We start from the raw sequence: 71,287 nt of genomic DNA on the forward strand, positions 1-71,287 counted from the left end.
CGAATTCATAGAGTGCAGAACCACATTACAATATATGTTAAAAGAAATTCAACAGAAAAATGATACCAGATGGAAATGTAAAACTACACAAAGTAATAAAAATCACTGAAATTGTAGTTATGTAAATTTTATAATCCATATAGCTACACACACCCAGTAAAAGTGAAATGTATAACATAAAACTGTGAGGAGGTACATGGAAATATACTTTGTAAGGTTCTTATACTATATATGAAATAGTATAAATTACTTGAAGATAGATTGTGATAATTTAATGGTGTATACTACAAATCCTAAAGCAACCACCAAAATATCAAAACAAAGACCTATATATTATAACCCAACAAAGGAGGGAAAACGAAGTTAATTAAAAAGAAAGCAAAAAAGAGAAGAATAAAAATTAAGGACATGTGGATCAAATAGAAAACAGCCTGCAAGATGATACACTTAAATGTAACCATATCGGTAATTGCATTACAAGTAAAGGATCGTTTAATCTCTGTAAAAAGGCAGGGATTGTTAACATGGATAAAAAAGCAATCCTCACTATTGCCACCTACACAAAACTCACTTTAAATGCAAAGACATGCATAAGTCAAGGTAAAGGAATAGGAAAGATATACTCTACTAAAACTAATTTTAAAAAAGCTGGAATGGCCATATTAATATGAAACAAAGTAGATTTCAGGGATAAATAATATAATTTCATAATGGTAAATTTCTTAATAATAAAAAATGATCAACTGAGAGAACATAACAATCTCAAATGGACCTAATAAGAGAGTTTCAAAATACATAAAGTAAAAACTGATAGACAAATCCACAATTGTAGTTGAAAAAATTATTTATTTATTGAGTTTTAGAGAGAGAAAGAGGAAGTGAGAGACAGACAGACAGAGAAAGAGAGAGAGAAAAACCTATTTTTTGTTCCACTTATTTATGCATTTATTGCTTGATTCTTGTATGTGCCCTGACCTGACACTGAATCCACAACTTTGGCGTATTGGAACAATTCTCTAACCAACTGAGCTATATGGCCAGGACCTGTAGTTAAAATTGCTTTTAAAAGACTATTTAAATTGATTTATAGAGAGAGAGGAAGGGAGAGAGAGAGAGAGAGAAACATCTATCAGCTGCCTCCTGCATGCCCTCTACCGGGGATCAAGCCTGAAAGCTGAGCATGTGCTCTGACTAGGAATCAAACCAGCAACCTTTTGGTGCATCAGACAATGGCCAACCAACTGAGCCATACTGGCTAGGGCTGTAGTTGAAAATTTTAATACCCTTTCTCAATAACTGATACAACAAATAGAAAATCAGTAAAGATATGAGATTTGAACACAATCAACCAATTCGAACTAATGGATATTTATAAAACACTCAGTTCAACAACAGCAGAATATGTGTTATTCTCATGTGCACATGAAACATTTACTACGATATTCTGGGCCACAAATAAAGTCACAATACATTTAAAAGGATTCACATTATACACAATATGTTTTTTGAACACAATAGAATTAAAGTAAAACCAGAAACAGAAAAATCACTGAAAATCTTCATATATCTGGAAGCTAAATAACATATTTCTAAATAGGCTATGAATCAAAGAAAAAAATCAAAAAAGGAAATAAAAAGTATTTTGAACTGAACGAGAATTAGAATAAAAAATTATCAGAATTTGTGTGATGATGCTAAAGCATTATCCAAAAGCAGTAGACACCCAAAGTAGAAAAGAACAGTCTGAAATCAATAAACTTCTAAACTAATGAGGAAAAAACAGAGAAAACATAAATTATCAATATCAAAACTAATAGGTGACATTATTACTGATTCCATGAGTATTAAAAGATAATAGTGAAATAAGTTGAACAATTTTATGCTAAATAAATGTGACAACTTAGATAAGATGGGCAAATTCATTAAAAGACATAAACTCTATGCAAGAAGAAATAAATCACCTGAATAGTCCTAGGTCTATTTTTAAATTTTAACTCATAATTAGAAACCTTCAAACAGAAAAAAACTTTAGACCCAGGTGGCTTCACTGGTAAACTCTATCAAACATTCAGGGAGGAGATAATAACAATTCAACATCAACTTTTCCAGAAAATGAAAAGGAAAGAATACCTCCCAACATATTTTATGATGCCAGCAAAACTTTCCTAACAAACTCAGGCAAGGACATTATAAGAAAAGAAAATTAAAGGCCAGTATCTGCCACGAACACAGATGCAAAAATTCTTAATAAAATTTTAACAAGTCAAATCCAACAAAACATTAAAAAAATAATACATCATGGCCAGGTGGGATTTATTTCAAGAATTACAGGTTGGTTTAACAATTAAAATAATTAATATAATTTAATACAATAAGAAACCAAAAATAAAAGCTATGTGATCTTCTCTATAGATTCAGAAAAATAATCTAAAAAAAATCACCCCTCAATATCCATTCCTGAATAAACCTACCAACAAAATAGGAATGGAGAGGAACTTCTTCAACCTGATAAAGAGTATTTTTAGAAAACCTAAAATATCATTACATTTAATAGTGAAAGACTAAAAATTTTCCCCAAAAGAGAAAGAGCAAGATAAGGAAGTTTGCACTTACTATTCCTATTCAACATTTATTGAAGATGCTAGTCAGAGCAATAAGGCAAGGGAAAAAAATAAAAAGCATCCAGATTGTAAAAAAAGAAGTAAAACTGTTTTAATTTTCAGAAGACATGATATTGTCTATGCCGAGATTTCTAGGAACCCACAAAAATGGCATTAGAACTAGTAAGTGAATTTAGCAAGTTTGCATGATACAAGACAAAAGATAAAAATCAATTTTATTTCTATATATTAGCAATGAACATTAGGAAATTAAAATTAAATAAATACCACTTATAATGGCATCAAAAATGTAAAATAGATAGGAATAAAGCTGACAAAGGATGTGCAAGGCCTCTACACTAAAGCCTATAAATCATTGCTGAGAGAAATTTAAATATATATAAAGAGATATACCATGTTCCTAATTTAGAAAGCTCAATATTGTTAAGATGTGGATTCTCACATTTACTATTAGATTCAATATACTCTGAACCAAAATGTCGGCAAGGTTTTTTGTAAAATTAACAAGCTGACCTTAAAATTCATATGGGAATCAAAAGACCAAAAACAGTCAAAACAATTTTGAAAAAGAAGAATAGAGTGTGCAGATTATTGCAACCTGATTTCAAGCCTTATTGTAAAGTTACAGTAATCAAGACAGTGCAGGACTGATATAAAACATAGGCAAATAAATCAATGGGACAGAATAGTCTAGAAATAGGCCTACATATATATGGACAATTTACAAATGTGCAATGACAATTTCATGGAGAAAGGATAGCCTTTTCAACAAATAGTCCTGACACAACTAGATACCCATATGCAAAACAATAATAATTTTCCATCCATACCTTGCACCATATATAAAAATTAACTTAAAATAGATTGCACAACTAAATGTAAAATCTTAGAGCATACAATTTCTAAAGAAAACAAACAAAGAAAAAAGCATTTGCAACTTTGAGTTAGGCAAAAGTTTTCAGATATGATACCAAAATCATCACCCATAAAAGAACAAACTGATAAATTAGACTTCATTAAAATTAAAAACTTCAGTTCTTCTTCATACTCTTAATAAAATAAAAAGATAAACTAAAGATTGGGATAAAATATTTCTGAATTATATTTCTGACAAAGGGCTTATATTCAGATATATAAAAACTCTCAAAACTTGATAAAATAAACCATACAAATTTACAGAAAATAGGCAACACATTTCAAAAGACACTTCATCAAAGAAGACATTTGGGTGGCAAAGAAGCACATAAAAAGACACTAAATCACAGCAGTCATTAGGCAAAACAAGTTAAAACCACACTAAGATTTGAATTGTGGTTTACTACTACACATCTTTTATAATGACTAAAATTTAAAATACTGTTTATGTCAAGTGTTGGTGCGAATGTGCAGGACCTGAAACTTATATACTGCTTTTGGGAATGTAAAAGCCCAGTCATTTTGGGAAATAGTTTGGCAGTTTCTTAAGACAGTCACATGCCATATGATCAAGTCATTCTACTCTGAGGTATTTATCCAAGGGAACGAAAGCCTTTGTTCATGCAAGTGTACACTAATGTTCTTAGCAGCTTTATTTGTATTAGTTAAAAACTGGAAACAACACAAATGCTCATCAGCTGATAAATACTGATAGATAAACAAATTATTGTACATATATACAGTGAAATTCTATTTCACAATACAAAGAAATTAACACTAAAACATTGATGAATCTCAAAAAAGTTATGCTAAGTGAAAGAAGCCAGACAATAAGAGTACATACTGTATGATTTCATTTATATAAAATTCTATGAAATGCAAATTAACCTACAGTGACAGCAAGTCAATGGTTGCTTGAGGGGAATACAGAGTGAGAGAGAAAAATTATGAAGGGACACAAACTTGGGTTTAATTGATATTCACTAACTTGATTGTGGCAATGATTACGATTTCACTGGTGTTTATAAATGTCATAATTTATTAAACTGTACATTTTAGTATATGCAGTTTCTTGTGTGTCAATTATATCTCACTAAAGCTAATAAAAAATATTTTCATATGAAAATAATATTTTTAAAGATGTCCTTAAAATGTCCAAGTAGAATTTTAAAACAATCTTTTATTAAGAAGTCCTTGGTAATAATAAAATATAAACAAAAATTAAAGAATACTGAAGAAAAGAATAATTAAAACACTCAGTATCCCACCTATAATATTTAAAGCAGTGATCAGAGGGGAAGTAATGGCAGTAAACTGCTAAATCTCTAAAGACAGAAAGATGAAAATAATTTAATTACATTTTTACCTCAAAAGCCAAAAAAGGGAATTTCCTCCAAAAACAAAAACATAAGGAAGAAAATAATGAATCTAAGTATACAAATAGGAAAGTAGTAAATCTAAACAATAAATTAAAATGCCAGGTTTTTGGAAATTAACAATATAAACAAATCATTAGCTAATCTAATTTGAATTAAAAACAAGAAAACATAAATACATGTAATAATTAATGAGGAAGAAATAACCGTTAACATACAGGAAAAGTTTTTAAAAAACGTACCTACTGCCTGGCCAGCATGACTCAGTGGTTGAGAGTTCAACGAATCAGGAGGTCACAGTTCAATTCCTGGTCAGGGCACATGCCTGGGTTGCAGGCTTGATCCTGGGTGGGGAGCGTGCAGGAGGCAGCAGATCAATGACTCTCTCTTATCATTGATGTTTCTATCTCTCTCCTTCTTCCTACCTCTCCCTGAAATCAATTTTTAAAAAAAAAATTCGGGGGAAAACCCAAAAACGTACCTACTTTCCACACATATATGCAAATAAACTGGGTGGAAGGAGTAGGAAATTGAATATAATGTCAGCGATTATGCGTTTTATATGGTTTTAAATTTAGAACCATGTCAATCTTTTATATATTCAAAGAATAAAAACAAATCAACATGAGGGAAATATACTTATATCATCTCTAAGTATCTCCAAACATTACTTATTAATTATAAAACAAAAAAGTAATAACTTTATAATGGAGAAATCTGGCTTAAAACATCTTAATGAAATAATGAATGTTAGCATGATCAATGAGACAAAGCAACATCATGGTCCCCTTATGTATTTTGCTGATAAGGACAAAAATCACTGAAGTAAGTGTTTCTGCCAAAACTGCATTAACTGGATCTAATCCACAGGAGACCTGTTTGGACCTGTCTGGTGGCCAACCCAAATTGTGGACATTCTAAAACAGCTACCCTGTAGTCTTTGAAGACATCAATGTTATACAATACAAAGCAGGGGTGAGGAAACTGTTCCAGATTAAAAAGACATGACAAACGCAAACAATGATGCTGGATTGAATCCTGGGCTGGAAAACATAGTTGGTTTAAAGGACATTATCTGAATAATAGTGGAAATTAGAATATAAGCTGTTGATTAGATAATAGTATTGTATAGACATTAACTTTCCTGATTGGTAATTCTCATGCTCCTATAAAAGAATTTCCTTATTATGAAGGAGTAAACAGGCCCAATGTAATGCAACTTCCTATAGAGAGAGAGAATGATAAGGCCATTGTAGCAAAATGTCAACCATGACTAGATCTGAGTAAACATATCTAGGAATTCATGTACTGTTCTTGAACCTTTTCTATAAATTGGCAACTAAGACAAAATAAAAAATTGTATTTATACCACCCCCATAAAAGTCCTTATACCCAATAAATATTTCAATTTCTGTATTCCATAGCACTTTTAAGTTCTAATATCAAAATCAAAATTTTATAGTAAGCAGGGAAATGATTAATTTAAAAAAACCACATGAGCCTCAGTAAGTGAGCTTTGTGACATTTTAACGTACCTGGCACCTCTCTCACTCCCCAGGTTGGCGTGGTCAAGGCAGCAAATAGGTGGTATGCCCAGTACGTACCTGGTATCAATGGGAGCAAAACAGACCTTGTTCTCCAACAACTGTGCTTTGTGTTTTGACCAGTCTGGTGGCTCTTTGAAGAGCTATCTCAAAGGGCTTGCCTTATTTCACCTACAAAATTCCCAGGGTTGAGGCAGCTACCTAGGGAGAATTTGTCAAAAACATTTAAAAGCCAATGAATTCTACGCTACTTCCTGGGGCAAGGAAGAACAGTTGGGGAAAACAATAGACCAATCTAAAAGCCTGGGAGGAAAGGCTGGAGTATGAGATGCTTTGGGGAATAAGGGTTTTGGGAAGCTTCCACATATTTCTGTGAATTTAGAAGGCCATGCACATACCCAGGACTGGACACATGCTCAGAAAAGCCCTGAGAAGGCCCTGTGCTCTTACCTCTGGCTGATCATCAGGCTCTGCACAAGCAGGAATTGAAGGCTAAGGCAGAGTTGTCGACTGTCTGGCTGAGTGTTGAATGTATGTCCCAACACACACACACAGTCCATCTGCAAAGACTGGGAGATTTTTTTTTTTTCTTTTAGATTCAAGTATTTAAGGAAATTTCTGTGGAATCACTAGCTGACCATTAATCTAACAGAAGAGACTGTGATGACTACATATGAGAAAGGATACAAACTTTACAAAACTAGTTCAGAGAAGTCACAAAACAAACAACAAGAGAAAAGCAAATGAAAGCCATAATGAGATGTCACTCCACACCCACTAGAACAGCTTAATATTTAAAAAAAAATGAATGTAACAAGTGTTGATGATAACGTGGAGAAACTGGAACCCTCATACATTTCTGGTAGGAATGTAAAATGGTACACCAACTGTGAGGAAAGTATTTTAGCAGTTTCTCAAAAAGCTAAACATAGAATTACCGTATCACCCAGCAATTCCACTCCTAAGTATTGAGAATTAAAAATATATGTTCAAACAAAAAAATGTGTATACACATTTTTATAATTATTCATAATAACCAAAAAGTGGAAACACCCTAAATGTTTATCAACACGAATGAATAAACAAAAATGGTATATCTATGCAGTGGTCTATTATTTAGCCTTAAAAAGAATGAAGTACCAGATCCAGAGACACAGAAGCATAAAACAGACTGACGAATCTCAGAGGAACGGGTGGGGAATGGGGGGACGAGAGTGACCAAATAACTTATATGCATATATGCATAACCTATGGGCACAGACAATAGTGTGGTTAAGTCCTGGGGGGGGGGCATGGGTTGGAGGAGGGGAAAAGGGTTCATCTGTAATACTTTCAACACGAAGATAAATAAAAATAATAATAATAAATTAGGAGGAAATCCTATTCCATGATAAAGAACCAGATGACTTCCAAGTTTTCTGTTGTTAATGATTCCACAATACTGTGAAATAAGTGTCATATGCTAAACCCTCAATACTACTTTTAATTCAATAACTGTTTATTTCTTAAATTAAGAATTTAAGTTCTTGTTTATTTTAATGGCCACTACATGTTTTTGAATTACCTTTGATAACAAAACAATTTTGTTAATAGTTTAAAGAAAAAAAAAAAAAAAAAAAAAGAATGAAATACTCGTACATGTTACAACATGGATAAACCTTGAAAATACTATGCTAAGTGAAAGAAGCTCGACACGAAAGGTCATATAATTGTTTGATTCCATTTTCATGAAATGTCCAGAATTGGCAAATCCATCAAAGCAGAAAGCTGATGAGTGGTTGCCAGAGGCTGGGAGGAAAGAACGGGAGTGACTGCTTAATGTGTATTCCACTTCTTTTAGGGGTGATAAAATGCTCTTGAATTAGTGACAATGGCTGTACAATGCTGTGCATGTTCTAAAAGCCACTGAATTGCACACTTTAAAATGGTTAAAATGAGAACCATTATGTTATGTGAATTCTATGTCAGTTTTTAAAAAGATAATATAGAATGCTCAAATATGAAGATGTATTTTTAACTTTTTCAGGACAAAGTCTTTCAAAATAAGTGCCCAATAAATATTAGCACAAGGGCCTCCTTCAGCGGCTCTAAGACACTCTCCTCTTCTCATTGGTCAGGAGCATTCTCATCTGCTTAGCAACCCTCTCCCATTGGCTGGATCCTGGTGACTGAGAACCAGGGTGGCCGAGGCCCTGCGGCAGGCACATAATGGCAAACCCTCCTTAAGGGACCCGGGTCCCCAAAAGCTGCTCAAACATTTCTCTCTACTGAGAAGGTTTTGGCTGGTAGGAAAATGTCAGAAGTTGGCATTAGGAGACCCTGAATTGCTCCCCTGCCCCAGATTCTTCTGAGGCCTCCGGCAGAGTGCCTTCTGGATGGTGCTTTCCCTTGAGTTAAAATGGAAGTGAGTCTCCAGTGATTCAAAAGCCTGGTAAACATACAGCCAGGAGCGCTACCGGCACCTGCACCCGGGCTCTGCCCTCAAAGGCCGGGCCGCGGCGGACCTACAGGCTGGAAGGCCTGGGACTCACCTCCCTTCCCCGCTCACCACCTTCCCGAACACGCGGCGCCCCGCCCTTCACGGGTCCAGCGGTTTCCCAGAAGCCTTTGCCCTCTAAGAACTGAAGGAAGCTCCTCCCCCCCGGGAAAGGCCGGACCATTCCGAGGCTCTGGAACTTTCTGGAAGGGCCAGGGCCCCGCCCCTCCCCGCAAAGGCAGGGTGGGCGGAGGGAGGAGCTGGGCCTGTGATTGGAGGAGGCCTGCTGGGGGCGTGGCCAAGGGCCGAGGAGGAGCCGTTTGGCAGTTGATCTCTGGCAGCAGCTCCGACGGTTGCTCCGCGATGGCTCTCAGCTGATTGAATTGCTAAACCATCTTATGGGGACCCTCCCCTCCCCAGGAAGATAAGAATTGCTGTAAGGACTCAGGAAAACCCCAAAGGCCCAGGATGCGGAGACTGGGGCGCCCTCTCCTTCATCCCAGGTTGGTTGCAGAAGTTGTGGCCCGAGTGGGCCCCGGGACCCCTGTCCTCCGTCCTCGCAGTGTGGCGTCCTGTCCTCCCAGGGACAGGTGGTGACAGGGCTGCCTGAGCCCTCAGCTGCCCTCTCCACTCGTCCTCTGGTGGAGCCCCCACCACGCCCCTGGGCCACCCTCACGCACGGGCACCCCCCTCACAGGCCAGGGCTCAGATGATCAACAGTCATTGGAACTGGGGTGCCCTCCCCCTTCTCCCCACTGGTTCACCCAGGGCCGGGGGAGCTGGCAGGGGGCCTCATCTCCGGACCACCTTCCTCTGCCTTCCGCTACCGGGGGTCCAGACATTGGTTCTCCCCGCCCAGGTAAGAGAGGGGCCATTGACAGAAGAGGCCCCAAAGCCGCTCTTGCGCCCCCTCCCCACTTGCCTCGGTCCTCACCCTTGCCTTTCTCCCTTCTTTTCTCCCTCCGCCCCTGTACTTTGTCTCTCGTGGAAGGAGTCGTCCATGCTCCCATTCCAAGCGGGACAGTCAACTGTGCGCCCTGAAAGAGCCCGCGGTGCAGCCGGGACGACACCCCGGGGCGTGCGCCCCCTGCCGGCCGCTCGCAGGACCGACTTGCTCTGGGGATATGGAGGTATTGCCCTCCAGGCCCCTCCCTGTACCCTGCTGCTCTCCTCCCTCCCCCCAGCGACTGGTGGGGGGGGGGGAACCCAGACCTAGCCCCAGGAGATCTTTCTTAGGCCAAGGTCTTCTCTCTAAGCTCCGGGTAATCATGGGAGACACATTAACCCTTTGCGAGCATATCCTCTCGCCTGGAGAGGGACAAAATAGCCGTGCCTACCGCGCGGTGTTTGTGAGGATGGGCGCGACTATGTAAATGCCTTGCTACAGGTTCCTCATTGCGATTTTAACTTTGTTGGCTGCTGCCTTTCTATGTATCCATTTTCTTTTACTTTCACAGGATCGGACACTGCCCGTGATCATCAGCCCAGCCCTAACAAAGAACATGGAGACAGTGTGCTTGTCCCCACCGCCATGGTTTGGGAACTAGGAATCCAACCCTTTTTAGCGGTACCCGACCCAGAGAGACGGTCCTGTGTCTCCTTGCTTCCGAGGCTTTGCTGAGGCTTCAGCTGTCTGGAACAACCAGCTCTCTGCTGGTGGGATCTGGGACTTGATTGGCATTTTTGTCACTCTTTTGTAAGACAGCCAGTACTCTGCCCTCAGGGAGGAGATTTGAGCTCTAGGCAGCAGGATTTTGAAAAGCCCAGCCCCCACAGGCCACGGTTCCCTCCTAGGTCAAGGTTCCCATGATTCCTCAGTAGAGGACAAGGCTTTAGGCTGTGAGCTGTAGGCTTTCAGATCAGTCTAGAGGATGGGTCCCTTCCCCTCACTCTTAGTTTTGCTGTTTTTTCCAGAGCTCATCTCTGACCCAAAGGCTTTCCCAATTACCATCAACATGGAAACTTGGCTTTTCACATGGATATATTCTCCCCCTTTTATGCACTATCTTGCTCCGCAGAGATGGCCTTCCATGAAGGAAGCCTGGAGGGCTCAAAGGGCCTGGCCAGTCACCCAGGCCCCAGTACAGCCCTTCAGCCCTCAGGTCAAGTGGAAAATTTAATAAAGGCTCCATGTCCTTGGCTACTGAAACTTGTGAGCTGAGTCAGAAGTAAAGATTTGCCCCCCCCCCTTTCTTTTTCTTCCCACCCAAACGAGGTAGAGTTTGTGCCGCATGGGGATGGAGGGAGGGTGGCAGGGGGGCTGTATAGGGGCGCCCCCTGGTCCTCCCACACCTTTGAATAATGCTCATCCCAGTTTGAGACCTAAAACCAGTTGGTTTACAAGACACCTGGCAGAGTTTTCCTTGAGCATTTACATTGCAATAAGGCACGAACTAAAGGAACTAAATGACCACCAGAATGGAAGGTCATTAGGATGTGGGAGGAACTAAATAGTGATTTGTACTGAGGTCCTGGAATTTTATGAGATACTATTTTCATTACCTTGTTTTCTAACCCTTGAATGCCAGTAAAGGGAGAATTATTAAGGAATAAATTATTGGTGGGTGGAGGTGGTTGTCCTTATTAGACTGAATCAAAGAACTGGTATCCCATCATTGGCCTGCTTCATGCGCCTGGGAGGTGGTGGGCAACTTTTCTGGATCTCATAATTGGTAGTAAAAGTTCTAGCAGAACACATCCACTTCCTAGGACCTCAGAGGTTGCCCAATACCCCTGCCCCCTCTTTCCCCAGTGTGCCATGGAGACCAGAGCTGATTTGTCAAGAGAACAGACAGCCCTAAGACGCCCCAGCTGGGGCCCCGGCTCTGTGTGTTTCTACCCCAATGGTGACTACAGAATATTCCTGGAATTGCCTTCTGTAAAGGCTCTGGGTCTTTTAGGAACAGGAATGGTAGAGTCTGTACAATCCTAGAGCCAAAATCGTCCAGCACTGAGCTCATTGGAGCACAGGACTTGAGTTATTTTTGTGTTTTTTTCCTTGGAAAACTTAACAGATTAAAAGTATGGAATCATACATAATAGTACAACCTGGCAGGGATATTTATGAGCAGAGAACGGCTTATTTGGAGGCCTTTGATCTTCCCAGTCCTGAGACTCTGGGCCTAATATATAATTATCATTAATGTCCTGTAATTTTATAACACTGTTGTCACTGATCCACATCATTAACCATCATGAATTGGTGACTTCTCAAATCCTGAGGGCTACTTTGTGTAGCAATGCAGAGCTCCAAGATTTGCACACAGTCTCTGGAGGTGGATAGCTTTTGGTCATTGTGTAGATGACACTGAAACCAGGAGAAAGGCTGGGCTCCCTTTAATGAGAGGGCATGCAGTTTACGTGCCTTGTTAGACCTACCAGCACTCCTCTACTCCAACCCCACACAAAAACCAAAAAAAGAAAAGGACCTTGGAATTATTTAATACCCAGTTTGTCAGGACAAAGTTAAGGACCTTAGGAACAGCCTTTTCTTACCACGAGGCACTGAGACAGGCATTGAGAAGTCGCTATTTACTCAACACATTTCCCCATGTGTTCCATTTTTAAATGTTATATTTACTTTCTTAACCCTCATTGCTCACATGATTCCTTCCAGAAAATTAGCTGAAATTCTAATGTCCTTTGCTGTTCCTTAGATAACTTGGGGGCAACTCCAGTTATGGATTACCCAGCCCTTCTCCTGATGAGTTATATGAACTTTTGCAAATTCTTTAACCTCTCTATGTGAGGAACCCCAAACTAAAGACAGAGAGGCTCAGGTGAGCGTGTCTTGTTTTCGTATGCCTGGCACAGACCCCACTTTCCGTAAACCTCAGGGAGGATGGGAAGCCCTGCGGCTTAAGGAAAAAGTCCCATGAAAAGTTCCAGCCTCTGCTTCCCTAGCAGGCCAAGGCCGAGCCAACCTAAAACTGAAGGATTCCTCAGAAGGTGGAATCTCATAAAAACTCTTAAGAGTGTAAAGACTGCCTAGCTGCTGTGGCTCAGTGGTTGAGTGCTGACCCATGAATCAAGAGGTCACTGGTTTGATTCCTGGGCAGGCCACATGCCCAGGTTGCAGGCTCCATCCCCAGTAGGGGGCATGCAGGAGGCAGCTGATCAATGACTCATCGTTGATGTTTCTATCTCTCTATTCCTCTCCCTTCCTCTCTCTGAAAGGAAGAATTGGGCCCCTTGATTGCTGGTGAGGTTCTCCCCACCTCCTGTCAGGCCCTGGACTGGTCCACAGTTGGCTCCATTTACTTTCAACATGGAAGCGAAGGTCTTCATGTGTGTTGGTGCACTGTCCTTGACATGTCCTACCCACCCCCAGCTCTCCCTGAAGCAACTGGCAAGTGTCAGCTCTACCCAAGGGGCCTGCCAGCCATGTACCCTCCGGCCAACCTTCTCTGACCTCCAGCAGGGAGGTGAAACACTTCTCTAACATTTCTCCTTCAAGTGGGGATTAACCTGATGATTCAGAAGTAAAGACCAAACCAGGAGCCAATTTTAATCTTCTCACCTCAAGCAGGTAGATGGTGTTTGTGCCAGAGGGGACCTGGAAATTCAGGAGAGGTAGAGCTGGTCAGTGGGCTGCCCTGGGTCATCCTACCACCCCTTGGGACGTGCTCACCTGCTAAGTCAAGTGGAGTCCCCCTGGCCCACTGTCAGCCTCCTGACTAGAGCCAGCCTCTCCCTGGGTGATCTACTCGCACCTGAGCACTTACATCCTGGGAGGGAGAATGTCTGTTAACCTGGAGGAATGAAGGAAAACCAGTGGGAGGCAGATTTGAGTCATGCCAGAGCCCTGGTTGTTAGGTTTCGGCTGTTAGGCCAGAACCTGGAATAAGAGGGAGGGGTGAGCAGGGACTGGGGAACCGATGAGGAAGAGAGCCCAAGGGTGGGGTCTGGACTATCCAGGTCCCTTTAGCTGCAGCTGGGACTGTGGATCTGAGCATAAAGGAGCCTCGGTGTCAGAGGTTGCCAGGTGCTTTCTGCTCCTTCCCCGCCCTCTTCTTTCTCTGTGTTATGGACACCAGGGCTGATTTGGCAAGGGAATAGCACCCCCCCTCACCCCCCACCCCTCCCTGCCCTGAGATTCACCCAGCCAAGGCCCTGGCTCTGTACCTAGTGCCCTCCCACTGTTTGGGCCACAGCAGTCTGGGAGCTGCTTTCTGTCTGGGCTCTGGATTACTGCTGAAGGCAGGAATGATGGCTCTGCAAGAGCCCGCCAGGAGGATGGCGCGGTAACCAGCAGGCCCTGTTTGATTGGAGTACAGGGAGCCACTCCCTGCTGGGGGTGGATTCAGAAATCCATCACGCACACTTGCTTGTAATAAGATTAATAACAGTTTCATGGATATTGAAGAGGGGATTCTAATACCCATCAGGGGAGGCTGCATTGGACAACTTCCGATAGCTCTGCCAGCCCTGAGATTCTCTGAGCCTGATTTACCGAATATTATCACTTATACACTATAATTTATAATAATGTTTTCAGTGATGCATATCATTAATAATAATGGCTGTTATCACTCTGCATTTTTCAACTCGAAGTATGAGCTACATGGTACTCCTCAGGCGTACTTACCGATCAATACTTACCATCGATACTTTACTGCAAAGGAAACTGAGACCAAGAAACTGGCTCTGACTCTGGCTCTTCGCACTGGACGGCCCCCGAGGAACGGCTGCACTCGGGACCCCAAGTTCTCTGCAGCTGCTGCCTGCCAGGCCTGCTCTGTGCTCTGCGTCCCACCTTCCACCCCTCCTCAAAGCTCCCAGGACAGCTAGACTGGCCTCCTCCCACCTGTCCAAGTGCAGACTCCAACTGGGGATTTTGGTCCCTGGCTGGGCCACAGTTGGACTCAAAGCCAGTCACTTCCTAATGACAGGTCCCTTTGGAATTAAAATCTAGTGAATTCTTCCAGCCAGGGGCGCTACCTTGGGCTTGTGGCCCTGGCCAATCTACCATCCATCTCCTCCTGTATAGTAGGTTCCCCAAAGCTATACATTCTCTTGAAATGAGTGAAAACAGAACCACCTTTGTAAAACCAGACACCAGTTTATGTTCCTGCCCATCAAGTGCAGCAGTCAAGGGCGTGCACAGTGTCCTTCATTCGTATTTTGATTTCTCTTGAAATTGGGCACTGTGTGGGGACGTAGCTGGTCAGCAAATGCATGTTGACCAAATGCAGCTCTGACTTCTCCACCTCTGGCACTTTTTCTGCCAGGCTCAGTCCTCTCAAATTCATGGCTCACAAGCCAAGATTCGGGCTGTCTACATGAAACCCAGAAAACTGCATTTCTAATCACCTCTGGAAACTTCAGTACAGATGCAGTTATTAAATGTTTACCTAACTCTGCCACTCACTAGCTGTGTCCCATGGGGCAACTTAGATGACCCCTCTCTACCTTTGCTTCGCCAAGGGCAATGGTACTAACACCTGCTTCATTGTGTTGTGTTGATGATGGACTGAGCTGATCTGTATAAAGTTCTTAGAACAGTGCATGGAACATAGTAGGAACCTCTCAATGAAAGTCAGCTATTATTGATTCCATTCTGCAGTTCAATATCCACTTGGAAAATGCCAATCCTGTGTCAGCTTAAGGAAGGGAGAAGAACTTTCCTCTAATTAGTCTGGGTAGGGAAGTCAACCAACCCGTCCTTCATAGACAGAACTGTACCCTTGAGAGATCCCCAAAGGAATGGGTGGAGAGAGCATGACAGGGAACCCAGGGGGGAACACTCAGGATTATTTGAAATAACTGAGAACTTAAATATTTTCCTCTTTTTCAAATTCCTTCTCAAATGGTAAGCGAGATACCTGCAGTTACCAGGACATACCACGTCAGTGATGAAGGGGACAGACATGGGGCTCTGAGATTTTCTTCATGAGAGAGTGGGAACAGTATCAGGAAGGCCAGCCAACAGAGGTGGCCACAGCTTGGGGAACAGGGGACATCTTGGATATGACATAAGGGAGTCAAGGGAAAGAAAACTCACCCGTGCAAAGTATATAGATGGCATATTGCTGGGTGAGCCAGGAAGCACCAATGAACACATGTTATAGGGGAGGTGGCAAAAGAAGAGGGGGCGTGTCATCACCTAACCAGACGGGCAGCTGGACGGAGGGGCCGGGCCGTAGGAGGCTGGTTAGTGGGCTGGCTGGCTATGGACCAGATGGGTTTGGGGATCCCATGGGGATGGGTAAAATTCCAGCTTCACCCCCTCATCAGTAGGGAACCAAGCCAGTAACTGCCGGGTGCATGGACAGCTCAGGAAGGGACTAGATCATGAAATCTTTCTTACTCCAGCCCCAGAGAAGCTCCAGCACAGGATGGCGGAGGAGAATACTGGTTTCACTCGCCAGGAGCCATTTGGCTGTTGGCTAAAGGGGCCAGAAGTTCAATTAGCTCAAGAAGGAAAATCACCAACCTAGAGCCTGCCATCTGGGCCCGTTTCCCCAGAGTTGGGGAGCAGAGAAAGTTGCCAAACATTGTCCGAAATGAAGACATGGGGCAAGACCACCCCACCCTTGGAAGATGCTAAACAGCTACGACAACAGGACATAGGACAGTTTGGGAGGTCAAGGCCAGCCTCCCTCTTGGGTCTGCTGGGAAGCTTATCGATTTCCCTCTGATAGAGGCTGCAGTAAAGGGAAGCCAGTGAGCCTTGTTGTAAACATGGACTGACTGGTTGCTGGGGAACCTTAAATGAGATCGTGGAAGCTGAGAAAATAAGATGTTTGGTTTAAAGACTGAAAACATAAACAGATATTTTAAACAGTGAAGGGGGCAGTGTTCCTTTTAGATGTCGGGAGAGCGATCTGGATGGATTGGATTCTATTATAACACAAAGGTGGAAACCTCAGGTATTTACCTGGGAGCCTTCTTGTCACAACAAATATTCCTTACTGCCAACGGTATCTCATGGAATGGCTGGGTTTGGGAATCTAGGTGTGAAATTTAAGACTGTGCGTGCAGGTTCTGCCTGCTGCCTGCCAACAGTCTGTTCTTTGAAGAGTGCGTCTATTCTACCGGCAGCAGTTTGCAGAGACCCCAGGGGCTGCAAGACCAGAGGAAGCCCCGCCAGCTCGCCGAAGCCCTGAGCCCTGCACGCGGACACACTGGGAACAGAGCATGGAAGACCCAGAAGTGCCAGGGCTGCACCTAGGAAACATCAATATCCACAGACTCGGGGAGAAGTTACCACTCACTCTGAAAGGAGGAAACCTGAGACAGTGACCCTCCTCTTACCTGGCTGGAAATGATATCCCTTAAAAAAAAGCACATGTGTTTAAGCTCTTTTGGAGTATCGACACTATTATGATGGCAAAGTGAAAACCATCCCTGAGGAGAGCCTGAGGGACATGGCATAATTAAGAACTTGCACTGGGGGCTGGATTATTTTTCAGAAAGCTTAATAATTCAAGGGGCTCGGGGGTCTCAGCTCTCTTTTCTGCAAAGTCAGAGAGCTGAGGGCTCCTCTTCATCAGCAGAGGGGTTGGGTGGGTGAACACCCTTCCTGATGGGGACACGGGTTTTGGAGTCAAGAGGTGGGCTTGCTAGTCAAGGCAGCAAGCTGGCATGAGGCTTTCTATCTTAGGGGGATGAAGTTACAGACTTTTGGGACAGAGGGAGACAGACAAGGCCAGCTATTAAACAAGTCACCAGTTAGGAGAAGGGATGATCAGAAGGGTGGTCTGGGCAGGACTGTCTGATGCCTGCGGGGATCTCACTGGCCAAAGGAGGGAATGTGTTTCAAGCCAGGAAGGCCAGCGTGAAGTCAGAAGAAACCACTGAAGCCCTTGCCTGGAGTAAACACTCTGAGAATTTTACTAGACCTTGAGGCCAAACCAAAGGCTTCTAGATTGGGCTATAAATTGAGTACTTCAGTCCATGTAAATTGCCATCTGCAGTGGGTTGAAGGGAGGAAGGAAGGATGGGGGAGGCAGCATTGACATTATGGAAAGATCTAAGGCTTTGCAGCCAGACTTACTGTGTGACCCTGGGCAAGTTACTTAACCCCTCTGAGCCTGGTCCTTTCATTTGTAAAATAGGCATAATATCTACCTTGAGAGGCTGCAGTCAGGATTCCGTGAGAAATGCATGTGAAACCCCAACACAGTACCTGAAAACTGCAGATAATAACTGCAGTTTCCTTCCCCTTCCAAAAGCTGGGCTTCCCCATCAATCATTGTGTGTCTAGAGCTGTGCTGTCCAGTAGCAGCCCCATATGCCTCTAAAGCACTTAAAAGTGGCTGGTCTGACCCGACTTATGGCACAAATGTAAAACACACAGAACTTTGTACCAAAAAAGTTAAATATCTTATTAATAAATTTTATAGTGACTATGTGTTGAAATGATAGTATTTTGGATATATTCAGTTAGATAAAATATATTATTAAAATTCATTTCTCCTGTTTCTTAAACTTGATTTGATGTGGCTCCTGGAAAATGTGAAATGGCACCGTGACTCACACGTTGTTGGACGGTGCTGACCTGGATACTAGACGGAAAGAGTGTTGGGAACTGTGCTCAGGAGGCTCATTTGTGTCTGCACTTCGGGTTTGTGCTTTGCGTTGCTGTACTGCTTCCCCAGTAAAAGGCCCTTTTGGAGAAAGTGCCATCAGGACTCCACCAAAATGGGTGGGCGGTCTGAGTGCGCCCCTAGTGGCGAAGCTGGTGGTGCCCACAGGCGGGACCGGAGGCAGGCGGCATGAGAGAATCCAGGTGCCAGGTGGGACAGGCAGGGTGGCGGGGGGTGGACGAGTGTTTTCACCTGGGGCTCCACTCCCGACCCCTCTTTTGCTCTTTGCTCCAGAGGGCGGCCTCATTCTCTGATTTCAGAAAGTTTCCATCTCCTACGTGACCTTGGCAGGAAGCCGGCTCCTGCTGGTCAGGAGCAAACGCAGGCCTGAGGGCCGTGGGCCTCGCGGCCACCTTGAGGACCGCAGGGTTCCAGAGAAACGAACAGCAGGCATTTACAGACACGAGAATGTTCTTTTTTTCTCTCTCCCAGGAAGGGCGGTTGGTCATTGTTTTGAAAACTGTACATTTTACTGTACATATTTTAGCAAAGGAGACGATTGGCATTTATATTCTGACCACAGGAATGATGTTTTCCAAAACCCCAAGTCAGAAACATGACAAACACAGGGCGAGTACATATCACGGCACGGCGGAGCTCGGAGCCGCAGACGGGCACAGACGTTGGCTCCCACCTCCCGATGCCCTCCGCTTCCCCCGGGGTGTCTGCACCCAAAGGCCAAAGCAAGGTGGCCGCTTCCTCAATGGCTGCATCTCGAAAGGCTGAGTGAGAAAGGGGCAGGGGGCAAGGAGAGGAGGGAATCGGGCGGGGGAGAGGGAGGCAGGAGAGCCTTCAAGCCACCCAGTTCTGCCGGTGCCACCGTGGCTGGGGAAGGCGTGGGCTCTGGCACTGGGACGGCCCGGGAAATTACCTGGTGGCCTCAGGAAGAGACTCGTCTCTTAATGACCTTGTCAGGACCAGGAAGGGACTGAGGAAGGCGGAGTCCCAGGAAGAAAAAGAATGAAAGCAGGAGGGGGAGGGAAGGTAAGGGGAGAGGAGAGGGAGGGAGGGAGGAGGGATGGAAGGGCGGAGGCATGGGATTCGGAGGCTCCTGGCTGGAGCCAGAGGCCATCCTGCTTTCTGCTCCCGCCCTCTCCTGTGCCATGTGGGTCGGGGTGGGGGCCACCAGCTCAGCTCCAGGTCTGAGTCGTCAGAGCTCTCCAGCCCTAGATGGACTCACCCTCACCCGTATGCTTTGTGTGCTGTGTGGTTGGCAGTCAGAGAACGGAGAGGGGCTAGGGATGGGTGGCGGGGGCTTGGGGGGGGAAGGAATGAGTTGGGGGACCAAGTGAGAGGTAGTGTGTTGGCAATGAGAGACCTGGGACAGACAGGCCGGGAGAGACAGAGACGTGGGGCAAGTCCTTCAGCTGCTCCTAGAGCAGTCCCTCCCTGGCCACGTCTTCGGTCCCCTCTCGGCACTCTGGGAGGGTGGGGTTAATCCCACATAGAAGTGAGCCCATTGCCCCTCGCATCGCCATCACGCCACTTCCACGGATGGGTCCTCCTCACAGATGGCGTCCATGGGAGGTGCCCCCTCCCACCCTGAGCCAGCTTCTTCAGGACAAAGGACAGACTTGGGACATAGAAACGCCCTAGCCAAGGTGTAGACCAGGGAACAGATCCACCACCACCACCACCACCCCCCCCCCCGGAGGTAGGCGGCCTTGGCCTGTGCCCTGACTAAGGTCACTAACTCACTGTGTGAACTCAGGCAAGTCCCTTATACTCTGGGGGCTGGGGGAGGGTTGAGGATGGGATAATTGCAAACACCTCTTCAAGCTTCAACACTAGATACCGAAAAGGTCCAGCTTCCCCGCCACAGCCCCTCGGGCTCTGTCCTGTGCGCAGCGGGAAGGAGAGGGGCTGCGCTGCCAGCTTGTGCTACTGGTACCGCCAAGCTGGAAACCCTAACCTTTAAGTCGTGAGAGTTCATTTGTCCTCAGGACTGGAATGGAATAGAAGATCTGGCACAATCCCAGTATTTTGTGAATTAGGAGGCTGAAGTCAAAGAGAGGAAAGACCCCCCGCCCCCAATGTTTCCCGCTGTTTTATTGGTGGTGGCTCTGGAACCTTAACTCGGAGCTCTGGACCTGAAGTCCAGTGCTCCCGTGCCAGCCCACCCTGCTTTCCTTACAGAGTTTTCTTGGCCCACTACCTGCTCATCTGGACTTTCTGTCCCAGCTTCCCCCCAAAAGAGGCAAAAATCCTAAATGAACTCCAAGAACTAACATCCCTCACACCCAGTGCCTTGGAAAGCCCACCTCCCTCTCCTGCATGAGGTCCTGGAAGTCACCCTCTGGTTTAAGCTGATGTGAAAGATGTCGACAGTCACGACTGAGAAGCAGAGGAAGCTGGGTCAGGTATGGGGATCACTCTAACCTCCTAAGTGTGGGGACCGTTGTGAAAAATGAAGAGTCTCAACAGGGGACCCCACAGTCTTCCTCCAGACAAGTGTGGAACCAGAATCTGCCCCTTCTTTCCTCCACTGGCAATGACCACCGCTGCCAGGGCCACGGGAACCTATTTCAGACGTGTAGCAAACTCTCGGTTATCTGTGTGAGTGAGGAGGAGGCATTGGGAAGTGGAAGAAATGAGTTAAGAAACAAAAACCACACGGGAACCTTAAGCGATCCAAAGCCACTTGCTCATACACTGCATTTGTGATGAGAAAGGCGAGAGTCCACTTTTCCAAACACTCCGGGCCCAGTCCACACTTGGCGATGGAGCCTGCTTTCCCTGAGCACACCCTGGCTGGGCAGGGGACAGGCCTGGGGAGGTGTTGGGAGCGGGGGGTGTGGACAGAGAGACTGAACTGTCCCTGGATGTAAACATAACCATGGAAACCCCACAAAGACTCGCCAGGAAAGCTTCCTTCCCCTCTTCCGCCTGCAAGAGCAGGAGGGAGGACACCCACCCCGAGCCTACACGGTGCTCTCCATCACCCATTCAGAGCTGCCGAAAGTCCCCCGGGCCCCCACCAGGTCACTCTCCTCAAAGGGCAAGAGCATGCCATTGACAGAGAGGCTGCGCTTCGTCCAGATGTTCGAGACCCTGCGGGGGGGGCTGTAGCCACCTGGCCCGACCCCTCCTGCTGCCACAGCTGCAGCTGCGAAGTCCCCCATGTCGAAGGAATGGAAGGAATGGCTGCGCTTGGCCTTGCCCTCCAGGGGCAAGGGGAGCAGGCTCCTGGCCCGGGCCGCAGGTGGTCCCAGCAGCGGCTCTCGGTCCGAGTGGTGGCCCCTGGCCGAAGTCCCAGACTCCCTCCCGCCCGGAGTCCTGGAGTCCAGCAGCTCCTCCTTTCTCTGACTCTTGAGGTCCAGGGAGGCAAAGGCCCCCATCAGGCGGTCAAGGTTGGGCTTGGGGCGTGGGGCTGGGGGCGGGAGCCTCCAGGGGCCCCGTCCCAGTCCCAGTGCGGCCGTCTCCCCACTGCCCAGGGAGCTGGAGGAGGAAGAGTCGCTGCCTCGGGCCAGGCCGGGGCTGAACTGGGCCAGCTCGCTGCGGACCACCACCTTGGGCGGCGCCGGCGCGGGGGCCCCGCTGGGCACGCTGCCCGCAGCGGGCGGCTGGGCCCCGTTGGTCTGCGAGTGCACGTTGCTGACCGCGGTGGCCCCCATCTTGGCGGGGGCCTCGTGGTTGCAGACCTTGTAGCGCACCATGAGGATGACGACAAAGACCAGCAGCGTGGCCACGATGATGCCACCGATGACCAGGATCATGGTGCCGCCCAGGAGCTGGCTGTGCATCGACTGGCACTGCGGGTAGTCGGCCTTGGTGAAGAACTGGGCACAGCCCACGATGTTGGTGGCCGTGAGCGTCGTGGCCGTGTCGTCCCACATGGCCAGCACGCACAGGTCATAGCCGGTCCCTGACACCAGGTTGTTGACCACAAAGGCCTTGTTGGAAGCCGGGATCATCCTAGGGTGGGTGGGGGCAGACACGGGGAGGCATGGGGAAGGACAGCGGAGCGGTGGGGACAGAGGCAGGAACAGAGAGAGAGGGAGTGACAGACACAGGACAGATGGAGAAGTGGGGGCCGTGAGAGAGAAACGGGCGCAGGGACGCAGTAGGAGGCAGGGCAGGAGGGAGAGGACAGGTGAAGGGACGGAAGGGGAGAGGTGGAGGCGGAGAGGAGGGGGGGCAGTGAGAGAAGTGGAAGGGACAGCAGGTGACGGGAACAGGGCGTAGGAAACAGTGAAGGAGTCGGAGAGATGCGAGGGGAGGGCCCAGGTAAGAAAACAGAGAAAGACAGGTGCGAGTGAAAAGGGAAGGGAGAGGGAGGGATTCCAGGGCAGGAGCGTCGGAGAGACGTACCCAGAGACAGCAGCGGCCAAGTGCGGGAAGCCACGCAGGAGAGGTGGGAATAAAGGCAGACGAGTTGGAAGTAGAGACAGGAAAGCAGTTTAGAGATGGAGGTACAGAGAAAAAAGGAGAGAGACCCAGCAGAGATGAGAGAGGAAGCACAGGGAGGGGCAGAGGGGGAGACAGAGGGGCAGAGAGGTTAAAGGCCTGGAGCAGCAGCAGAAATTAAACAAAGGGAAGCCCCAGCCCCCAGCCCGGCCCCACTCCTGCCAAGTCTGCTACAAATATTCCCAGAGTGTCTGGGGGCGGAGGTGTGAGAGTCGGGTTGGCCTTGGCCCTGGTGCAGCCCACCGGAAGGCTCGGTCCCCGGTCCCCACCTTGTCCTGTCCTTGGAGGCTCAGCAACACTGATGGAGCCTCTTCTCTGGGTCCTGTGCTGTACTGAGCCACAGACAGGGTCCTAACTCCAGAAGCCAAGGCCATTCTCATCTCCAGATGGCTCTCAGGCCTAGGGAAGGGGAAGGTTTGCAGGGGGGAACTGGGGGCAGGGGGGAATGTCGAAGACTAGAGGGCGATTCTGTTTCCCAGAGGGAAGGACAGTTCCTCTGTCACAGCCATAGCAGGCCAGGCACGTCCAATATCTGCCTGTCGGCCCCACTCCTCCACACGGCCTTCCCTGCTAGACCTTCTCAGCATCTGGAATTTCATATTTGAGATCTCAGTTAAGCTGCCTGGCTCTGGATTTGAGGGGTTGACGACTGCTGTGGTCGGGGAGGCCGAGATGGGTCCCTCCACCTTAGGTGAGGGTCTGATGAGTCCGTGGTCTCCCCATACTGGGCCCACCCACTGCAGCCTGGGCTGCTCCTGCCTGGGTCCTCGGGAAGCCTGGACGCCAACCCTGCTCTCTGAGGCCCTTGTCCAGGTATCACACCTCTCCCGTTTCCCGAGACGATGCCTGTGTCACCCCATAAATATTCCTGCAGAAGTATTCTCCTCTGCCTGAAGGTGCCATGTCCCTGTCTGCAGCCTTCCCCAGAGTCCCTGGCTCTCCAGGGACCCTCCATTCTCCTGCCTCCTACTCAAGGGCTTCATCAGCAGTCGTCAACCCCTCAAATCCAGAGCCAGGCAGCTTAATTGAGATCTCAAATATGAAATTCCAGATGCTGAGAAGGTCTAGCAGGGAAGTCCGTGTGGAGGAGCGGGGCCGACAGGCAGATATTGACATCCCGTCAGTGGGCAGCCTGGGAGCTCTGCCTCCCTCCTCGCGCTTCCAGCTGCTCTGCTGGGGAAGCCACGTGGAGGGACCTTTGTCCCCTGCTTCACCCCGACCCCACAGCTACAGTGTTTGGGGCTGAAGAGGCAGGCAGAGGAGGTAGGGATGGCCGGATCCAGCAAGTGCCTACAGGCGAGCCCCTTAGGTCTACCTTTCCACTGTGCATCTCGGCAATTCTGTGAGAGGGGACCGTGCTCTCATGTCAGGGGAGTGGAATGGCGGAGACTCAGAGAGGCTAAGTGACTTGCCCAAGGTCACACAGCTGGGCTGCTAGGATGGGGTAGTTGGGACTTTTAGCACTGGCTTCTAAGCCCATAGCCCAGGCTTGTTCCTCACCAAGTGACAAACACAGGGCATTTTTCTCAATTCTGAAAAGCTGCCCTGGCCTGGGGCCTGTCAGCCACTCCTCCCCCGGAATAGCTCTCAGAGACCCCTGTGCCTCATACTCCTCCACCAGCAGGGTGTCTGGTCTCGGGGACCATCACTGGGCAGAGCCCCAGGACCCCTCTGTGGTCAGTGCTACTGGTCCACTTCCTTCCCCTCGGTAGCACCCAGAACAGTGACAATAGTAAGAGCAAACAGCAAGGGGCAGCTGTGTGCCAGGCTGTGTTGGGGGCCCTGTGCCTGCCAGCTCACTTAGTCCTGCAGCAGCTTTCTGAGTGACCTCTGGTATGCTCCTCCTCCTCCAGATGGGGACACAGACTGGCAGAGCCCGGATTCAAGCCCAGGCAGGCGGCTCCTGTCCATGGTATCCCTGCACTCTGCACCCCCCCCCCCCGGGGCAGACCCATTTGGGGATTGGGGACAGGGGATGGGCTGGCTTGTTTACTGGACACCTGCTATGTGACAAGGGTTTCCACATTCCATACTGCATCTACTGGTCACAACAACCACAAGATACGGGAGGTGAACGAGGGGCCCAGAAATCATCCCAGTGTTTACACTGTCTCCTCCCAGGAAGCAGGACCTACTAATACTACTACTACTACTAAAGAGGAGTAGTTAACACTGAGGCCTCGCTTTATGCCAGGCACTGTTCTAAGGTCTTTCAGAGGATCAATACCCATTCAATCTTCCCAACAATTGTTGAGGAGGTTGTTACTGTTACTCTCATCTCCACTTTATGGATAAAGAACCTGAGACAGAAAGACTAAGCCGTCTGCTCCGTGGTGCCCAGAGCCTGTGCTCCTGACCCCTGTGCCACACAGTCTGCCCTGTCTTCCTGCCCTCCACAGGTGACTTTGCCTGGGACCTTGCTTGACCTCTCTCCCCTCCTGTTTCCCCAGTAAGGGAAAATCACAATGTGATGGAGCCACAACTGGGCTGCGCTGCAGATGGTGGTGTAAAAGGGTGAACCTGATCCTTGGCCCCAGGGGTGAAGAGTCAGGCTTGGAAAAGCCTTGCACAAGAATTGGCCTCAGAGGAAAGCAGCTTCTGGTGTGTGTGTGTGTGTGTGTGTGTGTGTGTGTGTGTGTACACGTGTGTGAGTGTGTCTGTGAGTGTGTGTCTGTGTGTTTGAGTGTCTGTGTGTACTTACAGGAGAGGGGCAGCCAGGTGCCTCAAAACAGCCTGTGGCAGTCAAGTTTGCCTTTACCAGTAACGTCACTAATCGGTGCTCAGCACGTGCTAGCCCTGTGCTTGGACGTTTCCCTGCTTCCTTCTCCTGACATGCCCGAGGTTACCCTCATTGCCGTTGAGGGGAGGAGTAAGCTGAGCAGTTTTCCTCTCTGTGGGGCCCTGTGGAGCCCACACCAGCTCTGGACCCTCTGAATTCAGAGCCCACACTCTTAGAAGCAAGACTGCTCCCTGTTCCAGGCAGCAGAAAGGACAAACTGTGTGAGAAAGTCAAGTGAAACAGACACTATTCAAACTCTAGGGACAGAACCTAACTCATCTCCTGCCCACATGGCCCTGCCCCTCCCTCAGGATCCCCAGCTCTACCAACCACTGATCCTCCAGGCCAGTCTGGGAGCCTGGCTCCCACCTTCATTCCCACCCACCTCCCACCTCCGCACTCACACTTCTGCTCGGGCCTCGCCGTCTCTGGTCTGGATTAAGGCAGCAGCCTCCAAATGGGCTTCCCACCTCTGTTTGTGCTCAGCACCATCACCTCCAGAGAGCTGCATCTAAAGCAGAGCTCCGGCTGTGCCCCTCACCCACTAAGACCCTCTCCAAGGGCTGCCTGTGACCTCTAAGGCACAGCCAAGCTCCTGAACGGGGCTCCCAAGCCTGGCTCCCCATCGCTCTCGGCCTTCCACCCCCACGCCTGCTAACACTGTGCACGTTCTTTAGGGAAACACTTTGGAATCTCTCAGGCTTTTCAGGGCAGAAGATACACTCACAGGGGGATAACCAGACCTTACTCACAAAATGACTCATTACAAAGGGACAGACGGGGATGGGGGACCACAGGGAATGTGCAATAACTCAGGGTTGGTAGCGGCCAAGCGGTGACCCTCTCTAGGCCTGAGCACCCCAGGGAGGTGACCAAACCCAGGCAGGAGGGAGAATTCTGCAGGCCCGCCTGACACAGAGTGCAGCCCACAGCCGGATGCTGGGCCCCGAGCTGTCAATTCCTGGTTCATGATCAGACAGCGCAGAAATGGAGAGTAAGCAGTAAGAATGTTTCATGGTGATTTGGCACAGATCGTGACGTCCAAGTGCATGTCACTTTCCTGATCATTTATTTCTATTATATTCTTACCGAAGCATCGGCCCACACAGGATGGGAGGGAAGCATCGGCCCACACAGGATGGGAGGAAAGCAGCTCCAGCCCTTCACCGTGAAAGCCTGAGAAGCACTGACCTAGGCAGGGTTTCTCAGCCTTGGCGCTGTTAATACCTTGGGCTGAATAATTCTTTGTTCGGGGCGCTGTCCTGTGCCCTGTAGAATGTTTCACATCACCCTGACTCCTACCCGCCAGAAGCCAGTGTTCATGGGCACATACTCCTCAGCTTTCCAGGGCACACGGCGGGGTGGAGGAGGGGAGCGGATGGAGAAGCAGATGGCCACATCTGGCACAAACCCCCGTCACATCCTCTTGGTGAAAGACGCGTCCTCAAATTATGAGAGGTTTTTCTCTCTGTCACACAGACTAGTGACATTTCTGTTAGCGGAAAACATGAATTGCTATTTCAAGTTAAGTTGCTCCAATGTGTTAAATTTAATTAAACTCGCACGCTCTAAACACAATTTAAAATTGCAACCCCAAGCATTTACCCAGGGAAAACAACACGAGCGTAAGAGGCTGCTTCTGAGTGGTTTTTCTTTTTTTCCCCTATCAATGTTCACTTGGAGTTTGTCCCTTCAATTTAACACCAGGAAACACATCTACAGATGACATCTGCAGCTGATACCAGGGGTTTAAGAAGAAATCACAGCTTACTGGCCATTCTACGGTTTGCTCGCAGGCACGTCTTCCCTTTCACCTGCCCCTCGGCCTGCTAAGGGCCTGCATTTCCCGGGCTCCCTTGCCTATGCCCAGGCCTTCTTGCCCTCGGGCTCCCAGGGAGAGCTGGCCGATGGAAGCACTGGGGGAAGACTGGAGGGTCCCAGGAGGAGAGAAGTCAGTATTTCTTCATCTTTTTCTGCTTTTCCCTGTTGGCTCCGGAGGCTCCTCTATGACCCGAGTTTCCAGGGTTCTAGCTCCTGCCATCTCCTCCATCCGTGGGCAGCAGTGGGTGGGTGGTAGTGGCTTTGGGCTGTCGCTAATGTCCCCCTGGTCGACCCCTCAGCAATGCCATCACCCATGTAATCCGACCCCTGCACTGAATTCCCTCTTAGATGTAGAGTGCTCTCTTTTTCCCCGACTGCATCGCATCCTGAGTGACACAGGGAGATAACCTTTACGTGACAAGACTGTTCTACCCATTAGTTTATCGCCTTCTCCTCACACTGTGGGAAAGGCTGTCATTACTTCATGTCAGCAGCGGTGCACCTTGGCCTAACCTACAGGACCCCCAGCCTTGGGGAGCACTTAGACACTCCCTCTGAGTCTCTGTGTCACTCCCCAGACAAGCCACCTTGGAGGCTTTGCATGTAGCAGCCCCTCTTCCTGGAAGCCTCTGATCTCTTCCTCCACCTGGTGACCTCACCCATCCTTTCAGGCTGACCCCACCCAGACCTGCTCCTGCTCCCTCCTCCCACAGCCCTGGGTGCACCCTCAGGGGGAGCCCTGTGCCTCCCCCGGGTCCGTGTCATTCATCTTCGTATCTCCGCTGCCAACCGTAATGCCTAACTCAGAGTCACTGCTGGGTAAATATTTGCCCTGTGGCTGAGCAGTGACTGAAATGCTTTGTTAACGTGAGGCCTATGTGAATGTAAGAGAGTCTCTTTTCAATATGATGGCTGGCTGGCGGTGACTCAGACACCGGCTGGTGTGCGGAGAATTTTCCAGAGGGGCATTTTCCTATATCCTTGAGGCTCGCCGCAGGGACTCCTGATGATGTTTATGGATGTGATGTAGGTAAGTGTTTGGGGGGTGTGAGTGCAGCCATGTAGGTGAATGTGTGTGCCTGTGTGTGACACAGTGTGTAGGGGCATGGCTGTGTGTCTATCATTTGACAGCTGAGTGTGTGTCTGAGAAAGAGAGAAAGAGAGAGAGCATAGGTGTTCACATATATATGGTCCAGAAAGTTCTGAGCCCAGGCTGCGTTAGTCACTGCTCTGCCCCTCTCCCGCCCAGCCCCCTAACCACCCCCGCCCCTGCGAGGCTCCCATATGCCTCCCAACACTTCTGATGTGACTCCCATGTGACCTCAGGTTTAGAGACCCCTGCAGGCCAACCCTGCTCCTCCCTAATTGCTACTATTATACTCATTTGCGGCATCCAGAAATGGGAACGTGAGAGTTTAAGGGGCCTCCACTCAAAGCCTGCGAGCTGACTGCTGAGTCCGCTCTCCCCTCTCCCGGGCTCCCTCTAGGCGGCGTTCCCCAGGCTCCCTTACAGATAGGGTTGTCCAAGTGGTAACTTCTGGCAAAGGGAATGTGGTGGCAACAGTGGGTGCGAACTCTGGGCCAGGCTTCGAAGAGAGGGAGCTCCTGCCCCACACTCTCCCTCCCTTCTGCGGGCTGCACCCTGGGTGTGGGGACCCTCCTTGACCACGCAGATGACTGCGAGGCTGGGGGTGCTGGAAACCAGGTGCCCGAGTCTGCAGGTGAGGAGGCTTCCTGACTAACCGCTGTACCCCCTGGACCCAGGAGGGCCAGGAATCAAATTCTGTTGTGTTTCAGCCTTTACGCGTGTGCAACAGTAATTAGCCTCTTCTGACTGATACAGGCCCTGCAGATAAGATGAGGTGAACCCGAGGAGTTTGTTACATGTAGATGTGTGACAGATAAGAGCAGGTGAGTGTGTATTTGTGTAGGAAATTGGTGTCTACACAGGAAATGCAGCTCTTGCTCCCTGGAGTTGCCAGCAAACACCACCTCTTTAATCTCCAGCCTCCACCCCCTCAGCTGCACCAGCACCACCACTTTTGGGGTGCTCTCCCCTCTCCCTCCCCCATCAGTGCTGCACCACAGCTGCCTGCTGGCCCCAGCACTAATTTAGAGAAGGCCCATCAAGCTTCCCCAGTCCACTTCCCTGGCTCTGCACCCTCATTACTGACTCTTCACAGAATCTCCGGCCTGCCAACCTCTCCGGCCCCATGCAAAACCTCAGGGAGCATGAAAGGGCCTCGTTAAACCCAGGCAGGCGGCAGGCTCCCCAGCCCCTCCCGCTTCCTGCAAGCCCCACAGGGGCCGCTTGCTTCCCTGCGCAGACTGCAGGAGTGGTGCAGATCCGGCTGTTCTATCTTGCACAGTTTATTAACCACTTACCATGTGCTGAGCACTGACAGGCAGGTCTCTTTGCTTCTGCACACTGACTCTGTGAGGTAGGAATAACTCTCCCACATTACAGATGGAGAAACTGAGGCTCAGGCAGGTGAGGCGCCTGCTCCAGTTCACACAGCTGGAAAGAGGCTGAGCCAGTGTTGAAAGCCAGGCCCTCCAGGCCCGCCAAGCCGCGGAGCCTGGGCCTCCCGAGACTGTATTGCTTGAACTGGACTGAGCAGAATCTGATTTTAGCAGGAAGCAAGTCTTAGTTAGGCTACTGTTTGATAGCAACTACAAATATTTATCTTGCTGTGATGACAGCTAACATTTATTGAGCTCTTAATATATGTCAAACAGTTTTGAGTAATCTACATCTATCAACTAACTTAATCATCACTGCAGATCTCTGAGGGAGTGGCCTCGCCCTGTCAGGAGCCACACTCAGCGTGGCAGGGATCCTGAGGCAGCGTGCCCAACGCCCTTCCCCACAGACCCCGGTGGGTGTCTGCAGGTGAGCTCCACCTGAGAGTTGGCTGTATTAAGGGGAGGGTGATGCTGAACCAAAGGAAACAGAACTCTGATGGTGGAAATCCAGGCCTCAAGGACTTGAGGCTGGCAAACCTGAACAAGCCAGACATTGGGAGACGTGGGCAGCTCCTGGATCCTGGCTGAGCCAGCAGGAAAACCTCGTGGCTTCCACACCCACAGCAGGATGTGTTTTCTGCCCCGTGTGAGTCCAGAGTCTCTCTCAGAAGACACGTAGCGGTGGTGTTAGTTAAGCCCAGGCTCAGCGGTTGTGGATATCAGGTGCTGGAAGTTAGGCCACGGTGAGCCCCGCCCCAGCAGGCTGCCTCTGGGCTCATCTCCCAGAGGGAGGACTTACCTGGTGACAGGTGAGGATGTGACCTGAGGAGGCACCGTCTTGTCTTTGTTCCCTGACTCAGGATGGGTGGCAGATCCCGCCGCCAGGCAAAGGTTTGGGAAATCTCCAGCCCCTGTGTGTGGCTGAGACAACAGTGTGGCCCCTTCATGGAGAAGATAAAGCCAGGAGGTCAGAGCGTGAGTGCTGGTGCTGGATGGACAGGGTTCAAAACCCAGTACTGTCGCTCAATGGCTGTGTGACCTTGAGGAAGCCGCTTGACCTCTCTGTAAAGGGCCAGAGATGAGGCCTCCCTCACAAGCTTGCTATGAAGACGAATTGAGTCGGTCCCTATTATTTGAACCTTACGTGGTCCACAGTGAGAGCTCAGTGTGTGCTAGTGATTGTGAGGCAGGGAGTCACCTCGTCCCAATGAGGACAGAGAGGTGAGTCCAGCAGGCGTGAGGTTAAATTAGATACTGACTAGCAAGGCGGGCACACAGGTGCCCAGCACAGCTCAGGGCCCGCTGCCTGCGATCTGCCTCTATGTCTGGGCGCAGGCCACAGCCCCAGCCTCCCCTCCAGCCCAGGTGCTGGTGCCTGACTCACCAGGATGTCCCCTGGCTTTTCCCAGTTCTCCCCCTGCCATTTCCATTCACAGACCACAGGACACCTGGTTGAGAGGGCCCCCCAGTGCCTCTGTAACAGGCTCCCCTGGATGTCAGCACTCCACTTACTTCCAGGGACATGCCAGGCAGCCCCTCCCAGCTTCACACAGCCCCTAGTGGCTCATAATCCCAGCTCACATTGGGCTGTGCTGACAGCTGCTGCTTCCTCCAACCGGCCCCAACTCAACCCCATGGGAACCCCCAGAACAAGGTGTTTCTTTCTTGAACACATGTCGGTGATTCCCAGACTCCGGCAGCTCTCGCAACCCGAGAGCCCCCCATTCTCCAGAGTTAGCACCTGCATCCCCCCTGCCACTCCTGCGGGGCAGCTCCCAGCCCGCATCCGGCTGCTCCCCTCCGGCCACACAGCGGTGTGTTTGGCCTTCCTGGGGAGGTCTGAGCACAGAGAACTGAGTCAGACTCTGCGTTCCCCCAAGCAGACACCACACTTCTGCTGAGGCCCCACCGAAGCTGTATCTGCATCTGTCGGTGGCCGGAGCAGGCTGTCCATGGACAGGCCCCGTGCTGTCCCTAGGGCGGCTATTAAGCCATTTTGCACCCACTCTGCTCCCCTCCCGTGGCAGCCCTCCCCTTATTTTCTCTCTTTCTCATTCTCTCTCTCCTCATCCAAGTCTCTAAAAGGTGGAGCTTTTCTCTGTATTTAACTGTCTTTAGCTCCCAGTCCCCAAGAACTGGGCCAGCGGGTCTCAGAGGGAAAGGTGCCAGCTTTGCAATTAAACAGAAGTCTCTCAGAAGGCTGGTTCTGCCCCCGACCATCTACAGGACTCTGGACCATTTTCCTCTTTAGGATCCTCTATTTGTTCACTCGTGAAATGGGGGCAGCCGTGCCAACCTCCCGTGCTGGGTGTGAGGAATAATACAATGGAGGCAAACGCGGCAGCCCTCCCGCTCCCCGCTCAGGGCCATTTGGAGCCTCAGCGACAATGACGACGCTGATGATAGCTGCCACTTCTCTCCTCCAGGAGCTGAGAAAAGCTTGCTCGATAACAATTCATCACTTACAGACAAACGCAGAAGGTGTCAGACCAATTATACGTCGCCAACTGAGGAGTATGCAGAGTGAAGATGCCCACCAGCTGCATCCAGAACACGCAGACTCCAAGTCAGTGCCACCCAGTGACGAGCCTGCTCGGACAGCTCTCCCCAGTCGGCAGACCCATAATTTCATGGGGGCGCCACCCAGGCCCAAAATCACCTACAACACAAACCGCCTTAAAGATGCTACAACAGCACTGTCCCAGCTGCACAGACATTAAAACTGGGAGGATACAGAGACTTGCACGGCCCTGCACATGGATGACATGGAAATTCAAGGAATGTTCCCTATTTTGTAATAACATATTCAGATGCACGTTACAACAGGGGGGAGACTGGAGGACATTATGCTAAGGGAAATAAGCCAGACACAAAGGACAAACCCCGTATTCCTCGACTTGTAGGAAGCACCTGGAGCGGTCATATTCATGGAGACAGAAAGCAGAGGAGGGCTGGGGGGTGGGGGGGAGCTGGTGTTTCATGGGGACAGAGTGTCAGTCTGGGACGGTGAAACAGTTGTGGAGATGGGTGGTGGTGACGGTGCACAACAACATGAATGGGCTCAATGCCATTGAACTGCACACTTAAAAATGGTTAAAATAGCCTGGCCGGGCGTGGCTCAGTGGTTGAGCGTTGACTTAGGATCCTTGGTGATCTGGGTTCAATTCCCGGTCAGGGCACATGCCCGGGTTGCGGGCTGCAGCCGATCAATGACTCTCTCATCAATGATGTTTCTATCTCTCTCTCTCCCTTTCCTTTCCTCCCTCTGAAATCAATAAAGATATATTAGAAAAAAAAAAGATTAAAATAGCAAATTTTATGTTATGTATATTTTAGCGCAGTTTTAAAAATGGCAAAAAAGAAATGTTATCACAAAGCAAATTCTGCCAGGTGGGCAGGAAGAGCAGAGGTTGTTGGAAACATATATGTCACTTCAATGCAACTGATGCACACGTGGGTGGCAGGCACCACTGGCAGGGGCTTCTTGGTTCTGCTGCCCATGGGCTTGGGTGGCCCTGAAAGAAGTGGGCTGGTAGGCAGCATCTGGGGAGAGACCCGGCCAGGGTAGGCCGTATGTCTGTCCTGATGGCTGAAGAACAGGGCAGCTCCAGAGTGGAACTTGGCACGAGTCAAACACATGGGCAAAGAGGTTGCGGAAGGTAAAGCACAGTAGTCCGCAGCACCCGCGGTGGTGTCAGCTAGGCCTGGGTTCAAATCCCACTCTGCTAATGACCAGCTGTATGACCTGAGACAGATTGTTCAGTCCTCTCTGCCTGAGTTAATAGGAATTCTAGGACCTACTTTGTAGGAGTGTTGTCAGGATTATCAAGTAAAGTGTGTTAACACTTGACACCTGGCAATGAATGAGTGAACCATAAACACTAGGTTTTGTTTCAATGCCAATGGGAGAGTCAGCAATGACCCTTATAGAAGAAAACAAGATGAAATGGATGAGTCATTTCATGGATGAGTTTGGGGGCCTCACTTTCCCCCCAATTATAATCTCCTTCCTCTGCCACATCAGAAGCTCTCTGAAGAAATGAACAGGATCTACCCTCGGGCTGAATTTGTGGTCTGGTGACAAAAACTTACTAACCCTGCAGCATAGGTGAGTCATTTCGCATCTCAGCCTCACTCATTTTTCTCACCTGCAAAATGGGTTAACAGTGATCATATGGCATCTTTGTGGAAATTAAATACGGTATTTGTTCAGTAATGAGTTCAGTGCTTAGAATGTGTTTATGCAATAAAAAGCAGCCATGATGATGTTTAATTTGGTGTCTGAAGATCGGGTTCAAATCCGGGCCTTCCATCTGCTAGCTGAGCCATTTTGAAAAAGGAGCTGGCACTTCTCTGAATCTTGGCTTTCACATCTGTCAAATGGAAATGATAACACTGCTCCCCAGTCCGTAGAGTCATCGGGAAAACCTACAGAGATGTGTCTCCTTGGACGCAGTATGTAAGGTAAAGCATTCAAAAATGTGCTGCCAGGCCGAGCATGGCTCAGCGGTTGAGCATCGACCTAGGATCCAAGCGATCAGGGTTTGATTCCCTGTCAGGGCACACGCGGGCTGGATCAATGACTCTCTCATCATTGATGTTTCTATTTCTCTCTCTCCCTCTCCTTTCCTCTCTCTGAAATCAATAAAAGATATATTAAAAAAAAAAGTGAACTGTCATTTATGTAATGGGGACACTCAGAGCCCATGCATGAGTGAGTGACAGAGAAACGGACTGGCATTCCTGAGGGCTGCTCCGTGCCGCATGTCCGGAGGCCGGACCCCATGGCGGAGTGGCCTGCCGGACACCAAGCCCACTGTGTTGAGCCGCAGCGCATTTGCCCGCTGCCTCTCCCAGCAGAGAGAAGCCCTTCCAGCCAGTGGTCAGGGGGAGCCCTCTCAGCTCTTCTCTGGGCCGTGTTTCTGCAGATCCTCGCTGGACACCAGGGCCTCTCCGAGCAGGCTGGCCAGGAAGGGACTAATCAGGGGTGGGGACAGGAATGACCTCCGGTGTGAGACCTCAGGGGGCAGTGAGGAGGCTGCTCTGTCCCGCCCAGCGAGAAGCCCTGACACAATCCCAATCCTGGAGCCAGAGGGAGGGAAGATGGAAGAGCAGGCTGTGCCCACCTTCCAGATATCCTCAGGCCCAAGCTGAACGGGCGAGGCTCTGGGCCCTGCTCTGCCACGGCCTTGCTGTGCGGCTTTGGGCAAATCACTTTCCTTCTGCACGCTTCTGTGTCCAATTCTCACATTCTAGAATTCCACCAAACATCACCAGAAGAGGAGTGAGAGGAGCAAGGGCGTGCAAGAGCAGGGCAGGAGGGACACAGCCATCAAAGCGTCCCCAACTCTCAGAGCACACAGGATTTGGCACCAGTGACCTTGGCTCTGGGCTCAAATCGTGACTCACAAGTTCCCAGGCGCACATCTTTACCCTCGTTGCTTAACTTCCCAGAGCGTCAGTCTCGTTTGTAAAAGCAGTTTGCAAACCTAATTTTCAGAGGTGTATGAGGATTAGAAATAATGTATGTGCAGCACTGGCGTATGATACAAGCCCGATAAATCACACCCGTATGGCAGGTCATTGAGGCACGTTGTGTCATTCAATGCGGCTTTGTTTTGATGCTCATGAGGGGCTGCGGGGTCTCACCTGTTTATTTAATCAGTTAGCCTGCGTTAAAAATGGTTTGGTTATGCATCATTTCACTTCAGTTGCAGAACCCACTGACGACGTTAAGTGAGGACTTCCTGTGCGTGGTGAATGTTTGCCTACTTGATCACCTATCGTCTACCCATCTGTCAGTCTGTCTGTCTGTCTATCATCTGTCCATAACCATCATCATCTTTTTTGTAGAGAATACTAACACCCCCTAAGCCCCCATCTCTTGGCAGGATCTCTTGCAGTGGCAGGTGAGCTACCTGGGGACACTTGTAGGTCGCCTTGGGGTTCAGGGTCTGGCTGAGCAGGAAGATGAGCCTCACTGTGGGGTTTCCTCAGAGCCAGGAGCTTGTGGCTGAGGCTGGCCTGGCCTGGAGGTGCACTGTCCTGGTTTTAACTGAGAATAACTAAAAACTACAGCTTTATTCTCTCCCCCCTTCCTAGCCCTGCTCCAAGCCTGAAGGACAGCCAGCTCCTTTGGGGACAATCAGCACAGAATGGAGCCACTAAATACACTTCAGTGTCCCTGGAGCATGGCCACGTGGGTCTGTGATCTTGATCATGTGAGTAAATCACGCATGAGTAAATCACAGATTTTCTTGCATCTGTGCTATTTGGGGAGCCTCTCCAGCACTTTGTTTGGGGACATGGATCTGAGGCCTCAGGAACTGGCCTGCTCTCCTCCTGCCCCTGGTTTGCTGGGGATAGGCCATGCTGGGCTTCATAGGGAGCAAGGCTGATGAGGACAGCTCTTGTCCCTCTCCCACAAGCAGGTGGGGTGGAGGGTGAGGCCCGAAGGGGAGGTAGCTGAGTGAGTGCCCATTAGCCAGTATATGAGTGCAGAGTGTGTCTGTTGGCCAGTGTGAGTGCAAGTGTGTGTGCATTGGCTGGTATAAATATGTGTCTAGTGGCTGCTGTGTGTGTATATATGAGTGTGTGTCTATTGGCCAACGTAGAAGCAACCTGGTGTGTGAGCAGAGCCAAGAGGAGGGTGTTGGCTGGAGGTTGGGTGTATGTGAGCATTGAAATGAGGTGAGCTTTTGAATGAGCTGGTGCATTGGAGAAAATGTCCTTGCAGGGGCCTGCAAGTCTCCTGCGATCGACCCCACCACCTCCCTGCCCCGTCTCCTAGACTCTGCCCCTCGCTCTCTCCGCTGCGGCCACCCTGGCCCTTGCGGCTCCTTAGACACGCTCCAGCCTTGGGGCCTCGCCTTAGCTGCTCCCTCTGCCTGGAATGCGCTTCCCGCAGAGCTCTGCTTGGCTCATCTCCTTCAAGCCTTTGCGAAGTCTCCGAATCCCAGTGAGGCCTGCCCAGCCCCCCTATGTAATGTTGCCATTTGCCCACCACCCCAAGCTCTGACCCCAGGCCTGTTTCTTTTTGCGTAGCACCCACTGCCTCCCACACCTGTGTAACTGGCTCATCACACCTGCGCCTGCTCCCCACGAGGACCAGGGTCTCCGAGTTGTTTTGTTCACCGATGCATCCCAAGACCCAGAATGGCAGCATTTATGTTGTGGCATATTTGCCTCTGGTTTTTATTTGTACCATGGAAACGATAATAGAAACATCCACTGGCAGAGTGGTTGGTCAGATTAAGTGAATGAGTACCAGAGAGCACCAAGAACAGTGCTCGGCACGCAGTTCGATAAATGTTAGCTGTTATCACCACCCCCCGTCACAGCCTGGAGGTGAGAGCTAACTGAGCGATGGTGGGAAGGCCCCAGCGCGCCGGCACTCAGCAGGTGAGGTGCTTCATAACCACTCTCACCTCACTCCCACCCCAGCCCCTAAAGTTCCCGGGAAAGAAAACTCCCTGACCCTTCCCCAGTCACAGAACCTGCATTTTTGGGTGCCCTTTGGGTTAGAAAGTCAGTAATCAGGATATTTATTACTGTTGTTAATCTTCACCCAAGGATATTTTTTCCATTAATTTTTTAGAGAGAGTGGAAAGGAAGAAGGGGGAGAGAGAGAGAGAAAGAGAGAAACGTCAATTGGTTGCCCCCTGCACATGCCCTGACGGGGGCCAGGGATCAAACCTGCAACCCAAGTATGTGCCCTCGACCAGGAATCGAACCCATGACCCTTCGCTGTGCGGGCTGACACTTTAACCACTGAGCCACACCAGCCAGAGCTTTACGACTTTCTTTTTTAATCAAGGGAGGAAGCAAGCAAGCCCCCAGCCTGCCCCACGCAGGGCTGCACAGCTCCCTGGTCCTATCGGTAGTTAATGGAATGTGCCCTTGACCAACAAGCACATTCTCTGATGGGTGCGACCGCAGCTTGAACCGCGCAGAGCCCGAGCTCTGGCCTAGGACTCTGGCCTAGGACTCTGCAAGTCTCCTGGGATCGGCCCCACCACCTCCCTGCCCCATCTCCTAGACTCTGCCCCTCGCTCTCTCTGCTGCGGCCACCCTGGCCCTTGCGGCTCCTGCCGCAGCTCAGAGGCTCCCAGCACCCTGTGTGACCCAGCACAAGCCCTGTCTGGGCCTCTGCTCTTCCCTGGTGAGGGGTTGTGATTAGTCCATTTCTAAGGTTTTTCCAGGCTCGTCTATTCATCCAAGAAATTTTCCTGGAGCCCTTATTATGTGCCAATGCTGCTCTCAGTACTGGGCATAAGCAGTGACCACGAGGCACAAGTCCCTGCCCTGTGAGGTGACCTTGGTGGGGAGAGGGGAGAGAGTAAATGATAACCACAATTAGTAAATTATTAAGGATGTTAGAAAGTGGAGTGTGCTATGGAAAAAAGGAAAAGCATCACAGGTTAAGAGAAGGTGAAAGTGTTAGGGGGTAGGGAGGGCAGGCTCAGCTCTAAGTGGGGTCAGGGGTAATCTCATTAAAAGCATGACATTATCTATCTATCATCTATCTATCTATCTATCTATCTATCTATCTATCTATCTATCTATCTATCTATCTATCTATCATCTATCATCTATCTATCTATCTATCTATCTATCATCTATCTATCTATCTATCTATCATCTATCTATCATCTATCTATCATCTATCATCTATCATCTATTAAATCCTAACCCAAGGATATGTTTTTTGTTGGTTTTAGAGAGAGAGGAAGGGAGAGAGAGAAAAAAAACATTGATATGAGAGAGAAACATCGATCAGTTGCCTCCCTATGCACCCCAACCAGGGATCAAACCTGCAACCTAGGTATGTGCCCTGACTGGGAGTCGAACCTGCAACCTTCTGGGAACAGGACAACGCTCCCACCAACTGAGCCACCCGGCCAGGGCTAAAAGGGTGGCATCTGAGGCGAAGGCCTGCATTCTAGGAACCTGTGAATCTCAGAGATTCTTGCTACATCCCAGAGAGAGCACCATTTGGGTCCCTGGAGTCCCCATGCCTTCCTTCTCTCCGTCTCCGGCACACTGATCCTGTCTCGCCCAGCGTGACAGGGCCGGGAGACAGATCAGCAACTTCCCGAGAGTGGTGAGTGATTTGCCACTATCTTCATTCACACTCCGATATTTCACGGCTCCCGAGGCTCTGATGGAATAAATATGACCTTTTATTCTTCACTTTACTTAAGACTCAAGGTCAGCAGCCCAGCTGTGATCTATCAGCTGCTCCCTCGGCCAGACGTGCACGAGCCAGGGAGCGAGCCCGTGGCTGTGGGAGATTCAACGGTGTTTCCCTCCAGCCCTGACCGCCCGCCACCCCCAGCGCTGGGCCTGGGATCTGCTGGGCCTGGTGGCCGCGGTCACGGTGGCTCTGGGGGATGATGACTCATTAAGGACAGAGACCAAGACATAAATCTTACTCTCTCCCCTGGACACGCCCTGTCACTAGGGTTGAACCCATGACCCGGGTCTCATTTCAGTCCTGGGAGGAGGCAGCCACCAGGAGGCTGAGCAGCTACGGTTGAAACGGCAGTTTGTAAATTAGAATGGCCCAGGGCAGTCATCAGTTTCCTCAGCACCGAGAAGGGACGGGGGCCGCCTGCCTCGGATAGAATCCTCCAGGCCCTGTAGGCCTTGGAGCCCTCCTTCCGCCTTCACAGAGGCTGCGGCATTGCCTGCACTGCCTGGAAGTTCCTCCACTTGTCTACCTGCCACCCCTCCCCGAGCACCCACCTGTTTCCTCTTGTTTTCCCCTTCCCTGTTTCCTCCTGGTGACAGCGGACTGATGGTGTGGGCTTATTAGTAGATTAGGCGGATGGGAAGGGGACAGCCAGCTCTCTCCTCTCCATCGTAACTCATGTCCCAGGAGGAAGAGGAGTGGCCAGGAGCTCTCTCCGGAGCACAGCGAGCCTGGGTTTGAATTCTGGCTCTGCCACTTCAAGTTGGGAGACCTTGTGCAGCTTACCTGCCTTCTCTGGTCCCAGAGATTCCTACCCTGTAGAGAAGGCACAGCAGTAAGCGCTGCCTCCCAGGGGGCTGTGTGCGTGGCTGGGCACTGGGAAAACACACAGCAAGCCCTCAAGTGCTAGTTGCACACTATCAATGTGTCATTATCAAGGCGTCAAGGTGCAGAGCCTGGAGCCAGCCCACGTGGGTTCAAATCCTAGGCAGGACACCTTGGGCGAGCTACTGAACCAGTTTCTGCCTCAGATTTCTCATCCATAAAATCAAGAAAACAACTTCACCTTCTTCATCAGGATGCGGAAAGAATTAAATGAGCTAATAAATGGCAACCACCTGGCACAGTACCTGGCACGTGCTGGCTCCTCAGAAAGGCTGGCTCTTCTTACCGTCCTCATCAGTGGAGAAGAAGCCACCTGCATTCACTCGGCACTTTTGACCTAATTTCCATCAATTGGCTTTATGATTTATAATCCACTTACTTTCAGCCAAAGAGAGGAGGTGACTTGCAACATCAAAACCTGTCTAAAGTGAGACAAGTATGTTTTTAAAAATGTTATGTGACAGATTAAAATAATGAACAAATAGTAAAGAAGGCTTGCCCGGCCAGTGTAGCTCAGTGGCTGAGCGTAGAGCTATGAACCAGCAGGTCTCTGTTTGATTCCTGGTCAGGGCACATGCCCGGGCTGTGGGCTCAATCCCCAGCAGGGGGCATGCAGGAGGCAGCCGATCAATGACTCTCATCATTGATGTTTCCACCTCTCTCTCCCCTTCTCCATTCCTCACTCTGAGGTCAATTTAAAAAAATTAAAAAAAAAACACCCAAAAAACAAAAAACAAGGCTTGAACTACAGGCCCTGGACTCTAGGCTGGTTAGTTGTGACATCCAAGCACTAACTTCAGTTATAACCCCCACATGCTCACAAAGCTACTACTCAGTCCTGGGCCACTTCATCTAGAAAACAGCCTAGGTTGGAGGGGCCATGATGACCTCAGAACAGTGTGAAGGGAGTGGCTTTGTTAGGGTACCCTGTCTGTGTAGGACTTGAACCAGAGGATGGCAGAGTGGACTGAAGCTGCCTTCAGATGAGGGGCCCCCTCAGCCCCGAAAGGAGTGCCCCAGTCCACTTTGCTCTGGCCAGGCCTTATCCAGCACACTGTGCACTGATGGACCCCACATGTGCAGAGGGGTAGCGCAACCTGGCACACATGTGAGGCAAGGGACCAGGAGATGCACCATAGGACACATCCTTTCCTGATTCAGAGACAAACATAGCAGCCTTGTACATGCGGTGCCTCTCCTGTCTCTTCACTGATTGAGCTTCTATTTCACCTTCCGTGTCACCTCCTCCAGGAAGGCTTCCCTGACCTCTCTGGTCTAGGTCAGTCCCCCAGGACCTGCTCTCACATATGCACACACATAACACTTATCACAGCTATAGGTACCGAATCGGTCACTACTCAAGTACAGAGTCCTTTAACGTCTGCCTCCCTGGGAAATGCGGACTGCAGGTGGCCAGGGCTGTCCTGTTCATGGCCACCTTCCCTAAGTGGCCCAGACCTGACACTGTAAGCATAAAATAAATACGCCCTGAACAACTAAAGGTGAAAAGCAAGAATGGAGAAAGGCAGGGAGGGAGGGTGTTGAATCTGAAAAAGAAAATAGCGCTAGGTGAGCCTTGAGAGTTACCTGCAAAAGTTACATGGACGTGCTATGGAAGAAAAAGTTTCCTTCCCGATGGGAACGAAGGCAGAACCTAAGGGCGGCGGTGGGGGGAGGTGGATCTGGGGTCTTCTCAGCTAGAGCGCCCAGCATGGTGTGGGCTCTTGGAAAGAAGGAGGGGCGAGTTTCTTGTGTCTGGACATTATCTCTACCTGGGGTCAGTCAGCATCCAGGGAAGGTAAGAGTGGGGGTGATGGGTGAGAGATGTGTGTGTATCACAGGGATTCAACGAGAAAGGAGAGGGCTGGCCTCCATAACCTTGAACTGTCCCTTTCTCATCCTTGATATTTTTTTCAATCTAAGAGAGTAGCAAGAATTAGGCCCATTTTAAAGATAGAACAGAATCCAACAGAGTCGTGATGAGTAAAACAGCTGGGCTGGTCCCAAGACCTTGGCTTTCCCTCCCTCTCCCTGAGCTCTCTCAAGCCTTTGGCAATATGTCCACACAGAGGAATTGGGCTTTGAGGTTGACTTATGTCCCCTTCCTGACCCCCTCCCTCCTTCTGCTGCTGGGACCTCCATTAGGTCCTTCATCATGGACATATCCTCTGTTGGACAGTCCCAGAGGAAACCACTTTAGCATCTCCCTGGTTTCTGTCCATGACAGATGCAAAGAAATGCATCTCTAAGGATAGAATGTAAGGCCCTCTGATCTTCTGTGAAGGAAGTAGTTTGGCTGGTGTCCTGTTCCTAGGCCCGCTCTGGGCAGAATGGGGGAGAGTGGGGTTTGGGTCTGAACCTGGGGATGCCTGCTTTCCCAGCTAGTGCCCACTCACTTTTGCTGCATTACAAACATCCTTCCAGCCCCCTGCCCAAAGTAAAGACTGCTGAGCACCTGCCTAGCCAACCAGGGAATTTTTAAAGCCTCCATGCTCCACTCAGACCTTCTTTTGAGTGACAATCAAAGCAGCCTTGAGAAGCAGCCCTTGGCACTGGCTCACACACAGTGGCATTTTGATGGGCAGTAAAAATCTCTGGTGTTCAATGCCAGCTGCTGCCAGTCTCAGCCTCCAAGATCCTGCCTCCATGCCAGAGCCTCAGCAGCTTCCCTTCCTGCCCACACACACCCCACCCCAGGAGAGAGGCTACAGGTCACTCAGCCCCCGACCACCAGCCACCCTCACGCCCACACTGCCACCTCCATCGCTGTGGCCAAGCACAAGCAAATGCCCTTAGGAGCCAGTAGAGAGTGAGATTTATTCTCAGAAATACTGCAGCACATGTCTAATGAGCTCGTTAAACAAGAACATAAATTATTACTCCTTGTCAGAGTAAGAAGGCTTGGGGCAGAGAGGGTGGGGATGCTGGCTGGCTGAGGGGCTGGGCCGGTGATGGGTGACAGGTGCTACTCTGGGAAGGGAGATCGATCGGGGCTCCTCTCCACTCGAGACCGTGGGCTGTGAGTTTCTCAGGCCAGGCAGATGCAGGCCCTAGAATTCTGCCAGGAAAATCATCATATGCTGCTTTGATCTTTACCTGAGTACTGCTGCTCACTCACGTGCCCCCACCCTGAACTCCTTCTGCCCTAGTGACGAGCCTGAGGGGGAAAAATGGAAGGGTCCTGCTCCCATTTTATGGACATAGCCAAGACCCTTGCAACCACCCTGTAACTGGTCTCCCCACTTCCATTCCTGAGTCCTACAGGCTATTCATCCAGCAGCCAGAATCTTCTTTTTAAATCATATCCTGCCACTCTCCTGCATTCGACGCCCCCGATGGCTCTCATCTCATTCAGGATAAAATCCAAGGCTTCATCATGGCCTACAGGGCCCTGTATGATCCAGCCCTGTCCAATCCTTTACCCTCATTTACTGCGACTTTTCCTCCAGATGCACTGGATTTCTTGCTGCTTCTCCAACAAGACCAGCTTGTTGCTACCCCAGGGCCTTTGCACATGCTACTTCCCCTTCCTGGCTCTTTCTTCCAGTCCATCCAATGTCACTCCTCAGTGGGGCCATTCCTGACCACCATCTAAAACAGTAGACCCCCCAGTTTCTGTCTCTTTACACTAATTACTTTCATGCCCAGTGCACATTTAAAAAGTATTAACCTTCTCCCCCATAAGAATGTAAGCTCCTTGAAGTCAAGGGCTTTGCCTCTCTTGTTCTAACCCTAGGGTCTTGACCAGAGACTACCCAAAAGCAAACACTCAATACGTATTTGTTGATTGAATAAATGAACATCTAGCTACCAGAAGTCAAAGTGTGGTTTGTACCTAAGAACACCCAGTTCCAAATCCAGAGTTTTCTCCTCCACGGATCATCCTGCCCCCAGGACTCGACCCTGGCTCCCCACTGCCAATGGAAGAAAGCCTGAAGTCAGGCCAGAGCCCTGGCTGTGAGCTCCAGTGCCACCACCTCCAAGCTGTGGGGTCTCGTAAGTCACGTCCCACCCCAAACACCCCTACCCATGGCTCAGAGCCCTCATCTGTCGAGTGGCAGCACCACACCTCACAGGGTTGAGTTGCCAACTAAGAGAACACACAGAACATTTTTCAAAAAATAACTGAAATGTAGTAAGGGCTCAGCAAGTATAGCTATTTTGTTGGACACTCAAGGCCACCCACAGGCTGCCCTCTCCCATCCTCTCTGAACAAAACTCCTATTATTTCCCTGGACTGGAGGTTCTCAAAGTGTGGTCCCCAGACGGACAGCACCAGCTCAGTGATTAGAACGGAGGACTCTCGGATCCACTCCACACAGACTGAGTGGGACACTCAGGGGGCAGGGTCGCGCGTCTGTGTGCGAACGGGCTCGCCAGGCGATGGATCGTGCCCAGCCTGCGAACCCCTGCCCTGGAGACAGCCTTTCCCGCAGGTAAGCCAGGTGCGGGAGGCCGAGTGGCTGGCCCTGCTCCTTCCCCCCGTAATAAAGTGGTACCTCACTTAATCAAATGGCCTGCGGGTGTGAAGTACACGCTCCGCCCCTGAACTTCGGGCTTGGCTGTGTCATTTACTTGGGCCAACGGAATCTAGCAGACAATGCCAGCAGAGGCCTGACATGGGCTTTTTCCCTTGGGCTCGTTTCCCTCCGTTTCTTGCTGTCACCATAAGAACATACCCCGCACAGCCACGGCTCCAGAACGAGTTATGTAGAAAGGGTCTAAACCGACCCGGGGCCCAGCCCAGCCCAGCCCAGCTGAGTCCGCTTCAACTCCAACCAACCTGCAGACCCACAGATAAGAAAATTAAATATGAGTGACTGTGATCAGCCTAGATTTTGAGGTTGCTTGTCATGTAGCATAACTGTGGCAACAGCGGACTAATACACCGGCGGCCCAATACTCCAGGGGCCCACCCGGGGCCTTTCTGCCTCTGCCCCTTCCTTCGCTGGTTCCACCTAAAGCAGCTGCCCCCCCCTCTTCCTCCCAAATCGCACCTTCACACAGGACGCGGCTTATACTCCACCCACCTGGGCCAGGGGGCCCTCGGAACACACCCCTCCCGACCCAGGCCTGGGAACTCGCTTTAGTGAGCTCATGAAAAAAGCGTAAGTGGATAAAGTTCACCAAGCAATGCATTTAAATTTCAACCTTTTAAGTGGCTAATTACTCAACTGAAAAGCCCCTTAACTTAGTACCATCTCTAGCTAATGACCTAGTTAGAAGGTTAAGTGTTAAATAGTTCCCTGTGATGTTTCATTTCCGACCACTTATCTTCTCTCCAATGTAATGGAAGTTGGTTCCCACGTCTGGGTCCGTTCTCCCACCCATAGCATCAGCCCCGCAGCCACAGAACAAGTCGACGACCGTCCCTGCAGACCACCCCAGCTAGAAATAGGTCTCCTTCGTAAATAGTTAATGAGCTCATCCATCCACATCGCACATCTCCGTGGCCCCGCTTTCACCTTAGGCTCGCCTGTCAGCCTGTGGTTTTGTGTGATTCTACCCTCTCACCCCCTATCTCTGAGACTCTGAAGATGATGGGCTTTAATATGACTACATCCTGAACCCTTCTGTCACCCACAGGGTGCCCAGTCCCATCACACACACACATGCCAGACCGCCGGCTTAATTGGCAAGAACTAACACATCCCTCTTGGCTGCCCTGTGTCTCGGTGTCTCCAGAGATAAGAACAGAGCAGTGAGCGGGAGGCAGAGAAGCAGCCTGGACTGGCTTCCTCTCTGGCTGGCCTCAGCTCCGGGCTGGCTACTGGCTCTGGGACTGTGTGGACAGGTGCCAAGAAACACTAGTGCCACCGATGTTTTCGCCACAGCTCAGTGGCTGTTGCACACCTCCCAGTACCCACTGTCCTGTCCTAACTTCCCAGCAGAGCCCTGATTCTATCTGGGGAGGCTACAGACCTGATCAAATGACTACCTTTCTCAGTCTCCAGGGCAGGTTGGAGGAAATGCCCTGAGAGCGAAGCAGCAGACACTGGGTGAGACTCCTGGGGGGCTCTGAAGGGGCTGACTCATCTGGGAGGTTGGTGCCTGATGTAGTTTGGATTCCCAAAAAGCAGACCTTGAGACAAGGATTCCAGCAGCAGTGTGTATTTGGGGAGATGTTCTCAGGACCCTCTGGTAAGGGAATGGGGAAGGAAATCCATACAGGGTGTCTTGCTAAGCAAGTTGTCACTGTGGACAACTAGGGTTCCATTCTCCTGGGACGCCCTGGGAGGCAGCATAGAACGTGACTCAGTTGTTCTCCTCTTCCTTCCCCCCCTCTGTCATAGGCTGGGGCTGCTCCTGGGGACGTCAACTCCTCCCATGGGCTGGACAGCCCAGAGAAGGTCCCCAGGTAGAAGGTTCAGCAAGCACAGGAGCAGTGAGCCACAAATTAAAGACTGTGCCATTGACGTTCAGGAGGGGCCTCAGTCCCTGAAGTCCACGGAGAAATCACACCAGCCCTGGATTACCTCCCTCTGGGATTGTGTCCGTTGACAGAAACCAACCCCCACATTGTTAAAGGGTTGTAGTCAGATCTCTGCAACTATAAACACTTCACACTTTGTAAAGGTGCTCTTCTGTCCTGCTTGACAGCTTCCCTTTCTCAACAGTTTTGTGAAGTAGGCAGGGCAGTTATCATTATCCCCATTCTGCAGATAAGAAGCCCAAGGCTCAGAGAAGTAAAGGACGGGGCGATAACAGGGGCTCCTGTCTGGAGATACTGCGGGTTTGGTTCCAGACCACCGCAATAAAGTCACACGAGTTTTTCTGGTTTCCTGGTGCATATAAAAGTTATGTTTACTCTATACTGTAGACTACAATAGCATTATACATAAAACATGTATGTACCTTAATTAAAAATATTTTATTGCCACAAAAATGCTAACTATCAGCTGAGCCTTCAGTGAGTCGTAATCTTGTTGCTGGTGGAGGGTTTTGCCTCAATGTTGATGGCTTCTGGCTGATCAGGGTGGTGGTTGATGAAGGTGGGGGTGACTGTGGCAATTTCTTAAAATAAGACAACCATGAAGTTTGTCTCCTTGATAGACTCTTCTTTTCATGAACGATTTCTCTGTAGCACGCAATGTTATTTTAATAGCATTTTACCCACAGAAGACTTTCAGAAATGGAGTCAATCCTTTCAAACCCTCTGCTGATTTCCAACTAAGGTTATGTAATATTCTAAACTACTCTCTTTCTCGTCCATAAGAACTACTCTCTTTGCTCATCCATAAGAAGCAACTTGTCATCCATTAGTTAAAGTTTTATCTTGAGATTGCAGCAATTTAGTCACATCTCAGGCCCCACTTCTAATTCTAGTTCTCTTGCTATTTCCACCACATTTGTAGCTACTTCCTCTTGAACCCCTCAAAGTCATTTATGAGAGTTGGAGTCAACTTCTTCCAAACTTTTATTTATGTTAATATTTCAACCTCGTCCCATGATTCACAAACGTTCTCAATGGCATCTAGAATGGGATTTCTTTCCAGAGGCTTTCGATTCCCTTTGCTCAGATCCATCAAAGGAATCACTATCTAGAGCAGTCATCTTCTTAAGAAATGTCTTTCTTAAATAAGAAGACTTGAAAATCAAAATTATTCCTTGATCCATGGGCTGCAGAATGGATGAGTATTAGCAGGCATGAAAACAACATTAATTTCATTGTACATCTCCTCCTGAGCTCTTGGGTCGACGAGCAGTAATATTTTGAAAGGAAATCTTTTTTTTTTTTTTTTCTTAGTACTAGGTCTCAACAGTGAGCTTAAAATAGTCAGTTAATCATGTTGTAAACAGATATGCTGTCATCCAGGCTTTGTTGTGCTATTTATAGAGCACAGGAAGAGTAGATTTAGCTTAATTCTTAAAGGTCCTAGGATTTTTCAGAATGATAAATGAGCATTGGCTTCAACTTAAGGTCAGCAGCTGCATTAGCCCCTAACAAGTGAGTCAGCCTGTCCTTTGAAATTTTGAGGCCAGGCATTGATTGACCTCTCCTCTCTGGCTAGGGAAGTCCTAGATGAAAATTCCAACAGAAGGCTGATTTGACTACATTGAATATCTTGTTTAGTGTAGCCACCTTCATTAATTCTCTTAGCTAGATCTGGATAACTTGCTGCAGCTTCTACATCGGCACTTGCTGCTTCACCTTGCACTTTCCTTAAATCAATCTCTGCTAGCTTCAACCCTTTCTTCTGTAGCTTCCTCACCTCCCAGCCTTCATAGAATTGAAGAGAGTTAGGGCCTTGCTCTCTGAATTAGGCTTTGGCTTAAGGGAACATTGTGGCTGGTTTGATCTTCTATCCAGACCACTAAAACTTTCTCCATATCAGCAAAGAGGCTGTTTCATCTTCTTATCGTTCACTGTAGTAGCACTTTTAGTTTCCTTCAAGAACATTCCCTTTGCATTCATGACTTGGCTAACTGGTATAAGAAGCCTAGCTTTCAGCCCGTCTTGGCTTTTGACATGCCTTCCTCACTAAGCTTAATCACTGATAGCTTATGTTATAAGATGAGAGACGTGAGACTCTTCCTTTCACTTGGACACTTAGGGCCACTGTAAGATTATTAATTGCCCTAATTTCAATATCGTTGTGCCTCAGAGAGTAGGGAGGCCTGAAGAGAGGGAGAGAGATGGGTGAACAGCTGGTTGCTGAACAGTCAGAATACACACATTTATCGATTAAACTTGCCAGCTTTTATGGATGCAGTTTGTGATGCCCCAAAACAATTATGATAGTAACATTAAGATCACTGATTGCAGATCACCACAACAAATATAATAATGAGAATTTTAAAATATTGTGAGAATTACCAAAGTGCGACACAGAAACACGAAGTGAGCAAATGATGTTGGAAAATTGGCACCTACAGACTCACTCGAGGCAGGGTTGCCACAAACCCTCAACTTGTGAAAAACACAGTATCTGCGAAGCACAATAAAATGATGCCCATATCAATCACTTAGGCTTGGCTGGGGGACAAGAAAAATGACTCTAGCAACTCAAATTCACAAGATGCTGTGTTTCCTAAGTCTTTCCCGTACTTTATCTCTTTGGCGATATCCCCATTTGCAGGGATTTTTATTTCAATGCCGTAGATGGAGCAAAGTGTCAGAGAGGTGAGGTGACTAGCGCATGGTAGACCTGGGACTAGAATCCAGACCTTCTGGCTTCTCCCCTCATGAGAAGTTCAGAGGCCAAACCCCAGCTGTGGAATTTCCAGGGGTGCCACCCAGCAGTGCTCCCCATGACCCTGATTTCCCTGGTATGGTGGCCTGACCCTGAATGCATGCCAGACACTGGGGGAGCTTTAAAATCACTGATGCTCCTGTGGGCACCACCCCAAGCTAACTCAGGGTCTCCTGGAGAGAGGACACAGCTCCCCAGGGGATTGCAGTGTGACGTCAGGCTGGGAAACGCTGGGGTGGTGGGAAACCTTGGGCTTGGTCTCAGACGCCTGGTTTCATCCCTTGCCTGCCCAGGTCCACTCGGAGCTGTACTGAGGCTTACAGGAGCTGGCTGCTGTGAACATGCTTGGGAAAGTCTTGTTGCTGAAAGAGTGTTTGGTGTCATTCTGATGGCTGCCACCACTAGCCCTGACCCCGAAGTTCCAGACACTCCTTCCCTAGCCCCTCCCTCTGTAAACCTTTGGTATTTTTCTGGTGCGAAATGAACAATATCCCCACCCCCACCCCCAAACTACCCAAACATATATAAAGTTAACAAGGGGCCCGTACTCTGGCTCTCCCTTACTAGAGGGGAAAAAGTTGAATTTCAGAAGAGAGGCAGACCTGATGCACAGAAATCCCTTTATACTGTTAATTATTTCTCTCTTTGGAGATGTTTCCAGCCAGAGCCTTCTGAGAATGATGAAGAAATGACAAGTGGAGAAATTAGTCACCTCTAAACAGATGCCCTGAAGGTTTTTGAATCTGAGTGGTGCCATCTTCTTGTGCAGAGCAAGAAGGCAGGAAGAGAGTGTAGTGATATGATTTGAGACACTCTTAAAGGCACCCCTAAAAAATGTCTCTCTTATACACAAACCTGCTGTGCGTTTTGAAATTCCACCGTTAGAGATTCATTTGTTTGGGTCTTTCAGAGTTCCCAGTTGAACTACAAAAAATTCTGAAAGGGGTTACACCTTATGCCTTGATCTCTTAAAACACTATGAGATCCTTTTCATGGTTTACAGCACCCTTTGAGTAAGGCTGTGAGGAATGGCGCCGCAAGAGGCAGCCTGGAGAACGGCCACAAGAGCAGGGGGCTAAGATGGGAAAGTGGGCAGGCTCCTAATCACAAGAAGCGCCTACATGTATCCAGTACCAAACGGTACTTTCCAATACGTGATCTCATTCAGTCTACACCACACTATATGCGATATGCAGAAAGGAATCTGTTCCCACTTTACAGGTGAGAAAACGGAGACCGAAAGCAGTGAAGTGATTTGCCCATGGTAGGAGGACTAGTAAATGGTGAAGCTGGAGTGCAAATTCAAGTTCTAGGGGTGCTAGCTGCCTCCCTGTTTTCTCTCTCTATATATATATTTTAAATATATCTTTATTGATTTCAGAGAGAGGAAAGGAGAGGGAGAGAGAGATAGAAACATCAATGATGAGAGAGTCATTGATCAAGCCCGCAACCCAGGCATGTGCCCTGACCAGGAATCGAACCCCGATGGCCTGGATCCTAGGTCGACACTCAACCGCTGAGCCCCGCCCGGCCGGGCTGTTTTCTCTATATTACCGGAAGTGTGTTATGCCCAGCTTTTCAAAAAAACTACATTTCCCAACTTCCTTGCAGACAGGTGTGGCTGATAAGATGAAGTTACTGGGTAGAGCTTTGAGAATCCCCTTCCCTCTCCCCTCTTGCGCTTTAGATTTCCTTATGTGTAGAAAGGAGATGTGATAGCTAGAGCTCCAGCTGCCACTTTGCACTGTGAGGTGACCTTAAAGACAGGAACTGAGCTGAGGATGGCAGAGCAGAAAGACGGGTGGGTCCCCTGGTGGTACCACATGCTGCCCAGAAAACTAGACCTGAACTCTCTGCCGCTGGACTTCCCTCACATGAGAGACAGATGCCCTGTGAGGGTTAAGTCACAATAGGTTTTCATGACTCTGGGCTCGTTTTCTCTGTGATGCCTCTAACAACATGGTTCTTCACAGTGGCTCACCTGGTGGGACACAGAACCCCGAAATCCTCATCTTGGCCATATTTTCTGCTAGCTGGCTCTCAGGGGCTATTTCTGAGTGGGACCCAAGATTCTCGCTGGCACTCCTGCTCCTATTTGTGCTAAGGTTGCTGGAACTTAAAAATGTGAGGGCAACCACTAAAGCCAAAAGAGAAACCCCATCAGACTCCCAGTGGCTTACCCCATCCTTCCCCAAAAGAGAAATTACAGTTGGTGCCCTCGGCCCAAGTGTTAGTCTTAACAAAAAGCCCGTGGGGTGCCAATGAGTTGTGCTCCCAGCGTGGTATCTGAACCTGGGAGACCACATCCCTCCTCTGTTTTGCAGAACCTTGGGAAACCAACTCAGTTCATTTGAGACTTAGTTTTACCAACTATAAAATGGGCATACTGTAATATTTGTCCTGTCCATCCCCACTTGTGGATGTCAGGTTTCAATAATCAAACAGTATGAAAAAAAAAAAATTTAGAAAAATAAAATCCAAGGCAGGCTGTTTTTTATTTTCATTCCAACGAGGGAACAGCTGCCAGGGGAGTTTCCTTACCACCCCCCAACTCCACCCCAATTTCCTCCTTTTACCTGTTTCTCCCTCTGCCCGTGGAGGCTCAGTTTGCCCTTTCAGTAAGAGTTGGGATGTCTGGAGAAGCAGCTGAGCAAAGAATCTTCCCGAATAGGTGGCAGGTCCTGGGCCAGGCATGCCCCCTCCCTTAAGGAACACCTGTCCCTATCAGTTTCTCCCCATATGCACAAGATCCCAGGTTCGTCAGTAAATGTCCCTCCACCCCATGGTAGAAATGCATGTATTTTCATGGGGAGGGGGCAGGTCTCCACTGAAATGTTGGCTGATAAGATCCTGATGGGGTGGGAACTGGCAGAATCTGCCCTCCTATCCTTTCCCTAGATGGGAGACAGAGCAACAGTAAAAGATGCTTCCCCACCAGCCCTGCAAACCTCAGTGGGCTAGTTCAGCCTCCCCAGGCGGGGCATGTCTGAGAATCATGGAAGAACATGGCATGGACAGGGGGCCTGCAGGTAGAGCAGGGGGCACGGGATGGCTGCAGGTTTCTCCTCTCATGATCCCTCACTCCCCGGACTCGGAGAGGATGGGAGCGTAATAAGACGGCGAAGGCAAGGCCGCGCCCTGGCAATTCCACACGGCGCTCTGGAAGCGTGCTTGCTGCTCCCCGGCCCTCCTGGGGACCGTTCCAACATCACGTCTGGTGACAGATGTTCCTGATGACTCTTGGAGACAAGTGTTTGTGAATGTCACTTTGGCTGATAATGACATGCCGGGCACTTAATTTTCCATGTCACACCAGGGAGGAGGCCGAGCTGGGATGGGCTGCCGCTTTTCCTGGGCGGGTGGGGGGGAACCTCTTCTTCCTAACTCCGTTCTTGCCACCCTTCCTCTGCCCCTGAGCGGCCCCTCCTCCCTCTGACACTGTCCCTATTAATGCTGATCACCTCCTGCAAGGGCAGGTTCCGGGGCTGAGTGAAAGGAGAGTCCGTCCTCCCCGGTCACATAGGAAACAGGCCCCACCTGTGGATTGTCTGTGTCCAGCGTGTCCTAGGGCTGCCTGCGGGGCTCAGCTGTGTGTACTCAGGGACGGCAAATGCCTTGGGAAGTCAGCAGGAACCCTTAGGTCATTAGGGAGCTAATTATCTGGTAAAAGAGCAAGACACTATTTCATAGCCAAATTCAAATCTGGAGTTGTCCATGATTTGGGATTAGCCAGGCCGCTGCTCCCTTCCTGGCATGTAGAATAGAGCCTGCTGTTTTCAGACGCTGCTCACAGCGCCCCAGGCTTCTGTGGACCTTGGCGTGGGTCAATGGTGGCCTGTAAATGACTTGTGTCCAGGCCTGGTTGGACAATATGGACATTGCCAAAGTCCCTGCCTGTGACCTCAGGCCCTGGGACTCAAAACCTGATGAGACAGGGCCCTTAGCCCTGAGAGGCCCCTAACCCTGAGACAGGGCCTCTAACCCTTTCATGGCCCCAACTTGGCACATGGCACATGGACTTAGCAACCATGGTGACCATACTGTCTTAATCCTGGGATTATAAAAGCCTTAAACAGAATCATATGCCACCAGGGCTGGACTCATTTAAGTCACACGTTAGAGTCAGGCTGCCCACTCGGTGGCCCGGGCACTGAGCCTGCTGGGTTTTGCCTGAACCCTTCCGGCGCGGGCAGCCCACGGCTTGGTGGCAGCTCTTACTTTTTCTGCTGTTGGGCAGCCCTGACCCTCAGCTCCATCCTGTTCAGGTCACCAAATGTCGAGCTGATAGCGACTGTGGACCAGGACTTCCTAGGAGCTGCCGAGTCCAGAGACGAGTCCACACGAACAACACATGCTGGAGAGGCAGGAAGACGCCAAAGCAGTCATCCCGCAGCCAGAGCTACGGGAGAGGGGTGGGAAGCTGTTGCTGCTAGAGCTTTTTCTTGTATTGGGCCGATGCCTAGTCTCGTGTGTGTGTGTGTATGTGTGTGTGTTTTCTCCTCTCCTACTCATGTAAGTTCTTTGAATAAGTTAAGGGCACTATGACTTCTTTTCTAAGTCCTGTCGTCTCCAAGGTAACCTTTGCCCATCACACATAAGCTCCCAGAGTCCCATTCTCATCACTGGATCACTGGATGCACTGCAGTTGGTAAAGATGACTCCCGAGACTGTGTCATCTGAATTAAACATATTACAGCTCTGTCTGATCAGCTCGAATGATTCAGTGATCAGAACTGTAACCTCCCACTCGTGATCTGAGCACTTCACTTCGGTTAACATGACGGAAAAACGTAGGTGTCTTTCAGCAGCTCCATCACTTTGTGGCCATAATGTCTTTGAGATCAACTAAAACTGTGAGCCTATCCACACAAAGTCCCAGTGAAGCCAGGTTTTCCCCACCACGAACCCAGGCAGTGGAGTCCTGGAACCAAGGAATACAGGCTTTCTGTGCTGTGATCCATGTCAGTAAGGAAACACGTTGAGCAGCATGGGGATGGAGGTAGACGCTGAGGCCCAAGGCACGGGCCTTCTTGCACGTCCACGTCAGCTTATTAATCAAGGTGGTTATGTAGCCAGTTGTAATAAGTTCACTTCACCAGTTTCCATTTCTCCATCTGGTTCCAAACACAGTGTGAGTTTTGCCAGGTGTCCCATACATTTGTGATGTGCTGTTTATGGCCATGGGTCCCAGCCCATGGAAACTCCTTGGACATTTTCCAAGTGTACTTATCACCGGAGGGATGTCACTGAGGCGTGTCGCCCCCCCTGAAGGACTAGGCGGCGGAGTAAAAGGTCGAGAACTACCGGCCACAGCTGCCCCTGAAGACAGCTTGATAACTGGGCAGGATTTGCTCCCTGCAAGCCCACGTGGGATCCTGGCACTCAGCATTCCTTCCCAGGGGCTTACACATCTGTTGAAAATTCTTCTCAAATTTGGAATGCCCGCGCCCAGCTTGGTAGCCTATGGTTTTCTGGGTCTCTTCTTTGAAAAGTAGAACATCAGCCCATTTCCCATCTCAGGCAGTTCCCTTTCTGTCCATGCTGTTTCAGGACCACTCCCACGGGCTTGGGACCCTCAGCTCGTGTTCCTTTAATCCTGGACATGACCCTTGGGACCTGGGGACCAGCCCAGAAGTGTGATGCATCTCTGCCGGGCTTCAGTTCCCTCTCCACAGCATTGGTCTTGTCCTTCCCAGGTTGCCTGGATTCAAATTCTGTCTCTGCTCCTTACTCCCGTGTAACACCTCGGGCAAGTTCCTTATATGAAATGTGGAATAAGCGCAGGTCTGGCGTCCTGGGGTTTTGAGAAAACTAAATGGGTTAGTATGTAGAAGCCCTTGTAAGTGCCGGTGCAAGTAAGCTCTCCACACAGATCCTCCAGTAACAACGTCATTTCATCATAACTCCGATGGATGCTGGAGGAACGGGTGCGTATCCATCAGCCTAAGGCGAAATCGGTTTGGGTAGATGTCTTGTTGCCATAAGTTGCAGGACCTACGCGTGAGGTTAAGTGAGGACCGACTGTATTGTTGCCGTAGCTCTCACTGGGGAGCGTGGAGGCAAACTGCAAGTTGCTCGGCTTTGCCCGCCAGCTCTGTCCAGCCTCCTGCACCCTCCTTCCGAGCAGCAGAGCTCTGTCACTGCTCTTGCCCTGAACGTGGATTTAAGGCCCTTGCTGGCCGCCTTCAGCTCCCTCTGTATGGTGAGCGCTCCTCCTTAATATTCATCTTTGCATGCAAGCCTTTCTTTCCTTCTTTCGCGCACTTTCCTGTCCACGCCTGAGCCCATCAGAGAGCCACGGGGCAGCTGCTGGCGTCTCTTCTTTCTGATGGGGACAGTTCCTTTCTAAAGGCCCAGTTTCTTTCTTGGAGTCCCCTATGACTCTGTAGCCAGATTCGTGGTCGGGGCAGCACCGCGGTGGCGGCCGAGTCTAGGTGCTGAAGCTGGAAGGCCTGGGCTCCGGGCAGTCCTGCCTCTCCCTGGCTGGGACGCCCCGGAGAGTGGTTTAATTGTCCGGCCCCTATACTTCTCGGTGCGTCCAGGAGAATTAAATGAGATATTGCCTGTAGAGCTGCACGTCACACACACACACACGAGCGGGCGATATTGTTGGCTAGTGTTTGCTGTTGCTATTTGGCTACATAGGCACCTTGACCTTCTGCTCTGAGGTTTTGGAAATCTGTCTTCTCAGTTCTCTGTAGCTAGCTTACCTCTTCCATTTCCTTCCCCAGGTTGGCAGACAGGTCACAGTCTTACTCTCACCGTTACCATCACTACTATTTCTACTGATAATAGTAATAATTTGTATTCCTAACCACGGGCTAAGTGCCCACACCGTTTGGAGAGCTTTCCGTGCTGTTATCTCTTCTGATCCTCATGATGCCCTAAGAGGAGCTCAGCATTTTTTTTTAATTCTAAGGTTTCTGATGCTTCCATTTTATTTATGTTTATAAACCTAGTGTCTTCAGGGTGATAGTCACCAAATAAAATCAGTTTGAATTCCCACGTCTGGTGACTTCAGGAGGGTAGCCTCAACCCCTCCAGTCACCCTCCCAGAGTTTCTGAGACCCTCAGCATGCCGCCTCCTTGATGCCTACATCACCCCCCGCCCCACGCGCACTTCAGTTCCCGTCATCCTGGGCCTGTGCAAGCCTCAGCGCTGGGAGCTTTTCACCATTTACACTTTTTATCAAAGTCAAGACCATATAATAAATTCACAAGTGGAGAAATAATACATATTTTTAAAAGGTCAATCTCACAAGTTATCAGAGAAATGCAAATTAAAACAAGTTCCATTTTTCACCTATAAAATTGGCAAAGATGCAAGTGATTAGGTATTCAATAGCTGGCAAAGGAGTGGCTACAGTGGGCACTGTCACCTTCCCCTGTGAGAGGGTAAATAAATATTCATATGCAACATATAAAGGTTATACTTCACTCGTTAAGCCAGTAATTCAGTTCCTAGGAAAATATGCTAAGGGAATCACTGAAGCTGCACAAATAAATTTGTGTACAAAGATAGTCATCGCAGCATTGCTTTTAATATTAAAAAATGGTAAACGACTTAAGTGACCAACAATAGAGGACTGGTTAACTAAATTATGGGACAGCCAAATGAAAAATATTTGAACACCGTGGGAACTAAACAAGCTATAACGCTGAGTGGAGGAATTAAGAAACAAAAGCACACGCTAGGATGATCATAAATACTGTTTTGAATTGAAATAAAAGGGAGAGGCCAAAGGCCTCTGGTTAATTTTGAGTGGTTATAGATAATTTTTATTTCCCTCTTTATCATTTCTCTCTATTTTCCAAATATGCTACAAACACTATTACTTTTATAATTAGAAAAATACACATGTGTATATTTAAGTCTAATTATATATCTATGTCTATATATCTTTCTACACGTGCATATATGCATATGTTTAAGTTCTAATGCTGCTTTCTCTCCATCTTGAGAAATGAAACTGCTCTCCAGATAAACCAACTAAAGGAAATCCCAGGTGAGCATGTGCAGGGAGAGGAAACCCATCCTTCCGTCCCACACTTTCCCATCCAGAGACTCATCAACTCCGGAGGCCGGAGCTGGAAGAAAGCTCAATGCTAGATCAAGGGTTCTTGACTTCTCTTGACCCACTTCAGCTGTAGGTGAAGCCTACAGGATTTCTTTCCAGAATAATTGCTTTACATGCATAAAAGGCAACACTCAGGATTTCAAAAGAAACTGTGCATTCTTTCAGCGACAAGATTCTAGGCCATGTCCCTCAGGTTTAACACAAACCAAAGCTACCTGAGAAGGGAACTCATATGGGGTCAGACCTCCGGGCCCTCTGGCCAGTATCCATCACTGTGTGAGCTCCTCCCTCCCTCTGAATGACTTAGGCAAATTCCAACGCAGCTTTTCAGTCTTAAACCTCCCTTCCTACCAGGCCTGGGAAATGGCATCTAGAGCCTCACAGCAAATTTACAAGGTCAACATCATTGTCTCCATTTCTAAGTGAGGAGATTGCTCCCCAGAGAGGTCAGTGCAGGTGGGCAGGAAGACCCCATGTCTAATATCCCGGGGGGCTCACGTGACCTGCTCTAGCCAAGCAAAGCTCATCCAGGACTTCAGTGCAACAAACTGGGAAAGAGACAAGCTTCTCCCTCCAGGGCTGCTTAGGAGAAAGAGGCTGCCTGGGGGTACAGCCAACCCAGAAGAAATGGAATTTAGGGAAGGAAAGAAACCCCAAAAATGCAGATGTCTGTGGGGCTTTTGATCTAGTTGAGCCCGAAGCAAGTCTCTGAGTTTTCAATTACACAAGCCAATACATTACTGCTTCCTTTTTTTTTTAAGCCAGTTTGTGTTGGGTTCAATTACCTGCAACCAAGTGTCCAGATTAAGTTATGTACGGATTACCCCCATTTTCCAGATGAGAAAAACTAAGGCAGCCCAGGAGAATTACCTAACTAGCAAGTGGCCAAGCCATGATCTGAACTCTACTCTTCCTGACCTCGAAGCCTTAATCGTGACTTCATCGGAGTCCAGTGAAGGCCAGATTCGCTCCTCTTTGGAGGAGTCAGGCCCTTTGGCCAGGAGGCCCACTCGCTGTTCTTGCATGTCCTCTAGCTGTGGCTCAAAACAGACGGTTCCGAGGCTCATAGCCATGTGACCACCTACCAGCCACACCCCGAGGGGGCCTGTTCTTCCTACATGCACATCTCCTCGGCTGCCCATGTGGGTTCCTTTCTTCTTAAACTTGTAGATCACGTTTCCTCTATCTTTCCTTACCTGCAGGATGGCGTGGTTTGCCCCAGGATCCGCGCAGGCACCTTTGGGGAGGTCTTGGGTGGGAACAGCTCGGCGCCCTCCCGTCGCCTCCCCCCCCAGCCAGGCCCCCCCCTTTCCCGGCCCTGGCTCACCTGTAAATCAGCACCTCATCGTCGGAGCAGTTGTACTGCAGCTGGTACATCTTCACCCGGGGCGCCGACTTGCTGACCGACCACTTGACCAGGGCCGAGGTGGTGGTCACATCAGACACAAGCACAGCCCGTTCCGGGGCGCTTTTGGGCGGCTCCCCGCCCTCGCTGCCTCCCCCTCCCCGGCTGGTCTTGCTGGAGCCGGTGATGTCCGAGAGGCGGGACTTGGGGGGCGCGGTGCGGCTGGTGCTGTTGCTGAGGTGGGGCAGCTGGACGATGGACACCTCCACGGTGGCCGTGGCCTCCCCGGCCGCGTTGGCCGCGATGCAGGTGAAGGCGCCGCTGTCCTGGGAGGTGGTGATGAAGATGTCCAGGGTGCCATTGTCGTACACGGCAGTCCTCGAGGAGTTCCCCACTAGGCGGTCATCCGGGGCCACCCAGTGGATGAGGGGGCCGGGGTCCCCAATGGCCTTGCACTTGAGCGTGGCCGCCTGGCCCTCCAGGACCAGCAGCCTGTGCGTGTGCTGGGTGATGAGCGGCGGCTCGCACACAAACTCCTCCTCGCGCACGTGCCAGAAGTAGCGGCCCTTGAGGCCCCCCGGGGACCCGCAGGTCTCCAGGTCATCCTCCCGCTCCAGCCTCCGCAGCCAGAGAAGCTCGCAGTTGCAGTGCAGCGGGTTCCCCCCAAAACTAAAGGACAAGAGCGGGGCGAAGGGCGTGGCGGCCAGAGCGGAGGCCTGGGCGCGGGCAAAGATGGGGTCCGGGGGCAGCTTCTGCAGCCGGTTGGAGGTGAGGTCCAGGCGAGCCAGTTTCTGCAGGTCGGCGAAGGTGCCCTCGGCGATGTGGTCCAGCAGGTTGTGGTCCAGGCTGAGCTGGTGCAGGTTGACCATGCGGCGCACGGAGCCCCAGGGCAGGCCGTGCAGGTTGTTGTAGGAGAGGTCCAGGTCCTCCAGCGTCAGCAGGAAGTCCTCGAAGGCCTCGTCGGCGATGCCGCCCAGCTGGTTGTTGTTCACGATGAGGTGCTGCAGGTTGACCAGGCCGCGCAGCGTGTCCTCCCCGAGGCTGGGCAGCCGGTTGCTGTCGAGGTGCAGGGAGCGGAGGCTCTCGAGGTCCAGGAAGGAGAAGGGCTGGATGTGGCTGATGGTGTTCCTGGACAGCGTCAGGTCCACCAGCCCCGTCATGTTGGCGAAGTCCTGGCGGCCGATGTGGATGATGAAGTTGCCGCCCAGGCGCAGCTCCACCGTCCTCCGGTCGATGTCAGGGGGCACGAAGAGCAGCCCCTTGGACGGGCACAGGGTCCCCAGCGACTCAGACAGGTTCTGGCAGACACAGTACTTGGGGCAGGCGTCAACCACGGCAAACGCCATGCCAAACGCCAGCAGGCCACCAAGCAGGGTCTCCATGGTCTGGTCACTCAGGCCGCAGCGCCTGGAAGGGAGGGACACAGGTCAGGGTCAGGGGGCGGCTTCCTAAGGCCCCCGGCTAGAGCTTCCTCTCTCGCCCTAACCGCTGCAACGGCATCTACTCATTGCAAAGTGTAATCTCTTCAACTCCCACCCTCCCAGCTCTACTTTTTCTTTTGTCCTTAGCTCCTGTCACCTTCTAAGGGACTATCGGGTGTCTTTGTTAGAAATGGTTATGGGGTGCTCCCTCTCCCCACTGGAATGTCAGCTCCACGAGGGCAGGTCCTCTTGTCTGTTCCAATCACTGCTATACCCCACGCATCTAGCACAGGGCCTGGGACACAGTAGGTGCTCAATATGCATTTGTTGGATGGATGGATAGATAATTCCATACCAGTGGTTCATTTGTGATCACTGGATTTGAAAATGTGTTACGGCTATACCAAAGCAGTTTTACCTTCTTAATTGGTTTAGACTCGGCATGAAATTAAATTGGACCAACGTTTTTAAGAACAAGGTTGTGGACCAGGAGAGACCTGGCCCTGAGAGACCCCAAGGTTAGTGGGGAACTGGCTTTGGATGAATTCTTCACCATGGAGAACCCATATAGTAGGTACGTCTTTGGGAGTTTGGGGAAGTAGAGAGGGTGGTGGGACAGGAACTTCTGAGCACTTAGCAGGTGCCGGGTCCTCTGCCAGGAATTTCATCTATGTCATCTCATCTGGGCTTCAGGACCACCTCTCCCAGGGAAGGGCTAATTGTGTATAGACGAGGACTTGTCCATGGCCTAATAGCCTCTGCTAGGTCTTTACTCAAAAGCCACCTTCTCCCCCAGGCCCCACCCGGCCTGTGCATTCCCCTCTCCCTGCTTTGTGTGTTCTCCTTGACATTTAGCCCTATCTAACTACCATATATATTTTACCTACTTGTCTTATTTATTGTTTGTCTTTTTAAATTTTTAAAATTTTACCTTTTATTTATTTTTTGTTGCTGCAGCATAGTTTGTAATTGCAAAATACTAGAAACAACCTAAATGCCTATACACAGGAAAGTGCTTGAATAAATTATGCCACATTAGTACAATGGAATGTTATTCTGCTGGACAAAAGCATGAGGACAATCTCTGAGAACTGATGAGGGGTGATGTCTGTGACATACCACCCAAGCGGGAAAAATTCAAGTTCAGGAGAGCACATCCAGAATGACCGAGCAAGGGTTTCCTATCTTTCAATTAGAGTTGAAATACAATATTATATTAGTTTCAGGTGTATAATATAGTGATTAGACATTTGTATACCTTACACGGTGATCAACCTGATAAGTCTAGTACCCGTCGGACACAATATATAGTTATTACAGCATCATTGGCTATATTCCCTGTGTTGTACTTTACATCCTATTGTTTGTCTTTTGCACCAGCAACAAAGCCCCGGGAGGTTCGGACTTGTTTTCACTCACCATTATATTCCCAAACTCCAAAACACCCCCTGACACATAGTAGGTGTTTTTGCATGAATGAATATCTAGAAAAGGAAGGAATAGGACTTTGGCTCAGGTCCATGTGCCTCCAAATCAGATAGTTTCCCCACTATCCGTGTTGCACTGACCGTGGCCCTATTTATGTAGTGCTCAGAATTACATCAACTGAGTTGAACTTTTGGAAAATCGTTCACTCTGGTTGTACAGCATCACGCAGACCAGCAGCTCTCAAGTCACCTTCTAGGAGAGCTATTTAGAGTTCTGCAAGAAAGGCTTCTGAGGTCAGAGAGTTGGGGAAACGCTGCCGACTCTCATTCACTCTTGGAAAAGCTCTATACGCACTGGCAAGTTCAGAGGGTTGAGAAATTCTGCTGCAATGGGAAACTGTTAATGTTTAATTCTGCATTGCTGCCTTTTTCTGTTGTAGCTAAAGATGCTCATTTTTCTGAGCAACAGCTATTAATATCTTGAGGAAGTAGAGCTCCATAGCTCCCACTTTGAGGCACACAGATACAGACAAAACAAATAGCTAATAAAACAAAGGTATGTTGTAAATTTAAAAACCTATTCCAATCCTGCTACCGTGTCTTTTTAGGGGTAAATCTCTCACCTGAGAGTCTTCAGGGCCAGGGACTTAGCCTGTATTTCATCTATAGAGAGTGTTATTTCTGAGCAGCACTGTCCAGTAGAAATATAATACCAGCCATAACTGTAATTGTAAATTTCCTAGTGGCCATATTTTTCAAAAAGTAAAAGGAAACAGGTGAAATCAATTTGGTTAATATATTTTATGTAAACCATCATATCCAAAATATGATTTCAACATGCAATTGACACAAACAATTCTTAAAGAAATGACTAGCATTGTTGCATTTGTACTACATCTTCAAAATAGGTGTGTATTTAACACTCAGCACATTTCAAGTGCTCATGCATGTTGGCCGCGCCCTTAGAGCAGGTGTTAGCTAACTACGGCTCAAGGGCCAAATCCAGCCTGCCACTGTTTTTATAATTAAAGTTTTCTTAGAACATGGCCATGCTCATTCATTTACATGCTGTCTATGGCTTTTTTCTCGCAAAGTTGAGGACTTCCAGCAAATACAATGTGGTCAATAAAGCCTAAAATATTTGCTATCTTGCCCTTTACAGAAAAGGCTGGCTGACTTCTGTTCTAGGAGATGCTGGGTTTTTTCTTCATCTTCTTCATTAAGGTCACTTTCATTAAAATCCTTTGCCAGCATGCCTAATTCCACATGGCTCTGCTATGGGCTCCTGGGAGCGGCCATCCGCCCTGCCAGTCCCTGCTCTCACCCACCTCCTATCTGAGAGACACCAGCCCCCCCGACCCAGGTCCCACCAGGAACATTCATCCCAGAGGCATCCACAAGTGGAAGCTTCCGCCCATCACCGCCTCCATGCCCAGGGGTGTCCTGGCCTCTGGGCTCACATTTAGCTGGGGCCTGAAAAAACAGACAGGGATCTTCTCCATTTGTATCGACCCTTTTCCTGTTTTTGAGCGCAAGAACAAGTCTTGGCAAGAGCTGGTCCTGCCCACTGGCCAGTTTATCTCTTACCACTCTGTCTCCCTTTGCTCATCCCACCCCAGCTACTCTCAACCTCTGTCTTATAAACCCATGCTTGCTGGCCCTCCGGGATTTCTGACATGCTCTGCTCTCCTCCTGGCTTCTCCCCACCTCCGCTCCTGCCCCGCCAAGCTCCTGTTCTATCTCTGGGTCTCAGCTGAAATACCACCTGCTCCAGGAAGCCTCCTCAAAACCTAGACCGAATCAGGCCCTCCTGCTATTTACCCTTAGCCCCCTGTACTTGCCCTACCTATCGATCATCACACTTTTAATTATAATTTCTTAATTACTTACCTGTCTGCCTTCCTAGTTTACAAACTCCAAAAGGCAGGGAACTTACCTGTCTTGTCGACCCTTCACTGTATCCCCAGTACCCAGCACCACACCTTACTCATAGTAAGTACCCAATCAATGTCAGTTGAATGAATGAAATACAGTACTAAGCAAAGTGAGTTCCTGGCGTTGGCACTGAGGCTCGCGGTTCTGTCTCAACACCGTCCAGAGTTCATTTGGCTAATCATCTGGGAAAACCATCTCTACAGTAGATGCTTCCTAAGCATCGCCCGCCACCCACCTGCTGCACTTCCTAGCATGACTCACAAGGCAGTAGAGTCAGGAGGCATATTTCTCTGCCCCCTCCATCTGCTCAAGCAGAAGTGAGTAGCACCCCTACACCCACCGAAGACACAGGGCCAGGCACACCCAAGGATGCCCCTTGCTGGTTAAGCTGGAGGTGGCTGTGTGCGTGTGTGCATGCACGCGTGTATTTGTGCATGTGTGTGTGTGTAGAGGACGGTAGTGCTCTGAAAGCCCACGGCCCCGGGAGAAAGGTGCCTCCTTGTACGATCTTGTCAGCCAGTGCTTCCTGACATTTTCATTTCCTGACACAGGTAGGAAATGGTGATGTTTGTCAGGACAGCTGGCTCCAGGGCTGGGACTGTCAGAGGCCTGTGCTGGGTGTCTTCTGCTTGTTTGTCCCTCCAGATCTTCTCTCCACCCTCCCGACCCTGCTCCGTGTCCTGGGAGGCTGCCAGTGTGAGCTGGTTCTGCACAATATGGATGCACTGCCCCACCTATGGCGTCCTGGGGCCTTTCCACCCTCAGGCCTGTCACCTGCCTCTTAGGCAGCTGAGGCAGTGGGCAAGCGGGGAGGCCCAGACACATTGCGATGCACACCCTGAACAGGGCCCATTGTTTTAAACAGTTTTGTCCTTGTAAATTGTGCTAAACAAATTACATTTAAAAAAGTTCGTGGCGGATTAGCAAACGTCTAATAAATTCAAATCTGTGACATAATAGAGCTGGGTAAATATGTTTTAAGTAATCAGCATGGAAGATTACTGACAGAGAAGTGACTATTGAATCTTAATTAAAATTGTATTCTGAGAACTGTCGCTTAAAATATTACTCTCACAGCCAAGAGAAAGTAGCTTAAAGCCTGAGTTGGGAGGGGGTGAGGGGACTGGGTTGAAACTCATAACTGGTACAAATGGGCAGGGAGTCTCTCTTTTGAGCAGGAACCTAAGCAAAAGCTGGAAGGAGCCACCTTGTAGGTGCTGGAGCAAGGAGAGGTGGAGATTAGCAGGAGAGGGCTGGTGTCAGAAACAAAGAACCAGATAAAGGGGCAGGAGGGGCCACAGGATTAGTGGTGGGCAGAACTGAGAGAGGCCTGTGGGGATCAGAAGCCAGGCTGGGTCCAGCCGGTGTGGCTCAGCGGTTGAGTATCAATCTATGATCCAAGAGATTGCAGTTTGATTTCTTTCAGGGCACATGCCCAGGTTGCAGGCTCGATCCCCAGCAGGGGGTGTGCAGGAGGCAGCTGATCAATGACTTTCTCTCACCATTGATGTTTCTATCTCTCTCTCCCTCTCCCTTCCTCTCTCTAAATCAATAAAGACATATTAAAAAAGAAGAAAGAAAAAAAAGAAGCCAGGCTGGGAAGCGGATGCTGGTACCAATGGCAGAATCAGCCCCCAGAGGACTCCATCTGCAGAGGAGCCAGAGCTCATCTGCTCAGAGTATCTAGGAGCCAGGACTGGGCGAGGGGGAGGAGAGAGGGGGGTGTTGCCCGGAGAGACAGAAAGAGGGGAGCTGGGAGAGGAAGACAAGCACTCTCCCTGGACCTCAGTACCCCAGAGAGTCAGCTGGTCTCAGGGAGGTGACCCAGGGTAGGAGCACACCTCCCTCTTCCCTCCCAGGCTTCTCCCTGCAGCCTTCGCAGCAACTCTGCAAGGCGAGCACTGCCGCTGTCCACACGGGGCTCTTCTGCAAGAAGAGAGGAGCGGCTCAGGCTGTTTTGGGGGCCCCTTAGCTGAATAGCCTTGCTCAGTGAGCGGCCTGCCCTACTGTACCTGTGATCCTGAGTATTTACACCCATCGGAACCACTGGGAGTGAGGTCCAAAGGGGGTGGGGCTGCCCAAACCCTCCGGGCTCCCCTGAAAACAGGCCCAATTTGAACCGAGGGCTGTCTGGTTTGGGGCTGTCCTCAGAGTAGAGGAGGCCCCTCGGGAAGCTTCCGTGTGTCTGGGGGACTCTGGGAAAGCTGTTGCCTCTGCTACGGGATTGCTTAGTAACCGGTGACGGCCCAGCTGTGCCACTAAATTTGGGCACTTGTGTTTCCTTCTTGGGGATGGGCCTGGAAAGAACGCTGCTTTTCCCCGAAGCAGAGGCCTAACTGGCTCAGAAATATCCACCTGTCAGGCCCTGCTGGTGGTGAGTCACACACACACGCAAGCATTATGCACACACACATGCACACACACGCTTAAATATACTGGTAGTACATAGAGTTGTGGAAACAGGCTGATGGTTTGTAATCGAAGTCAACAGATGGAGTTTCATATTTAAAACAAAACAAAGAAAAAGGGAGACAAGGGCGGAAAGTGGAAAAGAAAGAGACTTTGTGGCAGAAAAGGAAAATTCCTATTCCTCCACTTGAGGAGGAGACCCGATACTTCCCCCTCCCCTCCCCCTTCCTCTCCCCCTCCCCCTCCCCCTGGGCCCTGCCTCCCTGTCAGAACCTCCTCAGCTGTTCCAGACAGAAGAGGCAACATTTAGCAGATGGCTGGCAAGATATATATGATATCTCTCCACGCTGATTTCCATTTAAAAGATACCTTAGCAACCACCCAGGAGCCACCCACCCCTGGAGCCTGTAAATCAAGTAAGATGCCTGCCTCTGCTTCAGGTGAGAAGAAATGGCCCCTCCAGGGGCCTCCAGGCTGGGGAAGTGTGAATTAATAAGGGAGGGAGGGGCTCGATCTGCCGGGAGAGGTGGCGCCCGCACTTCTTGGCAGGCTTGCCCTCCCAGAGCACTCGCGGCTCCCAGTACATCACACCCTCAGGAGCAAGCGGGTGGGCAGGATGGGGAAAGGGGACCGGACTTCCAGACTCCAGCTGACGGGCTGCCTCCTGGTCCAGGAGCTACCAGGTTGAAGCCCTGCAGCCCCAGGTGCGGCTCTAGCCCTGCCCTGCCCCGTCTGCAGCCCCTCCATCGGCCAGACCCTCAGGAAGGAACAGTCTGAGGCTTCTTCTACGGGTAAGGAAATTAAGTTAGCATCCGACGGCTGATTTCCCAAACACTCGCCCTCATAGTGGCCTGTGTGGGGACCCCTGGAGAATCCCGAGCAGGGGGGAAGGCCCAGCTCAGCCAGTGCGTGTTGGAGAGAGAGATAGCCCCTGACCTCAAAGAGCTCACGGGCTGAAGGGCGGCAGAGCTTTGGGCCTCAGACAGCTCTTTTTCGGGGGGAAGGGAGGGTTAAACAACAGCAATTTATTTTCTCACAGTTCTAGAGGTTGGAAGTACAGGATTAGGGTGTCAGCAGGTTTGGTGTCTTCTGAGGCACCTCTCCTCTCTGCTTGGCCGACTTCTCCTTGTGTCCTCTCCTGGCCTTTCCTCTGGGCACGTGTTCCTGCTGGCTCCCTGCGTGTCCACATCTCCTCTTCTTATAAGGACACGAGTTTGTATTAGGGCCCACCCCAATGGCCTCGTTTTAATTCAATCACCTCTTTAAAGGCCTTATCTTCAGATACAGCCACATTCTGAGGTGCTGGGGTTAGGGCTTCAACATATGAATTTGGAGGGGATTCAACATATGGATTTGGAGGGGACACGATTCAGCATAACATTCTTCCCTCTGTCGCCCCCTCCAATTCCATGTTCTTCTTATATGCAAGATTCGTTTAGCTCTATCCCCAAAGTCTTAACCCACTCCATCATCAACTTTAAGTCCAAAATCTCACCAAAATATCATCTAAATCCTTGTGAGAATTGAAGAATTGAGGAAAAAAATCCTCTCCAGCTGTGTTGAAATCAGACAAGTTAGCTGCTTCCAGATTAAAGTGGTGAGGCAGGCATGGGACAAATATTCCCGTTCCAGAAGGGAGAAGTCAGAGGAGAGAGGGATGGCTTGTCCTGAGCAGGTCTAAGCTGATAGCAGAGCAAATCCATTTGATTTTTTTGTGTTTTTTTTTAAAAATAATAGTTTATTGATTTTTAGAGAGAGAAGATGAGAGAAAAGAGAAACATTTCTGTGATAGCAAACATCCATCGGTTGCCTCCTGCACGCCCCTACCAGGGATCAAGCCCACAATCCGTGCATGTGCCCTGACCGAGAATCGAACCAGCAACCTTTCGGTGCACAGGACGGTGCCCAAACAACTGAGCCACACTGGCCAGGCAATCTATTTGATTTTAAGTCTCGAGAATCATCCTCTTTGGCTTGATGCACTGTCCTCCGAACCCACTGAGGTAGCAGCTCTGCCTTCTTGAGACAGGCCAGTAAGCCAGCACAAGTGGAATAGGGAAACTGAGGCAGGTAGCTGAACAAACTAGCAGAGCAATATACAGCAGATACAGGTTACCTTCCTAGAAATAATATCTAGGCCTCAGTTGTGTTTCAGCTCCAGACTCAGAAAAGCAGCAAAACCAGGTGGGCAACACCAGGACCAGCTTGCAATGATTAATGAATCCTGCCCTGACACTGGCCAATCAGTGAAGACTATGGCCCTGAAGGAGCACACCTAGAAAACTGATGAGTGTTCTATTGAAACCCTCCCCTGAGACCTCCCCTAAGATTCCCACTTGCAAGAGAGAAATAAAAGCCTCAAGACAAAGGACCCAGCAAGTGCTCTCCCTCTGGGGAGCACTCACCCTTGCCGTTCCCTTTCCCCTTTTCTTCCCAAATAGGCATGCATCTCCTAAACTCTAAGGGACCCCAGGAAACTTGCAACCAGGGCAGCAATGGACAAAGGTAGCTCATCACAAGCTAACCCTTGAACCTGTTCCCAAGGCCCCTTTTTCTCTGATTTCCCAGAGACCCAGGGCAGCCCAGCCTAGGCTCTCCCATTGCCTCTTCTATGCTAAGCCCTTTCTTGTCTTACATCCCCAGCTTTAATAAATGTTCCTTCATAGTCATCTGGACACATGTTGTGGAATTTTTCTGCACAAAGTCAAGAACCCACACACTACCAGGTGGCCCTAGGCCATGTCCCCTTTCTGGTAACATTCTGAGCCCACTGGGATGGCTGTGTCACCTCCTGGACCTGGTAGCAGTCTTGCAGGCAGCTCCTATTTTGATGGTGGAGTCACAGCTTCCCGTTTAAAGGGAGAGAGAGAGAAAGGAGCCAAATTCCCAACGGAGCCACTGCCCTCAGAAGGTCTTAGCTTTGTGGTTACAGAAAGATGCCCACACAGGATGGGCGAGCACATCCCCTGTGCAGCCCCCAAATAAAGCCATGGAGACAAGGGCCACGTCCTGAATCACCAAGCTTCTTCAGAGACCAGCTAAAAAGAGTCATCTTAGATAGCACAGGTAACAGGAAAGAAAGGGGGAAACACTATCTCAAGCATCGAAAGGGTAGAATGAAGCCATTAAGGCTCTGCTTAAACGTCTGGTGCGAGATAAACAGTTGTTACCGTCTGTTATTAAGCTTAAGCTCAGAACAGCTTCCTCTCTGTTCTCGGTGACAGCGCTGTGCCTCCGTGTGACGGCGGCCACGATAGCTTTCATTGTGTTGCAGTGCAATTGTGTGCTCCCCCGTCTTCTACCCCAATCACCTGGGAACCCCGTCTTGGCAGGGACTGTATTTTATTCATCTGAGTCCCCAGGAGAAGCCTGGCACAGAGCAGGCACCTGGGACGTGTTTGATAACAAAATGAGCGAAAGATGAGCGAGTGAGCGCCCCAGCTCCAAGAGCCATAGTCTTCAGCGCGTCTGCCCAGCGCAGGCTGCCTGCTGCAGGAGCGCGCTCGCCCGTGGGGGGGGGCAGGCAGGCATGCTGGGGAGGTAATGCCCGAGTGAGGGGGCACAGGACAAATAGCTCAAGCTCCCCCCAGGTGGCTGACTCTGAGGCACGCTGTACAGTCCCCTGGAGGTCCCGAGTGGCACTGAGTCCAGCTGCTCCGAACACACCTCGCACCGGCGGCCTTCCCCACCCCAGCTCCTCTCCCGCCCTCTCTGTGTGTCCTGCCATCACCAGCCGGATCAGTCACTTACACTCAAATTCTATTCCAGGCCCACTTCTGGGAAACCCAGCCTCAGGCCCACTTCTTAATTATAACCCTCATTATATACAGTACAACTGAGCCTGGGCCACCGTGGCAACGTCAGATGCATAAAAGTAAAAAGTGATCTGAAAACCATGCCCCTCTCGTCAGTGATGAGCAAAAAGCAGCAGCTGCGAGGAGGGAGGGCGACCCCACCTCCCGCACCCATGACTGGAAGGAGCAGTCGAGTGAGAAATGTTCACGGCCGGGGCTGCGGAGCACTGGCCCGTTTTTGTGTAGACACCTGAGAGCCAGCGTGTGAGGGAGTCTGCGTGTGAGTGAGGGAGGCTTGTGTGGTGGGTGTGGAGTGTGATGGGGGTTGGGAGTGAATGGAGAGGCGTGTGGGGAAGCCGGTGTGTGACAGCAGGCGCCTGTGTGTGTGTGTGTGACAGGTGTCGCCTGCATGGAGGGGAGGGAGGGAGGGAGGGAGGGGGGGAGGCAGGGGGTGTGTTGGGGTGAATGGAGGTGTGTGTGTGACGGGTGTCGCCTGCATGGAGGGGAGGGGGGGAGGGAGGGAGGGGGGGAGGCAGGGGGTGTGTTGGGGTGAATGGAGGTGTGTGGGTGAGGGGGTGTCGCCTGCATGGAGGTGAGTGAGTGAGTGGGTGAGGGAGTGGGTGTGTTGGTGTGAATGGAGGTGTGTGGGTGAGGGGGTGTCGCCTGCATGGAGGTGAGTGAGTGAGAGAGGGAGTGGGTGTGTTGGGGTGAATGGAGGTGTGTGGGTGAGGGGGTGTCGCCTGCATGGAGGTGAGTGAGTGAATGAGTGGGTGAGGGAGTGGGTGTGTTGGGGTGAATGGAGGTGTGTGGGTGAGGGGGTGTCGCCTGCATGGAGGTGAGTGAGTGAGTGGGTGAGGGAGCGGGTGGGTTGATGTGAATGGAGGTGTGTGGGTGAGGGGGTGTCGCCTGCATGGAGGTGAGTGAGTGAGTGGGTGAGGGAGTGGGTGTGTTGGGGTGAATGGAGGTGTGTGGGTGAGGGGGTGTCGCCTGCATGGAGGTGAGTGAGTGAGAGAGGGAGTGGGTGTGTTGGTGTGAATGGAGGTGTGTGGGTGAGGGGGTGTCGCCTGCATGGAGGTGAGTGAGTGAGTGGGTGAGGGAGTGGGTGGGTTGGTGTGAATGGAGGTGTGTGGGTGAGGGAGGGCCTGAGTTTATGAACCGAGGCTGTGTGTGAATGAGGCTGCCTGTGAGTCCAGGGTATGTGAGGAAAGGAACAGGGAAGCGTGTTTGCTCAGCTCTGATGAAAACGAATGCTGTTTTGCTGCCCTGTTGTCAACTGCAAATGCATTAATCTCTGTGATTGCCTGTGATCTGTCCCTGCTTTGGGGACACAGACAGCCCGCAGGGCTGGCAGCTCTCAGCATCGCTTCAGGGTTGACCTTCTCCCTGTTCCCCTTGTCAGCCTCCACTCCAGGCCTCAGGTGGGAGTGCAGGGGCTCTGGTTCACGCAGAGATGTTTGCTTTCATTTAGTTATGACTTCCACAGTTCTCTCCCTAAAATCCCCTGCCCCCGTCCCAAGCATCTTTGAGCTTCTACCACCTGAAGACTGGAGAAGCGTCCAGCTCTGGGAACCTGGTGGACCACCCCTTCCTGCCTCAGAGGGAGGGCAAGCG

At 49.9% G+C, this 71,287-nt stretch overlaps 1 protein-coding gene and 1 non-coding gene across 2 annotated transcripts; one reads left to right on the forward strand and one right to left on the reverse strand.

The window, feature by feature from the left end:
* Nucleotides 1–21,293: 21,293 nt before the first annotated feature.
* Nucleotides 21,294–60,072, reverse strand: LRFN2 (leucine rich repeat and fibronectin type III domain containing 2). The gene is made up of 2 exons (XM_087817113.1): nt 58,673–60,072; nt 21,294–22,437 (listed from the first exon to the last, which is right to left on the reverse strand). The coding sequence occupies exons 1-2, from the start codon at nt 60,070–60,072 to the stop codon at nt 21,444–21,446; spliced, it is 2,394 nt and encodes a 797-aa protein (XP_087673239.1). The 3' UTR covers nt 21,294–21,443.
* LOC148093043 (U6 spliceosomal RNA) lies at nt 32,689–32,790 on the forward strand. Its single transcript, XR_015714642.1, has one exon. It is a non-coding gene; the product is annotated as a U6 spliceosomal RNA (small nuclear RNA).
* Nucleotides 60,073–71,287: the final 11,215 nt, after the last annotated feature.

Source organism: Miniopterus natalensis, chromosome 5, assembly GCF_054644295.1.
Source record: "Miniopterus natalensis isolate mMinNat1 chromosome 5, mMinNat1.hap1, whole genome shotgun sequence".
Lineage (NCBI taxonomy): Eukaryota > Metazoa > Chordata > Mammalia > Chiroptera > Miniopteridae > Miniopterus > Miniopterus natalensis.

Coding starts and splice junctions, on each gene's coding strand:
- LRFN2 (XM_087817113.1), bottom strand. CDS start 60,072: ATGGAGACCCTGCTTGGTGGCCTGCTGGCGTTTGGCATGGCGTTTGCC. Junction 22,438..58,672: donor GATGAGGTGCTGATTTACAG/GTGAGCCAGGGC, acceptor CACCCACCCTAG/GATGATCCCGGCTTCCAACA.